Below are 72,089 nucleotides of genomic sequence, written 5' to 3' on the forward strand. Positions count from 1 at the left end.
ATTAAATTTAAGTTTTTAAAAAAACTTATTTATATAAAAAGGTATAGAAAAATATGTTAGGCATGATAGATCGACCTATTATTTATATAATATAATAAAAAATTAATATATTATTAAAAATATAAATAAATAAATTTATAAAAAAAATTCAATATTAAAAAAATTATACAATTATTTTTTATTATAGGTTTTTAAGCTTACAACCTGTGCATGAGTGTACACCAACATACATGGTTACACATGAATTGTTCCTTTAATAGAAAATGATTCAATTTTTCTCCTATATTTTTTTTAAATTAAATTTTTTAAAATATTGAACAAACTATATTTTAAAAAGAATTTTTTTTTATTTTAAAAATTAAGTTTATTGACCTAATTAATATTAATAATTTAAATATGTTTTAAAATTGGCTAATAAGCCAAGCTAGACTTTAAAAAGGTCAGGCCAAACCTATAAAAAAACCTATGATAAATAATATGTCAAGTTTAGACTTTAGTTTTGCAGAACAAGTCCAACCTATATATTCAAAACCTGACTTGACCTGTCCTATTCTTATCTCCATCTACAATATACATATTCCAAGATATTAAATAAGAGTTTTTTTACATTAAATTGTGCGCTTTGTTAATAATCATTGATTTTATTAACTTTGATTGTTGTTATGGTTAGTTGTTAATTGTTGTGAGATTCTAAAGATTAAAGAATTCTTATGAGCTTTAGTTGTTAGGAGTTGCTCTAAGTAGAGCTCAAATTGACTTGTTAAAGGGAAGGGTACATAAAGCTTTCTTTAATACTTGAGTTTCACAAGTTCATTTCTAAAGAAAACTTATAGAGAAGTTGGAGAAATGAGCTATAGAGCCCTAGAGTCATTGAGTAATAGAGTAGTGATTCAAAGCTGTTGGAGTTGAGAATCAAGTGGTGGCGATTCTGTTGGGATACAAACAAGTCCCACATCGATAAAATAACACAACAAATAACAACTTATATAATACAAACATACTTCAATGATTGAGAGGCCTTTTGGGTGATGACCAAAAAGCAAAATCGTGAGGGCTAAGGCCCAAAGCGGACAATATCTCATCATTGTGGAGTATGTTTGTGTAATAACCTTATAAAAATAACTCATAAAATATCCTCTCAGACAAATACCAAAATATAACCTATCAGTGGTATCAGAGCCGCAGGTTGGTGTGACACCCTCTACCCCAACGTTAATACACAATAAATGTAAACAATAATTTCTTTTTCTTTTTGAGTAAATAAAATCTTTCATAGTTTAATAACATTTTTCATGTATAGAACAACTGCTTCAAATCTTATAAGGTAGAAGATTCACATTCGTAACTCATCAATCATAAAAAAAAAGTCAAAGATAAGTATTAAGCTCAATAAATCATATAAAGGAGAATATATATTAATTCCAGTAAAGGTGGCAGTGCCTCCTAGTTAGGAATTAATATATCACTTTCAAATCATGTAATAAAATAGTATGACAAAGATATACATTTTGGTCTTTTCTCAAGAACGTTCAAAATTACAAAGGAAGAGAAAATTAAAACTTTTAAAATAATAACATAAAAAAAAAACAAGCCTAGCTATGCCCGATGTCACATCCTATCAGAGCACGCTCAACTGAAGCCTTAAGCCTCATTACCAACATTCTCATGATGCTGATTACCTGCAACATAATTTAAACATATACAAAAATAACAAGGGAGTGAGAAATATCTCACTCAGTTTCAGGTGCAGAAATAAAGGTTAGATAGCACCCACACACACACAACAAATATAAGTCACATATAAACAATACACATACATCATCAATATCACATATATACTCATTTATCATGCAATGATGTCATGGACTCGACTCATAAATGCATGCATGTGGCGCCATACGGAAGATTCACAATTCATCGTTGGTGACCCTAAGGTACACCTGGTTACATCACTGGTGACCCTAAGGTACACCTTGTTAGCATGTTACATCGTTGGTGACCCTAAGGTACACCTTGTTAGCATCTTACATCGTGGGTGACCATAAGGTACACCTTATTACATCGTGGGTGACCATACGGTACACCTTATTAGCATATTACATCGTGGGTGACCATACGGTACACCTTATTAGCATGTTACATCATGGGTATGCGGCCTCAGCGGCACACCTGGAGTAATATATGCATATGATGCATGTCATAAATTCATAATCTCATGGACTCAACATTTAACTCATTACAGAATTTTATTTAATACATCATGTCATTATTCTTCATATTCTCATAATCATAACTTGTCTCAATAGTTCATTCTTAGGTCTCATGTCTTTTGTCCATATTTCACAAGGTCATGTCATCAATACTCCTCATAAGGTCCGCACAGGTATTCACAGAGAGCATTCTTGTTAATATTAAAACTTATTTATTTATATCATTAACTTCATATTCATTTATTACTTTCCACAAAGAACAAAGTAGAATAAATAGAAAATCGGACAGAACAACGGCACCTTCAACAAAAATAAAGTAGAGTAAATAGAAAATCAAACATAACAACGGCACCTTCAACAAAGAACAAAATAGAGTAAATAGAAAATCAAACAGAATAACGGCACCTTCAACAAAGAACAAAGTAGAGTAAATAGAAAATCAAACAGAACAACGGCAAGGGATTGGGGGCCAATCCGACAAACAACTATCCAACAATTATCCCCACACCCCCGAGCGAGGTTCTCACTCCCCCCCTTACCTGGATAAGCAGGAGCTGGAACTTGGGCAGGGCCTCCTCCTCTGGATTCTCTCTTTTTTCCCTCTTTTTCTTTCTTTCTTTCTTTCTCTCTCTCTTTCTCTCTCTGTCTCTCTCTCTCCTCTTTCTCTCTTTAAGATTATCACTTCTTGCTCAATATAAAATTTTCACCCCCCCTAATCTGACGCACCCGGAACGGCCCGTACTGATTTCGGAACGGCCCGTTCCGGATCCTTCAAACATGGGCAAATTTGTGAACTGGAACGGCCTATTCCAAAATCGGAACGGCCTGTTCCCAAAAAGCAGAACGGCCCGTTCTGAAACCAGAACGGCTCGTTCTCAATCTCAGCAGAACGGCCCGTACTGCTTCCAAAACGGCCCGTTCTCCATACCAGAACGGCCCGTTCCAGGCCCGTTCTGGGTCTTTAAAAACAAGCATATTCCTTCTTTTGGAACGGCCCGTTCTGCATTTGGAACGGCCTGTTCCAACACCCAGAAATACCCTTATTCCTTTATTAAAATTACAAAGATGTCATCAATAATTACGAAAATGCCATTTTTTAAAAAAACTGGGTGTTACAGTTGGATTCGGTGACAACCAATAATCCCCTCATAACTCATAACATATAATGTGCCATATAAAGACAGATTCCGCTGCATGAAAGGTTAGGTCCCTTGTTTGAGAGGAGGATTGTTGGGACACAAACAAGTCCCACATCGATAAAATAACACAACAAATAACAACTTATATAATACAAACATACTTCAATGATTGAGAGGCCTTTTGGGTGATGACCAAAAGCAAAACCGTGAGGGCTAAGGCCCAAAGCGGACAATATCTCATCATTGTGGAGTATGTTTGTGTAATAACCTTATAAAAATAACTCATAAAATATCCTCTCAGACAAATACCATAAAATAACCCCATCATTGGTATCTAGAGCTAAGGTTCTTGGAGATGGAAGCAGAAACAAACTTTTCACAAATTTCCCCACCTATTTTTGATGGAGAAAGTTACGATCTTTGGGCGGTGAGAATGGAGGCATACCTAGAAGGTTTAGATCTCTGGGAAGCTGTAGAAGAAGATTATGATGTTTCCGCGTTGCCAGAAAATCCTACCGTAGCCCAAATGAAAATTCACAAGGAAAGGAAAATCAAGAGGGCAAAGGCAAAAAGTTGTCTCTTTGCCTGTGTTTCACAAAATGTTTTCACAAGGATCATGACTCTCAAATCGGCAAAAACAATTTGGGATTATCTAAAGGAAGAATATGCTGGAGATGAAAGGATTCGAAGCATGCAAATATTAAATTTAATGAGAGAATTTGAAATACAAAGAATGAAGGAGACAGAGACAATCAAACAATACTCTGACAAACTGCTTGGCATTGCTAATAAGGTACGATTACTAGGAACGCAATTTCTTGATTCTAGTATTGTTGAAATTTTTTTTAGTAACTATACCTGAAAGATATGAAGCTTCAATAGCGGCTTTGGAAAACACAAAGGATCTGAGTAAGATCACTTTGGCAGAAGTGTTACATGCATTGCAAGCATTAGAACAAAGGAGGCTTATGAGAGAAGAAGGATCCATGGAGGGTGTATATTTAGCCAAATGGAAGAACAAAAATAGTGGCAAAAACAAGAAGAAGGAATTGTTTCAAGAGAACAATCAACATAATAACACTCAAATTTTTTCTCCATGTCCTTATTGCAAAAAGACTAATCATCCACAACAAAGATGTTGGTGGAGACCTGATGTAAAATGTGACAATTGTGGAAAATTAGGACACCTAAAACATGTATGCAAATCTCATGAGCAACAAGAAGAAACCAACATTGTTGAAGATCAACAAGAAAAGGAAGAACAAGAACTACTTTCAATGTCATGCTTTATGACCAAAAAACCCTCAAAAGCTTGGATTATTGATAGTGGTTGTACAAATCATATGACCTATGATCGAGAACTCTTCAAAGAACTCAACAAAACTGATATCTCTAAAGTTCAAATGGGGAATGGAGCACACCTTGCAGTAAAAGGCAAATGAACACTTGCTATTAAGAGTCATTCAGGTTTTAAATTAATATCTGATGTTTTATATGTTCCTGATATTAACCAAAATTTGTTGAGTGTTTCTCAATTATTAAGAAAAGGCTATAAAGTGTTATTTGAAGATAAAAATTGTGTGATTAAAGATATATACAACAAAGAAGTATTCAATGTTCATATGAAAGGCAAAAGTTTTGCTTTAAATTTGGAGGAGGAGCCAATTATAAATGAAGATACAAGTGAAGAACACAAAGATGCATGTCTTCAAAAGAAAGTTGATGATCAAGAGGAGAATGAAGATGATGAAAAATCACCATCAAAAGAGAAGTTCGAGACAAATGTTAAAGTGGTCCCACTCAAGAAGAATTACAACAAAAATCACAAAAAGAAGAAACCAATCAAAAAGAGAAAAGGCAGATTTTGAAACTCAAATTAGGTGATAAAGATATTCAGTCAAGGAGGAGTGTTGGGAATATGCCTAAATATCTTTAGAAGATTAAGTTAGTTTTTTATAAGAATATTTTATTTATATTTCAAATATTTAGATTTAATATGTTCTGATTATTTTAAGATTTATTTCCTTATTTTAGAATAGGATAATATCAAATATATTTGATTTTGTATAACAAATTAACTTAATCTTCTAAAGATATTTAGGCATATTCCCAACACTCCTCCTTGACTGAATATCTTTATCGTAACTTTCTCCATCAAAAATAGGTGGGGAAATTTGTGAAAAGTTTGTTTCTGCTTCCATCTCCAAGATCGTAACCTTAGCTCTAGATACCAATGATGGGGTTATTTTATGGTATTTGTCTGAGAGGATATTTTATGAGTTATTTTTATAAGGTTATTACACAAACATACTCCACAATGATGAGATATTGTCCGCTTTGGGCCTTAGCCCTCACGGTTTTGCTTTTGGTCATCACCCAAAAGGCTTCTCAATCATTGAAGTACGTTTGTATTATATAAGTTGTTATTTGTTGTGTTATTTTATCGATGTGGGACTTGTTTGTATCCCAGCAATCCTCCTCTCAAACAAGGGACCTAACCTTTCATGCAGCGGAATCTGTCTTTATATGGCACATTATATGTTATGAGTTATGAGGGGGTTATTGGTTGTCACCGAATCCAACCTGCGGCTCTGATACCAATGATGGGGTTATTTTATGATATTTGTTTGAGAGGATATTTTATATATAAGACTTATTTTTTATCAGAGGAGCATGATATAATTTTATTCATGAGTCTCTATTTATAGAGAAAATTTGTTATACAAAATCAAATATATTTGATATTATCCTATTCTAAAATAAGGAAATAAATCTTAAAATAATCAGAACAGATTAAATCTAAATATTTGAAATATAAATAAAATATTCTTATAAAAAACTAACTTAATCTTCTAAAGATATTTAGGCATATTCCCAACAGATTCCATGTAGAGTTAGCTTTGAACAAACTTCTTTTTCCTTTTTTTTTTCTCTTTTAGTTGATCCGAAGGTAAGGGAAGCTATAATTTGAATTTTTTATGAATTATGGACTTATATGTTGCTTGATTTTCACTAAATTCATGGTTGCATTGATAATTGAGAGGAAATTTTTATGTTGTGAGTTTTGGTTTTCTTAAAGCATATTGAGGTAAATTTGATGATTCTAGTCAATTGTTGGTTGCATGTTGTGTTTTTGGTTGGAGTTAAATTGCTTATGATGAGTAGATGTAGTTTCTAACATTGCATGCTGGTATCTTTTGATTTTCAAGGGAAAAAATTCAAATTTGTGATTTTGCAAAGCGTAAAAATCACCATCATGTCAATCACATCTTCAAGGCGCTAGACGTGATGCAAGCTAAAGGCTTTTTACCTCATTCTTGCCAAACGTGAGTTAGAGGAAAACTTCCTGACTTATCACGTTGGATATGAGTTGAATGGGCGTGGGTACCCTTGGATCTCTATGACTTGGTGATGCTAAGCCCCAATGAGTGGCTCCAAGCATAATCAAGACAAAAGTTCTTTGGTTAGACAATGTCAGGCATTAGTGTTGTGATGTCAGACATGAGTTAGACAAAGACTTTATGCCTAAAATTAATAGGATTAGGTGTAGGTTTTGTTATGTTAAGTGTGATTGACATGTGAGCTCTCTGCCTCATTCACATCGGACGTGGGTAGTTGGGTGCTGGGCGTGGGCGAGCCAAAGACTCTTTGCCTCAATGACACCAGACATGAGAAGAATGGTGATGGACATTAGATACTAGATGAAAATGTGTTGTTTATTTTACTAACTATTGAATATTATGTGTATAAGTGGAAATGCTCACATGTTGTATGTTGTTGTATGACTTTAATTCCCTATACATTGATCTAAAATGATGTATATGGATATTTAAGTTGTTAAGAGTTGTCTGTTGAATGAAAGTTGAGTTATATGTTGTGTAGTGTTGAGATGGTTGTGTTGAGAATGTTTGAAGCATGTAGTTGAGTTGTGTTAGTTGATTTAGAACTAAAGGAGATGGATATTTTAAAAGTTGAATATCTCATTGTGAGGATGTGGTGTTGTGATACTCTATAAGCCAAGTTGTGAAAAAATCTTCTTAAAAAATTGACTCTTGAAGTGACGTATTAACTCTCCTGTAGGACCTTAGTTGATGTTGTATAGGGCTCAGGTCAAACCATACATGTGTAAAGTGACCAATATAAAATAGTATAGGGACTAGATCAAGCTATAATGATTATAAAGTGACCAACACAGATTTGTATGGGGACAAGGTCGAGCCGGACATATACAAAGTGACCAAATCGAGTAAAATGTAAGGTTAGGGGCCAAATCCCTCACCAAGTACTAGAAGGGAAGTAATATTTGTATAGTAGTCAATGGGTTAATCTCATATTAGGCTTAGTTATGCATGCTAAGGTTGTGGTAGATTCACACCCAGGTTGTCCTACCCTAATATGAGTTTAAGTGACAAAATTTGAGAAATCATGTTGTGTTGTGAATTTTTATCCAAATTTATAGTTGTTATAACAAGTTCAAAAAGATCGCATTGTTAAGTTAATTTGGTAGGGTCAAACCACTTAGATTGTTCACTTATGTTTTAAGATATCTCTTAGTTGAATGTATGATGACAAATATAGTTGTTGTGGTGTGCATATGATGTGTTGATATGTATTGTTGTTTATAGGTCATGTTGAGATGTTGATGAGTTGCATAGTTATTTTGTAACTTGAAAATGTTGTTAATTAAGTTGTAAAGTTGTGTTGATCTATGTTGTTAAGCTGTTATCTTAAATGGTTGTTGAATGTTGAGTTATTCATGAAGTTGTTGTATAGTTAGCTTAATACTTCTATGCCATGTTATTTTTTTTTAAATCCAAACTTATCCTTGCATGTTTTCTTATAATTTTAACTACGATGATCATACTTATGATAAGAGGAGGACAAACATTAGGGAAGAGGTGAGCCAATTTTGAGAGTCATGTTGGAGAATGATAATGTTGCTCAAGCTACCCTAGTGTAGCTATTCTTTTTGTAGTGTTACTTCACTAACGACTAAAACTATGTTTTAAATTGGATTATTGTAATGTGTGTGTGTGTGAATGTAGGATTTGTGGTATAGTCCATTTGGGAAATGTTTATGCTTTTCAGTATATACTTCTATACATATATATTATGTTGCATGTATATTTAGAAACTGTTTACATGGTAATCTTAGAGTTATTTTTTTATTGTTTTAGTTGTTGAGTTGTAAAGTGTAGACATCTAATAATCATTACACTTTAGATTTAACATACTAATATTAAATAAAACATGTGCAAAAACATTAAATATGTCTAAAGGAAGTATTAAATATAAATTTGATTAACTCTTATGATAAATTAACACGAGTTAAATTGAACTAATCTATTAATATCGTAATATATTAGTCTTAACATTGTCATTGTTAACTCATAAATTAAAATATTATAATTTTATAAAAATATGTTTAAAATTAAATAATATTAATATAAGTATACTATCATATTTTATATTTTTTTATATTAAAATAATACTATATTAGATATTGAACTAGATTAAAATAACCTAACTACATTAAATTTAAACTTATAAAAAATAATTCAAAGTTAACACTAATTAGAATTTGTTTAAGTAATTTTTAAAAAACATATCTTACATTTATTCATAAGTTAATGCATAAATTAATCCGTAAAAATTTTATTATTTTAATTCGCTCTAAAAATAATTAATTTACGAATAAATTGATTTGAATTTATAAAAAATAATTTGTTGCTCTCTTTTAAATTTTTTTTTTCAAGTGCTTTCGGCCAATGATTTAGTATATAACATGTGTAGCTTACACATACTCTTTGCAAGTTTCAATTAAATCCACTAATTGGCTAATTTGTAATGCATAATTAATACATGTGCGATAAAATAACTGCGGTGCGGTGGCATGTAGGCAGCAGAAAATTGCTTACAAATACGTCACACGTGTGATGTTTATCAAAAGTGAAAGGGATGTGCATTATAAAATTAGAGTAAATATGTTATTTTAAAATTAATATACATTTTTAACTATTTTTTTTTTTGTTAAAAGTGAAGTGACCATTTTAACCGTTACTCATAACTATTAATAATTATATTGGTGTGTAACATCTCTAAAATATTTCATAAATCTTTTAAATAAATATTTTTTATATACGTATAAATCATCATTAAAGACTAAAATTATTAATTTTAGGAAGAGAAAAATTAATGAAAAATATTTTTATAAAAACTAAAATCAAAATTTACTCATTTTATTAGGATAAAAATAATATTTATAAAATTTAAAATAAAAAATAAAAAATTATAAATATCAAAATCAAATTTTATTATTTTATATAAGCTAAAAATATATTTAACTTTTTATTCATCAAAATTATAAATCCTGGTGATCATACATAGATCAATTGAATAGTTTAAAGTTTATCTTTTAATTTAATAGCATTTAAAAAAACTTTGACTTGTTTCTTTAAAAAAAAATAAAAAAACAAAGTAAGCTAACGTAAATCTCGCGTGAGTTGTATAGCATTTATCTCGATATTTAATGGAGTTTTAATTATTTCTTTATTTTTATAATTTCATAAACTTCATTCTTTTAATTTTTAAAATTAGAGATAAAAATAGGTGAGATTACATTAGATTTTAAATATATAATTCATATCTATTATTTAAAATTAAAGTTTAAGTATGATTCATTATTCATCATAGATTTTTCTAAAATTCAATCTAACTTTTTTAAAAGTTTGGTCTAACTTATTAATTTATTTAAAAAAATTATTATATATTAAATTTAAATAGATCAATAAACTTAATTTTAAATAAGTCAATAAATTTATTATTAAAATTTAGAGTTAAAAAAAAATACTATAAGAGAAATAACTCATACATATCCATATACATTAACTACACTCACAATAGGCTTTAAAGAAAGAAGAGTTATATATATATAAAGTTTCTTAATATTCTCTATATTCCATTTTGAATAATCTAAATAACCAATTGTTAGATGAAAGAAGGATTTTGGATCTTTTAGGAATGAGTTTTAATGCTAACAAAGTTAATTGTTGATAAAGAATTTTGTTTAGATCATATAAGAAAGACGATCGATTATAATAGCATGTAATTTTCATATGTATTACTTTGTTTGTTTAAGATGAATGCTTTATAAATATATTATTTATGATGTTTGATAACCAAATCATCTATATTTATGTTATTCTTTAACAAATTAAAGAAAAAAAAAATTGTACTTTAACTTAAAAAATAATAGAGATTTGCTTATCATAAAAAAGAAAGGACAAACATGTATATCAAAATGTGCGAAGTCTCAAATAAAGTCATTGACACATACAACAATTTTTTTCATTTTGTACCTTAAAGGTGATAAGTAATCTTTTTGATCAAATAAGAAGTGACAATTTAGTGAAATGCATTTGATGCACCAACAAATATTTTATTATATACAAGCCTACAAGTGAAACTCAAAGATTTGTAAAGGTCATCTTCATCGTGCATTTATATAAAGCTCGAAGAGTCAGAATGAAGAGATAGAAATAGAAGAGAAAATTCATGGTAAAAGTTCATTAAGTGTACAAAGCTTTATACTTAATTATTATTGTATCACGTCTTGTGAGTAAAATCAAACAATTGTTATTACTCAACTTTAACTTTATGTTGTACCTTAAAGCAAACTTTAACTTTGTGTTATAACTTAAAGCTTAAAAATGCATTTTTTGTACATAATACTCGGTTATTGGAGCTTAGAGAGATTTTGTTATTCAAAGAATACGTTGGTAGTTGTTAAAAGAGGTAAATCAAAGAATATTTAAGTTTAGTCATAAATGATTTGTGAAATAATATTTGTATCTTTACAAAGATAGTAAAACTTGATCGGGTTGATCATGAACTAGACATAATCTCAATGGTTGAGATAAAATAGTATTAAAATACTATTTGTTCTTTGTTGTTATCTTTTCGTCTACACTTTTAATGTTTAGATACTAGTTCATTGTTTAAAAAAAAAATGTTGAGTTTTTTTTTATATTAACATTATTTAAATCATGAACATGAAGATGAAGGGAAATAGGCCGGCTTATCAGTGCTAATAAATTTTGTTATAAGTCTAAGTCAAACTTTTTAAATAAATAAGATTTTTTTAAAAGTCTTAACCTGACATTTTTATTAAATAGATCAAGTTAGAACAAATTTTAAACAGGTTAGGTCATAAGACCCTATTTAAGGTATGACATATTCTCATCTCTACTTATAGTTAATAATATTTGGTTATAGTTTTTATATATATCATTTTTGTTCCTTTCAAATTTTTGTTGTCTGTTTTAGATGAAATTTAAAAACAAAGTTTATGAAATTATAGAAATTAAAAGAAAAAATATCAAAAATGTATAGATACATATGAAATTTTTTATTTAAAAAAATAAAAGATAAAATTTATAAAATAAAAAAAAACAATTAAACCTTTATTGAACTTTAAAGTTACTTTAAGACTAAATTATAATTATTTTTTTAAAATTTATTTTAGTCATTTATTCTTTAAAATGTTTATTTTGTTCATTTATCTCATAAATTTAGGATAATTTAGTAATTTCAAATCATTTTTTGACTTTGTAACATTGTACATTTTTATTAATTAATGTTGATTTTGTAGAATTATTTGTTATTGTGATTTTGGGTTAGATGTTGAGAAACTATGAAATTAAGGAAATCTTTATGAGTTTTTAGTTGTTTATGAGGTTTCTGTGAATAGAGGTTTAGTTTAACCTTGAGTAAAATATATAAAGTTTCTGTTAAGGATATAATTAGTGTTGATACTGTTCATTCGACATATAAAACTAATGATGGATGCTTAAGAAAGGGTTTGTGATGGGAAAGGCCATGGGTGAAAATTTAGAATAAAACGGACCTCTGAATTATCTAGGTTTGCATGGAGATTGTTACACAAAAATTGTCTAACAAAGTCAATCTTAATTGAAGAGGTATTTTGTTAGTTGAGGAGATATTATGTGGATTGTAAAAGGGAGATGAGATCAACAAATCATTATTTCTCAAGTGCTCTTAGTTTTCAAAGGTATGACCTTTATGCCTGACATGAATAAGGTGTAGGAATGGTATGTTTAAATATAAGCAAGTAAATTTAGGGTTGTAGAAGGGAGATGAAATCAACAAATCATTATTTCTCTAATGCTCTTAGTTTTCAAAGGTACGACCTTTATGCCAAACGTGAATAAGGTGTAGGAATGGTATGTTATTTAAACAAGTAAACTTATAATTTTCTTTTAATATTGTAGATTCAATATGTTTGTTATTGGATCTCGAATTTGTTGGCTTGTTTGGGATGATAAATTAAATAGTTTTATTTAATGAGTAATTTTTGTCAAGAAATTTGATGAACTATTTTTAATAAATCGAATTTAGTATCACTCATATTAATAATTTATTAGTGTATTATTAATAATTTATTAGTGTATTTTATTGTGTATGTGAAGATGATTTAGTAGAAGTTTATTTTGCTCTTAACAAAAATTATAAGAAAAAATAACAAATTTTGCAAAATTTGGTCTTTGAAATCTTCCATTCAAAATTCGCCGCAAAGAAAGGTTTGATTGTGTTGATTTAGTCTTATCCGAATCTCAAGTTAATCGATTTGAGTTGATTCAGTCTCAAGAAATTTTGTACCAATTGCGAAAATCGTATCCATTGATGATTGGCCCTAGAAAATCGAAAAGTCGTATAAAACAAATTTAGAATGCTTGCGAAACTTTTTCAGCCATGTAGTTTGCTTTTTAGCAATTGATTTTTTTTATATAAATTATGTTAATATAGAGTCTTTAATAAATATTTTTTTGAAATAACATGTCATAAAAAAACAAGTATGTTGTAAGTAATTTGTAGCACATTTTGACATGTTACATTGAGTAAATAGTATTATGTAGCGGTGAGAAAGTAAGGTATCCATCCAATTTGGACAAATCCAGTAAGTTTAAGTCAATGCGTGAAATTGAGATGGGATAGTTTGACTAAAGTTTTATTAAGTTACATTTGTTGGTCCAAATTGATATATGTTAGATTGACCCTAATTAAAAACAAATTTAAGATAAAAATTAATTATATTTAATACATAAAATCTTAATATATATATATATATATAGTTTAAAAAATAAAAAAATATTTAAAAATTTTGGGTTAAACCAACTTAATCTTTATCGAACTTAAATTTTATAAACATAACCTGTCTACTAAGTGTCTAAATTTTAAGAGTTTAATCCAATCTTATTTATGTGTTATTAGGATTAGTTCATTGTACCTGATTCAATTTGTGATCTCTAATGTTATTGAAAGCATGACTAGATCCACAATAAAGAGTAAAGGTATTATGTTCATAAATTTGTGATCTCTAATGTTATTGAAAGCATGACTAGATCCACAATGAGTATAGGTATTATTTTCATAAAGTATTTTTTTAAAATGAACGTAAAAAATAATGGGAGATAAAAAATATTAATAAATTAGTATTAATTTTATACTTTTATCCTTCTAATTTTTAGCATCTCTTTAATATTAAACACGTTACATAAAATTATAAATATATAGCTTAATACAAATTTAAACATAGAGAGGAAAATGATAAATTGTCGCTTTATTCTTAAGATAATCATAATTTTTTTTAAAAAAATTATGTATTTTATATTTTTTTATCATAAAAATAAATATTTTAAAAAAAGTTTATTATAATTTTCATTTATGTAAATATTATTGACTATTTTCTTCTCCCGCCGAATAAATTTCCTCAATCCCTCGCTTATTGCATGTAACACTCAACATGATCTACAAATATTTTAATCACTAAATATGGGTTTGGACAATATTGCATTAAATTCTATAGAAAAAATTGCAAGTTTTATATGCTATATAAATTTTGAATTTAATGGCAATGCATCGTCATCGTTTTATCTTTATCTATCGATCACAATTTAATGTTTAAGTTATTTTTTAAAATAGTTATCGTAAAAGTCAAATAAACTTATTTTATATTATAATTTGTAATTTGATGACATTATAAAATTACTTAAAACTAATAATACATATCTTGTTTTTTCATAAATTTCATGACAAAATTATTTAATGTTCAACTTTTTTTTTTATTCATTGGAATTATATTAACAACATGATTCAAATTTAAGACTCTCTCTATATATATATATTATCACAACTTCTAACATTAGGTTTTTTTAATATTCAAATTTGAAAATTTTAATTAAATAATTAATATTCAAATGTGTATTTCTTGAATAAAAATTTAAAAATTATTTATTTTATTATACTATAATTTTCTGTATTAATTTGTTAACTTCAAAAATTAATTCCAACATGTTATTCAGGTATTTTTACTTGGAAGTTTTACAAAGAGTCTTAAATATTATTATTATATTTCATATTATATCATGATTAGTGTCAAATTCAGAATAATCTATATATTGAAGGAGTTTAATTTAGTTGATTGAATAGAGTATGTGAATATTATAACTCCTTAATATTAAGTCCAATTTTTATTGATAAAAAAATTATTTATAATATTTTTATATAATAATATAATAAGTTCTTACAGAATATATATTTCATGAAAAAAGTCTAAAATACTTAATTTTATATAAATTACAATTACATCATGAACACAGCAGTAAGTTCACTTTCCCCTTTCTCTGTTTGAGATTGTATTAAAATATGTATTTATTCGATAATATTGGGAGTATTTTTCCAATTTACCATTTCTATTTATAAAAAATGCTAAAAACTGAGGATAACAGAAATTTTATTTATTTAGTACTAATTTATTTAATTTTTATCTCCTATAAATTTCTACATTCATAAAAAATTTATTCTTTAAGACAATACCTATATTTTTGCAGGGACAATTATTTTTATTAAAAATGTTTTAAGTTTTTTTTTTCTGCATTAAAAATTTTAAGATAGCAAGAAAATTTTGTGGTGAAGCACCGGCACCCTTTAATGTGGATCCACCCCTGATAATAATTAAATTAATTTTTGCTCCTATGTTTAATTAATTTATTAATTTGTCATGATGCTTTTAGTTAACTTATTCAAAATCCAGAAAGAGTCTTCCCTACAAAAATGTGATCTAATTAAGTTTATTATGACTGAAATTAATTATTTTACTAATGATACTAATTTAATTATATAAAAATTACTATTTTTTTGGGTGAATATATCAAAATTACTATTTTACCTAGTTAACCAAAATTTCAAATTAAGTGCCAAAATTAATATAGATTTGCTTTTTTTAAACCGGATATTTTTTCTAAGGTTATTAACTCTTCATTAATGATTTTAAATAACTAAAATCAAGTCAAAACATTGTTTAGGTTCTATAAAATCCCTGCAAGCCATTGCTTTCTGAGTTTGTATTTTTCTCAAGTTCTTGCCAAATTTTGTCTAAACCATATTAAGTGTTGTCTTAGAGTTTTATGAACAACTTTATATATTATTTTATAGTTCGTATCTTTTGGTAGTATCGTGAAGTATCTCGATATTTTGGTCTTAGTCCAAGGTTTTTTATTTTTTATTTTTTATTTTATTTTTTATTTATTTTAAACTTATTAGAAAAGGTTAATATATTAGAGGTTTATATTTATATTAGTATTTTAATTTGTGTAATATAATTTAAATAGTTATTATATATAATTAAAATTTATAATAAATTATATATAAATTAATATTATATTTGAATATATAAATTATAGGATAAATTCCACTCTCATTTGTAAAGATATGAATATTACAATCTCCTTTTTTTTTTTTTACAAATTTAAATATGTAAAGTTTTATCTATTTTTAAACTTTTTCATTAACTTCTGTTTTAAAAAATTATTATCAAATTATTTTTTACACTAATATTCTCTTAAAGATGTAAATATTAAATCATTCTCCTTTCTAGTGACAAAACAAATATTTTTTCTCTTAACAAATATAAATATTACACTTTAACATTTTATCTATGATACAAATAAAATAATCTCCTTATTTACATATTTAATTATTATTTTATACATTATTATGATTTTGTTAAAGTTAATTATATATGTAAAATAAATATCGTAATTATTAAATTTTTTGAAAATTATAAAAAACAATAATACATATAAGCATAATAAAATTAAACACATGGATTAAAATAGTATTTAGTTAATGTGGTCAATGTAATATTTTTATAAATGTTTAAATAAAATAATATTTTTATTATATAATATTATTTATATATATGAAATTTGAAGTAATATATAAATTTTAAGATATTATTTAATTGATATTATTAATAAAATATTTTAGAAAAATATCTAAATAAACCGATGTCTTTTGATAAAATATTGTTTATCATTTTTAATAGATATAATGGTAAAATATCTATATTAAACATATTTATTTTCTTATAAATATAACATACAAATTTTAATGAATATCTTTATATTAAAATTCCATTATTAAATAAAATATAATTGTTACATAATTTAATACTTACACATATAAATAAAAGTGCACATATATTACTTATTTCATAAATTTTATTTCATTTTTGATTTTAATTCATTACTTTAACTTTAATCATATTTTTTTAATAATTTTTTTTATCAAATGAATAAATAATAATAATAAACTAAAAAATTCCTCTTATAAAAAAATATATAAAAACACTCTCACATAAGATAATTGTTTTTTTTTATATATATAGATTGTGATTATTAAATAACAACAAAATAATATATGCATCAAATGATATCATATGTAAACTCAATTTTTGTTTTAATTATTGTTTTTTCGTTCTATTTCTCACTTCTGTTATCTTTACATCGATATTGTATTTTTATTTTTCATTTCTTTTTCATACCTTCCGTCTGTATACCCAAAATTGTGCTGAACATATTTGATCCATTTGGTATGGTGAAGGAAAAGAAAAATTTTAAATTTTATTTTTTAAATTCAATTTTTATCTCATTTCTTCTTTCACGTTTCTTTAAGTGAACAAAAAATTAAAGAGAAATTATATGCTCCGTCATTATACGTCCTTTTTCACTCCTCTATTAGCTTTTTTTTGGTCAAGATCCATCCAAACATACTATTATTAACATTTTCTCATACCATTAACGTTATCAACATGATGTGATTAGTAATATTATTCATAATCTTTTAATTTTGTCCATAACATTATTTATCTCATTTTTATTTTATAATTATTACATGAATTTACTCATCAAAGTTATTATCGACGAATAACATTTTCTAATGTGACCAGCAGCATCATGCGCGGTCAGTAATCAACGGTCATGTGTTGTGATATTCTATTTTGTGGAAAATATATGGTCTATTCTACTCCATTATTTATATATATATATATATATATATATATATATATATACATGCTTTCCACGTTTTAAATGATCTAAAAATTAGATCGAACTCAACATCAGAAGCAATTGTTCTTAAAAGCTCAGTTTACTAATAATGGCGACTATGATATTTATTGTTTCATCTTTGATTTGTTGGTAGGTAGATGAAGACCATATGCTTAACTGTATCTGATGTTCCAAATGGAATAGTGCCAACATCTCTGTCACTTCAAACCAAACCGTCCCGGTGACCTTGACACATACCTTATCTTATGCATGTTTTGAGATATTATCATCAAAATTATTAAGTTTATTATATATATATAATTATATATATAACATAAAAGTTAATATTAAAATTTAATATTGTAAGTGTACTTGCACGAGAGTTGGCTGGTAAAGTTTCACCTTCCTGTACCTGGTCGATAAATATCCGATGGATGAACTCTTTGTAGGATAGAGTTCAAGTGAGATATCGACCAATAACAACAATATAAGGAACAATCTATGTAATAAATGTGGGGCTTGCTATGGTGAACAAATGAATAATAGTTATTTTTAATTTTTATTTAAATTATTTTAAATCATTAAATAATTTTTTTTTTATTTTTATAGTTTGATATTTTCTTTTACATTCGATCATGATCGCAAGGTTGTGCTCTAATTGTGGTGGTGTAAATTCGCACCAACTTTTGTTAACAATTACATGCGGTGTTCTCCAAGTCTGAGTCAATGACGAGGAGAAATGTCATATAGTATCACCATAAAGAAGTGTTAGGAGTTTTGGATTAAGGGTTCAAGATTTAGGATCCATTCTACTAAATAATCTAGTCAAAAAAATATTGTCTCTACACAATATTGCAACATAGTGAATTTGCCGTTATTATTTGTGTCCAATTATGTTAATATTTTCATGAAAGACATGATTTTTTCAAATTTTTTGATATATCTCCATCATTGTTATTATCAATTTAAATGGAAGAATAATATTGAATATTTTAGAATTTTTAAAACTTAAATTAAATTATTTAGAAATAATGAAACTAAATTAAATTTTAAAAATAAATAAAAAATACAATTAAGACGTAGAGATATTGGCCTCTACTACCATGTAAATATTAATAATCTTGTGTTTTCGAATTCGGAAGCCTATCCGGTGTAGGAAGTTTGTAAGCTTCTCCATATTCCATATTTTATATATATATATATATATATATATAAAGAGTAAACTTTTATATATTTATTTCATTCAATAATTTATATTTAATATTAAATTTTAATAATTTAATTATTAAATTAAAATTTACACAAATTAAAATTATAAATTTTAAAAAATTTGAAATCCTTTTAATATTTTATTTCAATAGTTTTAATTAATAAATAATTATATAAATATTTTATACGTTAATTTAAAAAAATAAATTATTAATATTTAATATAAACCATAAATCATTGAGAAGATGGAGGAAATCCCCCTAAATGGATCTGTCTATAATTATATAGATTAACCGGTACTAAAAGTGAATTAACATGGATATTTTTCCCTTTCCGGTCGCAAATGTGCGACAATAACAATTAAATGACGTAACTGATGACGAAGATACTTCCATGAACAGAGACAGTGTGATTGAGATACACGTGTAGTTTAGGTAACCCTCCATTAAGGACCAATAACCAATTAAAACAGATTTTTATACTCCGGTTGTCTAGTTAGAATGAAACACCAACTGGGCCTGTTTGAAAATTTTGATTCTCCTCTTACTTATTTCTTCCTTACTACTATTTGCTATATCAAAGAGTCGTGACACTTTTGATTTCCCATATGGAAGCAAATTAAATTACTAGTCAATGTTATGACCAGTTTTGGAGTACTATACTAGTATATAGTAAAAAAGTCAATACAACAGTGACATTTTCTTATAAAGTTTCATTTTTAAACTAATTTAATATATTTTCAAAACTAATTTCTGAAATTTATGGTATTCACATAATTATGTGTTGGATAAGGGCTGAGTAGCCAAAAAATATGTGTTGGCCAAAAAGTCTAATATTTTCTACTTAATATCTGTAAATTATCAAAACTGAGTCTCTGATTAAAAAACAAAGAATGCTAAAAAAAAATCCTATTATTTTATGTTTATTGCCCAGAGCATAAGCTTTTGAATCACGTATGTCTTGTAGATGATCTATGGTCAATTTAAAAATGGTTAGGTAATTATAAAAAAAATGGACTAGAAATATCAAACAATAACATTGTATGTTAAAAAATTGCTTGAAGTTATAAAGTCTGTAATTTGAAATTTCAAGAACACTTTAACCGATTAAAATAATATATTAATCTATTATTAAAATTACAAAATTTTGATAAATGAAGACCAGCAACAATAATCAATTATTATGATAGGCAAAAGCTCGACAATTATTATTATTATTATTATTATGAGGAGATAATCTGTTTATATCAATCAATTAATTTGTTATGGATTGAAACTCAGTTTCAAGATAATTAAAATAGTTGATTATGGTAAGTGAATTATCGATTATTCCAATTTTGTAACTACAAATAATAGATTCGGTGAAAAAACATATTATGACTCTTACTATCTTTACATACCAAATGTTCTAGAACTGTTTTACTAAGTCATAATTTGTAGTTTTGAGTTCGATTCATTACTCCCCAACAAGTTAACACAAACAATCATGGATCATTAAATCATTTATAGGAGCAAGAAGAGTCATCAGAAAGCTAATTGTTTTGTGTTTTTGATCGAGGGTTTATGAGTCACGTTTGAGGTGATATTGTTCATTTTTTAGTTTTGTTTTTTGCAAGGTGTTATCTAAAGGTTTTAAAAGTGGGTATTCTACCTGGTGGGTATAAAAAATTTGAGGGGTCAAGAGTCTTGGTTGAAATTTGGTTTGCAAGTGAAGTGTAGTGAACTAACGGTATAACGACTATTTATATTATTTAAATATAAATAAATTTTGTTTTATGAATATTTAGAAGAACAAACGACATATATTCCGTAAATTTTTACATTAAATCTATATAATAATATTAAACGTCATTTTTGATTGTGATAGTTTTTTCTCCTATTTTGTTTCCCCTTATGTATATTAGTGTTGTCTAGTCCATACCTTTTTCTTGTTCTTTGATTTCTTCGCGACCCAAATCAATTTTTTTTTTTCAGGTAGTTGGGCTTGACTTCATCGTTGGAGAGTTCATGATATATGCACCTCCTTTTTTCTATAAGTACACCTTCTTTAAAAAAAAATAATTAAATTCTTAAAATATTTTTAATTTTTTTTAAAATTTTTTAATTTTACATTCACAAAATTTAATGTAGTATTTTTTTTACATATTATTCATCTTTATTTTAATTTTTACATGCATCCTCTTTATCTTTCCTTCACCCCACCTATTTTGGTAGCATATGAAAATTAAAAGAAAAAAAAAGTATGTGAAAAAAAAGAAGAAAATAACAAATTAAAAGTTAGAGGTGTAAAATAAAAAAAATAAAAAAAAATAAAATTTTATAATTTTTTTTATAAAAATAAAAGAGATGTACTTATTAAAAAAAAGGATATATATCATGAGGCAAGAGGTCTTCATAGTTCATCTTTTGGGTCCAATAGTACAATTTAAGGAATTCTTAGCAAACATGAAAGGGAGACACTTTGTGTTTTATATCTTATATGAAGATTTATTAAAATATTATAACTTATATGATTTTGTTTTACATTAAATAAATAAACTAATGTTATCTTATATCAATTTATAAATAAGATTGAATAAATTTAGTTAAGAAATGTTATATGTATTGTTGAAAATATCATCAATAAAAAATTCAAATATCAAAAATTTAGTTTTCATATGAAAATAACATTAAATTGAATTTAAAAAGTTTTTCTTAATGTGTATAAATGTTTTCATTGTATACCTGTTTGTCTCAATATTGTTTTTGTTGCAACTATATGTATTGCATCATTGCTTTGTTTAGGAGGTACAACAATTCACAATAAATTTCAAGTATCATTATTTTGAAAATAACACTTGTTTAATTATTATTATTATTTTATTTATTTAGTTTAACGTTTTTTGAAAAAGTTAATTACCTTTTTCATATTTTAAAACAGTGACTGTTTTTAAAATTTCCTATTTTGTTTAATCTTTTTCTCATGAAAAGAATAACTTTTACTTTGAAGAAAATAGTTTTTATTTTTTTTAGTTTTTTCGTCTTAAAAAAGTACAATTTAAATAAAATAACATTTTTTATTATTTTGATAACTTTAAAGAATTATAATTACAACTACTTCTAAGATAAATAACTTTTAATAATTGTAATAAAATAAAAACACATTTTAATTCACACAAGACCATTAAAAAGCAAATCACATAAAATATTGAAAAAGGACATTTTTTTTATACTTTGTTAAAATCAATATCTACAAATAAAAATTTTAAATAATAAATTAATAAATTTTAACGCATTTTTATTTTCATATTTAGGTTATATTTTCCTATTTACAAAATTTCATAAATATCAAAATAGTTTCTAAAATTAGAAATTAAAATAACTTAGTCACTGTAGTTTCTCTTATTAATTCTATATATATATTTTTTAATGATAGTAACTTATAAAATTTAATAATTATAGTAATAATAAGTTTTATGAACAAAAATAATAATAACAAGATGTATCAATATCAATATTTGTATCATGGTTTAAAAAAAAAACTACAAACCAAAATAATACCGAATGAACCCGGTCCATACAACATTGGGTTAAAACGGGGTCGTTTTAGAAAGTTGTCTTTGTGAAGTATAAACCCATATTTTGACGCGACCAAAACCCTTGCGCCTTCGATTCGCATCTGAACTCTCTCACTCACTTCGCGAACCCTACTTTCTTCCGCGGTTAGTCTCTCTCTCATTTCTCTCTGTATTTTAGCCATTTTATGCATTTCGAGTATCGTTTTCTTCGTTCTCGAGCTTCCTTTTCATTGCGCATTGCATCAACTTCTCAACTTGTGCCAAACTTTTCAAATCGCGTTTTCTTCTTCCCTTTCTCGCCTTCGCATAAATCCTTGCTCGTTTCTGTTGTCCGAGTCAAACCCTAATTGTTTCTTTTTTTTTTGATAGGTTGGTTGAATTAATACTTAGACGTAGATTTTAACTAAGATTTAAGAATGCGTTAGTTGATAGAACTCAGTAGCATTTGCAGTGCATAATAACCTTGGACCAGCCACAACGGATTAAAGTTTTCTTCAGAAGTCTTTTAGCACAATTTTCCCCTCATACTTTTGATAGATTTGTAATGTTGTAGATTCGTGGTAGATTGTGATCTAGGAAAAATCACATTATAGTTTGTTTTTATGTGTAAACTGAGTGATGCATATTACGAGAAGAGTGGTTTATTGTGAAGGGTGAAAGGAAAAAAAAATGTAATATGCGTATAGGGGCAGTGTCTCCTCAGGGTTAGGGGGCCTTTGCCTCCAGTTTCTTTAATGTGATTTTGCTATTATTATTATTATTTTTGAATTGGCCTGGTCCATTTGGTATACGAGCTTAACACTACCCTACATTGTGTAGAATATATATAGTTTTTTTTTTTTTTTTTTCTGTGATTGGTTATGTAACAGATGTGTTTCTATATTCAGGTGACTGCATTTGAATTCCTTTAATGGCGGTAAGTTACTTGCTACTAATTTTGTTATTTTTTCTTTCCTTACACTTCTGTTTTCCTTTTATTTGAGGATTTATCGTGCGTTGAATGCTATAGATTGATAGAATTTTTAAAGATGAAGCCAGTGAAGAAAAAGGGGAGCGGGCTAGAATGGTGAGCTTGTTATGATTTTATGTTTTGTCTTGCCTTGTTAAGAATAATATACTTATTCTGATCATCAGCAAAGATTACCTTGCATTGTTTTTTTATTTTGGTGTCTGAGGGAAGTTGGTTAACTCTAACTACGTTTGTTGTATAATATGATCTTGTGCAGGCTTCTTTTGTTGGAGCCATGGCTATTGCTGACTTGGTGAAGACAACCTTAGGCCCAAAGGGAATGGTAAAATATCCTTTCTACTCATTATTACATGTTCTGATTAATGATTTTATTTTCTACTCCTAACTAATTCATATATCTTGGATTTGGTAACTGCAGGATAAAATTTTGCAGTCAACAGGTAGAGGACGTGAAGTTACTGTCACTAATGATGGTGCTACAATCCTGAAGTCCCTCCATATTGATAACCCGGCTGCTAAAGTCCTTGTGGGTATCCTTATCAATTTTTTTGTTTTGTTCTGGTGAAAGTAAGTGGCCTAGAAATTTTTGGATTGAGAGCTAATTTGAAATGCTTGTTCATGTTCTTAAGGGTTTGACAGTTACTGAAATCAATAATTTTTAACCTGGAAAACTTACTACACAGTGATTCCAAAGTGAGAAGTCTAGGTTTTGAATTTTCTAAAGCACATGACAAACTCGTTGTTCCATGGAAGGCCTTAAACAATGTTGAAACAAATTGATGTCTGTCTGGAGAAAAACCCAAAATATAGGTCAGGATTTTGGGTAACGTAAACTCCACCACTAACCCAAGGAACCTGCAGTTTAAAAAGACAGACTAAGATGCATTTACTTCCTTTCTGAATCTGTAGAAGAGATGCAAAAGTGCTATGTTGCACTTCATCACGGCATGGAACTGTTCATCAATGTGATGCAGCATATGTTGAGAAGAAAAGCATAAAATACTCCAAATTTCTAAAAATACCAACTCCAGAACTCTTTTTGCATGACAATCATATATAAGTAGATGGCCTTGTAACATCTTTAGGTATAATAAAGTAGGTTAAAAAATGCTTTGAATGTTCCTCCATCTTTGGGACTTAGATAATTAGAAGACAAATCTTGTGTTTAGCTATATCCAAGAGGACATTATCTTCAATATCATTTTAAGAAGAATTTGAATTCTGTTTACATTGTAGACACCCTGCCAACAGTCTACAATGAAAACACTAAGTTTAATAATCTAAAAATAGGCATTCACAGCTTTCCATTGACTAGTCTGGTTTTGTGCCTCTGCTTAAGCTGATCTTCAAAAGTAACATTTTAGTTTAATAGTTCGTGATTAATTTTGGTCTTCAAAAACTGTCCTTGCTCTGACTTCCTGAATCACGACTATAAATGAATACGCGATGAATTTGTGCTGTCATTAGTTAGGCTAAGGACTGTCTTCAAATTCTTCCGCATCTTTTGGAGAACAGCTAGATTATCATTAATCTTGGATTAGGTGGAAGGGTTTGGACATATTTATCTGAGGTGGCAAGCAATTTGTTACTTGCAAAATTCCCTTCTAGAAAAGGGTGAGTAATGGGACATTGGTATTGTTGCTGTCTTCTGACTTATGTAGTTCACAGGTTCAAATCATGGAGACAACCTCTACTTTTGGGTTTTGAGTTTATAGTTCACAGGTTCAAATCATGGAAAACAACCTCTCTACTTTTTGGGGATGTGGGTGCGGTCCATGGGGGTGAGGTTTTGTACATATCGGTCATGGATGAGCCCTGTGTACTTGGTTTTCCTTTATGTAACACCCATTCAGTTATTAGTGAGAGCATTGATGTGGATTTTACTTTTATGTTTAAATCATAAGATAATCATCCTTAATGTAAGATAGACATATCAAAAGTACAAGATGATGAAGTTGGGGATGGAACCACATCAGTTGTGGTATTGGCTGGTGAACTTTTAAGGGAGGCAGAAAAGCTGGTTGCAACAAAGATTCATCCAATGACCATAATATCAGGTTCATTTCTTTGCTTTATAAAAATGGTCCAACTGCCCTTATGCAAATTTTGTTCTGTTTCCACATCAATTAATTTTCTTCTGGCAAGTTTTGATTCACATTGCGAGAGTATGAGGCAATTTACTGGAATAAGAAATTATATTGGATAAGAAAGCAACATTTTCCTTATTGTGCATCATCCATCATTAATTTGTATTTTGTATAGCAGATCTTTCTTTGGTGTCTAACATCATTGAAGCTTAGTTTGAAGCTTGATATTAAGCAAGTGAATATAAAACCTACTGTGTTAATATTTTTTTTTGCTGGTTTTCTAAGTAAATTAAGGATCTTTTTGTTGATAGTTGTGACTAAGTGGTGGTAATAAAAGTAGTCAACATAAATTTTTCCATTCTGAGTCATTTATTTTCTTTCCAACTTCTGTTGCTGGCTTGCTGCCCGATCTATACTTATTTTTTCATTGTTTTTAGGTTTCCGAATGGCAGCAGAGTGTGCTCGTAATGCTTTGTCACAGAAGGTTGTGGATAACAAAACGGATGCTGGTATTGTTGTTTTCCCCCTTTTGGATAGGGATTTTTCAGGGTTTTATCATTGTCTTTAGCATTTTAATACATTGTTATTATTATCCCCATGTTAACAGAGCCAGGTATAGAAGCATTCTTGTGTCTTAATATCTAATAAATTAATTTACTGGAATGTGCAGAGAAATTCAGGTCAGATTTGATGAACATTGCAATGACTACTTTGAGCTCCAAGATTCTCTCACAGGACAAGGAACATTTTGCAAAATTAGCTGTGGATGCTGTAATGAGACTAAAGGTGAACTGTTCCTATCCTACTGAATACCAGTTTTCAATTTTAGCGAATTCAGCAAATAGTCTGTATTGTTTGTCAAGTTCTCTTCAGAAAATCATGGAACAGTGGAAGAACTTTAGTCTTGATACACGGGATTCAATTTTGATCTATATATTTTTCTGCATACTTGACTGGAGACATACTTAATAGTATATGCTATTTGGAAGTTCAATTACAAAATTTCTATATGAATATGATCCTACAGTTTCAATCATTTTTTACTCTAAGATGTGACTATTCCAATTTTTTCAAATCCCTGAATAACAGAATTTTAACTTTTTAATATGATTTCATAATAGTTTGAAATATTTTATAGACTCAGAAATAATTGGTTGAACTTGGTAGAGCTTAAGTAAATACACTTTAGCAAATACTCTAACAACTCCAGAATATACTTAAGTAATAGTCTTGCTAGAGCTTGGGCCAAAAAGACAAACAGCCCACTTAGGGAAATAATAACAGAAATACTAAAGGGAAAGTTTAACACTTAGACAAAGTCCTTCATCCAATATGGGCCCGATATCATTTGTTTGGGCCTATCGTTGAACTTGGTAGTTTTTGAAAATTTATAAATATCCACCCCATTTTGCAGGTGGAAAGATGAGAGATAGAAGAAATGTAGATAGAAAGTGATATGTGATGTGCGATATAATTAAAAAAAAAATGTAGAGTGATAGAAGAAAAATGGGGTGGAAGTGATTTCCAAGAGAGTGGATTGTGTGTTGATAAGTACTCTATTTTTTTGCCGGGTTATCTCAGTTTTTCATTTGGAGCAGTGATTATTCCCTTTTCTGGTCTAAAAGTAGGAAGTGTTCTTTAGTTGACTTTTTAATTTGTGATATAGTTATTCATTTTTTTTACTATGCAAATGGTGCAAACAGATGTGATTATGCCTAAAGGATTTTTTTTATTAGTGAGCTATAATGTGATAAGTTAACTGTCTTTTCATGTTTTCATTTTTTATATCTTGCTTTTGACTGATCTGTTTCAAATGCAGGGAAGCACTAATTTAGAATCTATCCAGATTATAAAGAAACCTGGTGGATCTTTGATGGATTCATTCTTAGATGAAGGGTAATATTGCTTAAAAGCTAGACTATTTTACACTTTGTGAATAGGAATGCTTCAACCTGTTATTGAATCCCTTGTATCTTTTGTATTGAGTTGCACATGAAGTCTTCAAGCAATTTATATAAAGTGAAATTTTTTAAAAAAGATTATTAAACTTTCCTGCCTAGTGAAGGATTTTGCTGCATTAGTAATTTTGTTATTTATTTTCCAAGCATTAGCATTATTTTGGATGGATTAAAATTAAGCTTTCTGTATTGCTTTCATATTTTTTCAGATTTATTCTTGACAAGAAAATTGGTATTGGACAACCCAAACGGATAGAGAATGCAAAGATACTGGTGGCAAACACTGCCATGGACACTGACAAGGTGAAGATATATGGTGCACGTGTTCGTGTTGATTCTATGGCTAGGGTTGCTCAGATTGAAACAGCTGAGAAAGAGAAAATGAGAGAAAAGGTGCAGAAGATAATAGGTCACGGTATCAACTGTTTTGTTAACAGACAGTTGATTTACAATTTTCCAGAGGAGCTCTTTGCTGATGCCGGAATATTGGCTATTGAGCATGCTGACTTTGATGGTATTGAGCGTCTGGCTTTGGTAACAGGTGGTGAAATTGCGTCAACCTTTGACAATCCTGAGTCTGTTAAGCTTGGGCATTGTGACCTTATTGAGGAGATTATGATCGGCGAGGATAAACTTATTCATTTCTCCGGTGTTGCTATGGGGCAGGCATGTACAATTGTTCTGAGAGGTGCTAGGTACTTTATATTCTTTTGTTATTAAAATCCCTTTCCAGTGTTCTTTTACATAGTCAGACATTTTAATTTTGACTGTTAAATATGATTTTAGTCCCTCAAATGAATTAAATTTGTTTTTGGTCTCAATTTTAAAATTGATTTTTTAATCCTTGTAATTTGAAAAAAACTTATTTTAGTCTCTTTGCTCAAATGTTGTTAGTGAATTTGTCAAACAAAGCCCACCTTTATTGAATCTGTCGCACATAATCCATCTGTTAGTATCCTTATTGGTGAAAATATCACATTAAACTCTATTGATGTTGTATAATTGACTCAATCTTTCATTTTTAGTGTTGCTATATGTGCTGCTCAGGGACTAATATAAGCCTTTTGAAATTACATGGACTAAAATGATAAATTTTAAATTTGAGAGACCAAAAATAAATTTACCATATTTAAGTGGATTAACATATTTAGGCCATTTTGATATCAGATTACATCAAATCTGTCAGCTGAAGATTTTATTTGTTGGCTGCAGTAAGATTTGTTTACAATGTTTTGTTCCTTTCAGCTATAATCACTATCTATTCAATTATATTACTTCCTTTACTGCTTTTTCTGTGCGGATTTATTGAAATTTTACATCAGAATTGAACATGCTTATTGAGCTCAATGATTTGACAACTGAGCTTTTTGAAGGCTACTTGCTTTTATGCATGTCTTCGTGACTTCACTTGAGCTCATAGCATCATGGCTGATTTAGTTTATGCTTTTATGTTGTCCTATCCAATTTCTTTTTCAGTTTCAATCAGTGCATTGTGAGCTGGACATGTTTAGGTGTTTTCTATGCACGAGGAGACATCTATTTATCAAGAATTGAATGTTTCGTTTTTACTTGTTCTTTAAGCCTGATGTATCTACTTTTGTGGCAGCCACCATGTTCTTGATGAGGCTGAGAGGTCATTGCATGATGCCTTGTGTGTGCTATCTCAGACTGTCAATGACAGCAGAGTGTTGCTTGGAGGTGGGTGGCCTGAGATGGTGATGGCAAAGGAAGTGGATGAGTTGGCCAAGAGAACTCCTGGAAAGAAGTCTCTTGCTATTGAAGCATTTTCCCGTGCACTCTTGGCTATCCCAACAATCATAGCTGATAATGCTGGTTTGGACAGTGCTGAGTTGGTTTCTCAGCTTCGCGCAGAGCATCAGAAGGAGGGTTGTACAGCAGGAATTGATGTTATTTCTGGTTCTGTAAGTATTGAAACTGAGAATTGGGTGAATTTATTTGCGTGAGCATCTTTTTTGAGTTGCTTCATCTTGTTTGATATTGCCATGTCTCTTGCGTTGGATGCTACAAGATGCGCTCTTACAGGAAAATGTTTGAAATTTTTAGATTTGATTAGTAAAGTTACTGTCTTTATAATTTTATATAGGTAGACAATCTATTTTACGTTTGCCCCATTCGCTGGTCAAAAATACTAATTTCTGTTATATAGCTTCAAGTGTCTCAATGAAATTTCCTATATCTCTCTTTTTTACATCTCTGGTGGATTTGTCAAATGTTCATCCCGTCAACATGTAGAACGCTGGATGAGTTAGGATGTATACCTTTTGAAGGAGGTTGATGTTACCATGGTTTATGTATCCCATTCACTGACCTTTGTTGTATTTCTGGAAGGTTGGAGACATGGCTGAACGGGGTATATGTGAAGCATTTAAAGTCAAGCAAGCTGTATTGCTATCTGCTACAGAAGCAGCTGAGATGATCCTTAGAGTTGATGAAATCATCACTTGTGCTCCAAGGAGGAGAGAAGACAGAATGTAAAATATGCCGAGGGTCCAAATTTAGATGCTTGGGGGTGCCTTTCGTTTTCTGGCATACTATTAACGAGTGCTGTGATATTTGATATGGTGGTTGTGATCGGAAGAACTGGTTGTAATGTTAAACATTTGTTAGGTAAAATTTTGATTTGTTTTGGAACCCGGTCGCATGCTGATGGATTGGGGTTGGGTGGTATTTATTCCTGCACTGCAATTAGAGTTAAATTATGTCTATTTGAATTTAAGGACATCATCTTTTACTGCATTCCTGAATGAAGATATCTGGAGATTTTTCGTCTAGCATGCATCTCAAGGATACATCCATTCTTAACAAGGAAATTACATTGTATTCATTCTGTTCTGTCCGTTAGGTTTATACAATTTAAAATTGAAACGTTCTTTAATGTATTTTAACGTAAATTGCGTAGAATTAGTGTTTAAAATTATTGCCCATCAAAATATAGGCTGAAGTAGGTTTTAAGTACGTTAACATCCTCGCTATGCGTAAGTTGTGTTTGTAATACCTATACAAGACTCCCTATTGTATATGGTTTATGTTATAATTACATTTAAGGTCTTTATTTCTAAATGTATAGAAAAGAATATTTATTTTTATTGTAGATTTTGACTGATGAATTGACTATTTTCTTTAAAGTTCAATATTTCTTTTTCATTTATATATTATATTTATACTTATATATACATTACAATTAAATATCTAAAAATAACGATTATCAAACTAACTCTTTAGAATTAATACTTGCATAAAAATAACATTGAAAATAGAGTTAGATAATAAAGATTATAAATAGGAAAATTATTCTTTACATGTATTATTCAAAACTATTGTATTAAAAAATATAAATAAATGATTATGAGAAATATTAACTGAATGGAAGTATATGTTTTGGGTGAATAAATTATTGGATGTATGAATTTATTTTCATTATTTAATCCTTAGAAAAAGGTTTTTAAGAATATAGTTATATTTCATCTTAATAATAGCTATATGATTAAAATTTTCTATTAGGCATCTAGTTACAATTTAAAAAAAAAACTATTTTATTCTGAATATGAAATGATTTTGATTTTCTTATTTACGCATTTATATTGCTCTTTTTTAATCCATATGAATCGAAATTAATATTAAGTTACCAGAAAACTTATATTGCTCCCTTAATATTCTTTCATGTAGTTTAAAATTACTCATTTAATGGTTAAGTGTTATTATTTAAAATAATCTTAAAATTATTGTCGTTTAAGAATTTAAGGATTAGGAATTTGATTGCAATGTATTTATAAAATAGAGAAAAAGTTGTGTAATATAATAAGGATATTTTGTTAATTTATATAAAAAACTTTAAATAATAAAACAAATATATAAATGAATTGTAAATAATCAAATTTCTCGACTTAGTGATTATAAGGTCTATTCTAAGATATGAGGTTGACGTAATGTTCTAAGTTCAATTCCTATTTGTCTTAAAGAATAAAGACTTAAGATGAATTAATTTTTGGCGGTCTCTTTATTTCTATTAATCCACAATTTTGATCATTTTATTTCAAAATAGTCATTTAATCCCTCTATTTTGAAAATATAAAATTTTGGTCTTTTTTTAAATTGATCTCTACCAATCATTAAGTTTTAATATTTATTTATTCTTAAAGATATGATATTTAATAATATGACATTTAAAAATAAAAAAATTAAAAAAACATTCAAATAATTTTTTATTAATAAAATAAATTCTAATCACTTATAAAAATTTTTGTATGTTATTTTTTAATTTTTATCCTTATATATTACATAACTATATATTGCATTACTTAATTAGGGACAACTCATTGGATAATATCAAAATTTAATGATAAACAAACATTAAATTGATGTTATAATCAAAATTTTGTATTTTAAAAAATAAAAGAACTAAATATCACTAATTTAAAAGGGAAGGATCATAGGAAGAACAAAATTGTAATTTAATCTTATTTTTTGTTTTTGTTTATGTGGCGTTCAATGAAGTGTTAACATATCGGAAGTGCATCTAAAATAATTCAACATGCTCATTCCTTCAATGTGCGTGGACCATTTCCTTCTTGAATCCAAAATTTGATTTTGGAGACCATTTCTTTTTAAAGGTTTTTTCCCCCCTAATATTTCTCCTAAATAAACTTCAGTGTTGCGACTTGTGACTCCTCTATTTTTTAAAATGTCTTTTGTAGTCCTATGGTAATCCTGTTGCAACACATTGAGTTTAAGAAAAACTAATTTTGCACATGTATGTATAATGTTTTGACAACACATTTTTATTGTCGTCAAACGTAATTGTATAATGTTTGAGTTGCTTCTTATTATTCAATACCTCTTGTAGTCCTATCGTGAAATCAGAAACACTAATAACCATGAAAATGAAAATGTTAGGTATATACTCTCAACACTTATTTTGGATACACTCTTTTTATTGATCGATATTTATTTAAAAATATAAAATTTAGTGAGTTCTACACCTTATTTAATGACTTTCCATTCTAATTTTATAATTTTCAATAAATTGTAACTAATTAATAAGGAATATGATACTAACACTCCAAGGAAAAAAGTAAGAGAGATCTTGATAAATTATGTAAAGATTTGAGTCTCATAAAAACTAAAAGCAACTGCTATATATAAATATATTAATTAACTTAAATTCAATAATTAGTAACACACCAATCTATAATCTCCCTAGCATATCAAGTTTCGAAATATAAAAGCTAAAATTACAAATTCAAATTTCAGAGTACATATCACTTGAAGCAATACTTAACGAGGCCAGGAATATGGGTATTCATGAAGTAGTCCTCCCAATCAATAATTTTGGGGTCAAAGTAAAACAAGCATTCCCTCTCTACCTCACCTTCTCTTGCCGCTATTTGTAATATTTCTGTGTTCGTGCTGTCAAATCTGTGTAAAACAAGCTTGTATTAATTAGTAAGTTAATTAGTACACAAATCTTGCTTTTGTTGCAAATGCTAATTAATTAACTTACACGCCATTGAAGAACACGTAGGGTCTGTAAAGGTCAATCAACCGCATCGCTATATGGATTTTCCTTCTCATGTCAAGATATGTCCCCTCAAAATATTGGCCAAAGGCTGCATTCGCTATCTCTAGTCCCTGTAAAATAAGCTATCTAAGTTAGTATTTTCTCCATATTAAAAATTGAAGAATATGTTTAGATAAATCTCATTGTAAACACTTAAAGAAGAAAAATTATTGAAAGAATAAATGAAACAAAACTTTTTCAACAAATTAATTTACTCAACACTTATATATTATTTGTTGGTCTTATCTTTAGTTAATCTGAGACTTAAATTAAATTTAATATCTAAATAAATGGTGAATAACCATTTCTTAGAATGTAAGTTTAAATTTAATTCAACCTTAAAAAATTGATTTATAAAGTGAGAGTTATTTCCTTACTTATGTAGTCTTCGTTAACTTTATCTTTAATTAATGTGAAATTTGAATTTTTTTTTCTTTCAATATTTGTAGAGGTTCTTTAACATTAACTTCTTTAATTAAAACTTATTTTTAGCTTTATCATAAACTAATTTAAACTTAAAAAAATTTATTTATTTTGCTTTTTTTTTTCTTTTCTTTTTTTCTTTTAGGAGTGTTCATAGAAAAGTAAGTTAAGTGTGTATACTATATTGCATGAATAGAGGGATTTGAAGCAGAAATTGAGGATTAAATATAAAGAACCTTTAATGGAAGCAAGTAACGAATGAACATGTATCTCTGGAAGCTAGTTATGTTGTCCAGTACTGTAACTTTGCCAACCTTGACAGGCATTCCTTCCTTGTTTACCCATGGTTTTGCGGTGAAGTATCTAAGGCCATAGTCTTTGAGATTGTGGTATCTAACTGGATTTGCAACAGAAGAACCCACATGATATATGATATTATCACAAGGATGATTTGCATGAGCCACCATGGACGTTATTATTGCATTCACCACCATGTCTGCTGGTATCTGCTCCAAACTCAGCTTATATTAGTATATCCATTTTGATGAGTCAATAATGTTGTAGTGGAGTGTGTACTTTATAAACAAAAATTCAGGGTTAGAAAATAAGCAAGTTAATGACTTATAGCATATATATTGTTCTTCATTTAATGACTTACCACATCAAAGATTGCCTTTATGTCTGCAACGAAGCATGTTAATTTTCCTTTGCCATAAGCAACAATTATACTATCTATGGTTCTGCAAAAGTCCCAAGCCAAGATAAGAAAAATATGAGTGATGTGTGTTTAATTAATAAAGGGACATAAAATAACTGATAAATAAAAGTGTCTGCTTAAGTAGCTAGTATATATAACTAAAGGTTTGTAAAAATAAGAAAAAATTTAAAATAAATTTTTCTATAAATTTAAACTAACTTATACATAAGTTAAAAATAAGATTTTAAAAAATGATAAGATATGACTTATACAAAATAGCTTAAGTATATAAACTATTTAAGTATATGCGAAATTTTATTTTATTTTTCTTTTTTATTTCACTCACCTAATTAAAACAAGTTAAGTCAAACAAATAATAGAATTGCAATGCATGCACACGAACAATGTGAATGATGTATATAGTGAGTGATTTACCTGACTCCTTCGACCCACCCAGGAAATGGTTCTCTGTAAGTACTGGTAATCATTGTAGGACGTACGATAACAACAGACATGTTTCCCTTTAGAGTGTCTACAACCATTTCTCCCATTGCCTTTGTAAACACATATGTGTTTGGCCATCCATATGCATTTGCTCTAAATTTACCAAGATACAACCAAACACAATTAGTTTTGGTGTTCGTTAATTAGTATACAATCCAAATGCTAAACCTAAAAAAGAGATTAACAAATTAAAACTAAATAGTTTTAAAATGGTGAAATTGTATACTTAAAAGAAGTGACATCAAATTGGAAGCACCTGTCAGAATAAACTTGTCTAAAACTAGTTTCAAGAGAAAATAATAAAAAGAAATATAAATGAACTTTTGAAGTTTAACATTAAATAAAATTTGAGATTTCTTTTGTGTTTTTGAATACATTTCAATCAATTAAAAAAAAATCCCATCATATTTTTAACGTAAATATGAATTAATTTATAAAAGATCTCTCATATTAGTTTATCATATATATATATAAATTTATCTCTAAGTTAGTCTTAACTAATTGAAAAATTTATTGTATAAAAAAAATTATCCAAAGAATAATAAATGGTATAACCTTTTGATACCCAATTCCTTCATGGCGATTTTAATATCTTCCTCTGTGGCTCCCTCTTGTCGAAGTTGGTACAATTTGTTCTCCACCATTTTCTTTTCCATATCAATGTCTAGTCCTGGTACTCCATTTAGTGACACACCCATTTGGTATGGATCCTCTAATATAACTCCTCCCTTCTCGCCACATACATACGCTGAAACCATACATGTTCATACTGTATTCATTATTTAATCTTAGGCAAGCTTTGGAAAAGTCTAATCAAGATATATTGAATTGATTGCATGGACATATTTAGCACCCACTAAATCTGTGGACATTAAATGTTATGTCCTCCCTATGTATAGACAATTGTAAAATTCTTTATAGTAGTAGAGTCTGATTTATAAGTAAATTTTGATTACACTAAACGGAAGAGGGATTGAAGCGCTACAACAAATTTTGTTATTAATAATAATTATTTAATGGTAATAATTTAATTACTGCCATATATAAAAATATTAATAGTTAATATATAATAATCACTAAAAATGTATTTATATTACACTAAAACTTATTATTAGCGACAATTATTTATTAGAAAAAACTTAAGTTTCACATCGATTAGAGATAAGATAATTAAATAGTATATAAGTGAATAATAACTATCATCTTACATGTTCATTTTATAGGGTTGACTCCTAATTCACTATTCTAAATTGGTATCAAATCACCCATTATTGCCAAATTTAATAGTGTTATAAAATAATTAGAGAACAACTTTCACTTTATAAATATCACATTTCTTAAGAGACAAGACAATTAAAAAAATAAATTAAAAAATATATAAATAAAAGACAATCCTCATCTTACAAATTCCACATCGAGTAGAGATAAAAAAAAGTATATAAGTTATGAATTTAGAAAAAGAAATTATAGGAAAGTAAAGGAGACAATTAAAAAAAATAAATTTTAATAGCCTTTAAAATGACTACTAGAATTGTCACTAAAAGAAATAAGTTTTTCCAACAATTTAGTAGATCTTTACCAGCATTTTATATAAATGTCAGTAATAGTATTAGTGATACTGGATACACTAGCTTTTATTTAAATGCCGGTAAAAAAAATAATGGCCATTTATATAGCCACTAAATAATAAATTAATTATCACAAAAAATTAATTTTGGTGTAGTGAAGCGATATCTTTCTTGAATTAATTTTTTCCAATCGAGTTACAATACTAGGACATTAGACTTCCAAATTGACATTTGCAGATGGTTAAGCTCAATTATTAATTAATTTTATGCAAACAATTACTATGAGTTGGATTATTGTCGTTTAGATTCGTTGCAAACGGTGGTCAAATTTTGTGGGACTATATTTATACCTAGTGCAGGAGTTCTCTCATGATTGGGTTGACAACCCCTTGAATCTGACATCGTTATTAATTCATTTTGGTTGGGAATACTACTATCAAATGATTCAATAATTTCTCTAATGCAATATCCTTGGTTTTGTTATTCAGTATTCACGTACATTTATTGCTCTGAGAGGTTAAAGCAGTCAATATTTAAATATATATTTAATTCTTGAAATATAATACCTTTTTATTTAGTTTTATATGAATATTGTTAGTTTTTAGTTATAATATTTAATAAAATGATATAATTTTAAGAATTTGAGAGTAATTTTTTTTTGTTATTTTTACATTTTAGAAACTAAAATAAAAAACATTATAAAAACTAAATGTAAAAAAAGTCGTATTTTACTTTTTTAATTAAGACCAAAATATGTTTTAAAAAAAAAAAAGTCTAACAACTCCTTTGACATTTCTTTGTATTATATATATATATATATATTATTTATTTATTTATTTATTTATTTTAAAGAAAAAACTCTTATATATAAAATATGAATATTTAGAGATTTTTTTTTCGATTTAGAGTTTTTTTATTTATTTATAAATTTTATATCAAATTCAATTTTAATTTATATAAATATTTATAAATAAAATTATAATATTTTTAAATTAAATCATCAATAAATAAAAATAATCTATTGTAACAATATAAATTATTTTATAATAAATATGAAATATAATTTATATATTTAAAATATCTATTTATTCAATATTTTAATATAATTTATATATTTAAATATAACATTTATTTACATACATAATATTTATTTTTAAATTTTAGAAGTAATTAAAACCGAGAGATATGAGTTGATTAGTATGTGGTCTTGATTTTTTCCAAAAGTTTAAAAAATTTAAGTTGCAATTCTTTTCGGATAAATTAGTGTAAAATCTTTTAGATTGTAGAGAGAGCATTGCTATAAGGCTCATCGTTAAGAAATCCCTTATACTTCTATTCATTGATATTTTATTCATAAAAAAGATGTGGTCATATTTAAGTTATTACAATAACTTAATTAAGGAATAAATATATACCTAAACTCCCAAATTAATATTGATATATATGTTTGATGACTTTTGATGAGAGAATACACGTGGAATAATAATAGTACTTGAGAGGTCAATTAATTTTAATACCAACCTGTTGATACGTGAACAAGCACCTTTAGCTTAATACAACTTTTGGCGAAGTTCAAAACGTGCTTAACTCCTAATGTATTTATACCCAATGCAACATCGTATCTGCATTTAAAAATGATAAAATTAGCTGGAAAATATACAATAAAAAATTTCCATGTGTGTGTGTATAGGTTTTATATGATTGGAAACATATACGTAACTTTCATCAAATCTTGTAAAAGGGTTTTTGGTACCCCTTGTACCATTATTATATATATATATATATATATATATATATATATATATATATATATATATAATTTTTTTTTGCTTAAAAAAAAAAAAAAGACAAAAACGTACCTTTCATCAAAGTCAGTTGTGGCAGCTAAATTGACAATACAATGAATTTGATCACAAATTTGTTGGTGAAGAATGGGGTCTTTCAAATTCAAGTCCTCTTGAGAAATGTCACCAGGCACAACAGTCAACTTTTCTGAAACAAAGCTATTGAACTTTGCTCCAAGATTTTCCTCCAACAATCTAAACAAATCCTTTTGTATGATCTGCATATTCATGTATATATGTAGCATGTATCAGCCACGAACTGATTTAATGTATCTTTTGATTCAAACTTTATTATATATATCGGAAAGCAAACAAGGCTAAGAACCATGATTAAGCAGTCCCTCCAAAACAGCTGAATGGACACAGTAACATTTTAAATTTAATTTTGGGTGATATTGTAAGATTAAGAACCTATTTAAATACAAATTAAAAATGTTTTCTGCTGAAAATAAAAAAAATGCTCTAAAACGTTAATCATATATGATATTTATATTCACCTCATGCTGCAATCGTTGAGTGGCAGATTTGGTATCTGTAGCTCTTAAAAGAAGATAAAGTTTCTTGACATTTGGTTGCACTCTCAGTACCTTCTCCACAAAAACTGCAATATATACCACACAAAGTAAACAAACATCATAGCTAATTAATACATGCATGCATATAAAAGCATGGTTTCAAGAAAGAGAGAAATTTTTACTTTTTGCAAGGAAGCCAGCGGCACCAATGACCAAAATATTCTTGTCTTCAAGAAAGTGGGTTATGCTTCCTAATTCCATAGGAGAAAAATTGAAGCTATAGCTAGACAACAATTTGATACCAAAGAGTGGATATCTTCAAATGAAACAAAAATTGGTGGAGAGTTATGTCTCAAATGGCGTTATGGCAATGCTATATATAGAAAGAAATGAATCCATCAATATAATCTAATAATTAAATTAAATAAGGCCCTTATGTTGTACATGTGCATGATAGAATAAGACACTTTCATCATGTGCGTGGTCCCAATTTTTTGATTGTGAAACATATTAATGTGGCAACTACCTTCTGCTTACCGTCTGCCACATGCCACTCCCTTGTTGAGGTCACTGGTCTAAAATCGGTGAATGTATACTGTATAGTGTAAACACCACAGTATATATATATATATATATTCAACGAACGTGTCTCAACAGTGTGTGTTGACCCAATTGCAAGTGCTACATCCATCCCTCTGCATGAAAATATTTATGTTAATTATGACACCATGTTTGTGCAACACTATTCACCATCCTCATAAAAGTGTTTGGAGAAGGATATAACAAAAGGAAACAAGGATGATAGGAGATTCCAATAGGTTAGGTTGGCCGTTCGTGGCATTTAGCAACTACAGGCTTTTCCTGTGTTTCTATAATTTGCAAATTTTTTTATAGACCTATCTGTCATCCATATATGGAAACTAATCAAGCTCAAACATTTCTGTCTTCTTTCAATGATAAATTTTTATTTTTTCTGATTAAGATGAATTAATTTTGATGATGTATTTTGCAACTTTACATGACAATTTATTAATGAATAATATTATTCTCTTTATTTTTTGTTATAAGTAACAAAAAAAATTGTATTTTTTTAAATTTAAATAAATTTAAATTATTTTTTAGATGTCATAAATAAAATATTTATTGTGATAAAAATATTATCACTAGTACTCGTACCTAATAGTTAAATCAACACTGATTAATAATTACATGAATTAGTTGAATGAGAAAGTGAGTTATCTATGTAATATGGAACAAGTGGATAGTATGTGATATGAATATCAATACTTGATGTGTAGAATATGAGAAGCGATTATGTGATAAGTCTAAGTATAACTTAGCAAGGATGTGACTTGTGAAATATGAAATAATGTGAATGTGAAGTTGTGACATGTGCATGAGAATTGTATGTCATTCATCATTTGCATAAAAATGTCTTTTTGTGATGGGTATGATGTGAAATATGTTGTCAAGGAAGGTCTCTCTTGTGTAAAAACTTGAGATTCCATGACTTTGGGGATAACTAGGTTTGAGAGCCCGCTCTAGTCTCGTCACTTTATGTGCATATGGTGAAACTTACATAGCTATCTTGACACGTCACTGGTGTATTTTCTCTTAGTTTAGAGTGTTGTGATGACTTGATCTGACATGAACTCTTAGGCTACTTAGCCTCTAGGCAAGCATCAATGTGTTTTACTGCGCCACATATAATGTAGTTAGGAGAGTCTTGTCCTTACATAAGCATAACATATCCTTGTATATTGAACTACGTTATTAATATATGATGACATGGGCTGTGATAGAGTGTGAATGAATATTTATCGTTTTACTATTGCATTATTATGGACATATATTATTGCTTTTGATTATGCATATGATGATGCCATGTATTTTGTATGTGAGTGGCTACCCAACAATTTCTTACACTGATAGCTAAAGTGAGATATGTTCTCACTTCCATTTTTTCTTTGTGTCTTGTTTTTAATTTTTTTATGCAAGTAACTTTAATTTTGGAGGAATATTTAAATTGTTGATGAGATTGCTTTGATAGGATGTGACATCGAGACTTTAGTTAGATATAATTTTTCTATTATCTTGCATTAGCGATTTTAGTTTCTTTTCTTAGAAAATGTTTCCCTAATATTTGATATGCCTTGTATTGTCTTAGTCTTGTTATGTTTGGAGTTGTTAATGTGATACCTTTTATCCTTGATTTTCAATCAATGAAGTATTTTCTAGACCCATTATTTTATATTATTGGATGTATGAATGGGGGTAGAAGGTGCACACCTGTATAATTTAATGCTAACAACTAATTGAAGTATTTAAATATGCTAATGACATGATTGTGAACCATATATGAGTTGAATGATGTTGTACAATTTGGTATCTCAATGTGTACGAATCCTATGAAGGTCATATAATGAGGAATCAGTCATGATGTGACATGAGATGATAAGAATGGATGTACAATTGTGAATATGTATTGTAATAACATGATAACGCATTGAGTCATGTGTGACATGCATCATATGCATACCTGTTTTTGAATGAGTACGATATAAAATTCGTTGCTAGGGAAGACTCTCTTGTGTAAAAGCTTAGGGATTCATGTACTTAAGGACTATTGAGTTTGGAAAGTCCTAATCTTGCTTGCTTGTGTGCATAAGGTGAAACTTGATTGACATAGCTGACCTGACAAGACTTTAGTGTATCTCCTCCTAATTAATGTAGAGTGTGATGAGGGTGTGACACGTCATGATCCCCTAGGCTACTCTATGTGTTCTAATATGATAATGCACCACTGTGTGATTTCACCAACACCACACACATGTGCAGTTTGTAGTCTATATCCATTACATTATGCATGTGAAGTGAACTTAAGTATTGAATCATTGTTACTTCTATGCAGGAACATGTAATATTATTACCTGCATTATACCTTATTATTTTGATAAATTGTTAATACTATACCTAGTTATTATTGCATTGTCTTATTGTTTTTATTGTATGTTTGACTATTCCACGATATTTTACACCATAAATCAAAGTGAGATATTTCTTACTCTTTTTTTCTTGTGTTTGTTTTATGTGGACGTTAATGTAAGTGAGACTCAACATGATGTTAATGATGTGAAAACAAGACTTAGAACATATCTTAAGTTTATGCTCGATATATCAAAGCTTGATTAGAATTTGATTTTTGTTTTGTTTATGTTTATTAGGACAGTTGCTGGTTGCATTGTTCAATTTATGTGACATTCTCTTGTTGGATTTACATTATTTTTATAATTACGGATTCCTTTTTCATTTAGTTTATATATTGTAATTATTATACTTAATTAGAGAATGTTACATTTTGCTATAATATGACAATGAATCTACAATTGTTATCTCTAATATGAAAACCAAAATTCATTTCCATCTTGATGAAAATCAATCCCAAAGTAGATTATTTATTAAAAAAAGGGCTCAATTCCGACTTTGCTTTCTTTTCTACTAAAAGGCCACTTTGTCCACGATAATGTCGTGCACCTCCTAATTCCCTTATATAAGGAGGAGATTCCAAGCCTATAAACACAAAAAAAAAATTCTCATTAATTGGATATTTAATTAAAAGTTAGCATCAGTTAAAATATTAGACCCATAGTAAGTTTTTTACTGACCAAATGAAAAATATTAAGCCTAGATTTTTTTTTTTTTTATTTTCTTTGAGGTTTCCATTGGAGAAATATGGGTTGCCATGTAGATGAAGGTGATCCTCAAGAAAAGCAAATGAGATGACATAACAAATTGTAGTCTTGAGGTTAATTTATTTTATAAATATATTATAATTTTTTTAGAAATATTTTATTAAATATTGTAAAATTTATTTTTTTCTTGTAAATTTATAACAATGTCATTTATATTAATTAAATAAATGAATTTATCAACATGAAAAAGGGAGATAAATAGATGTGATATCTTTTAACATTCCAAAATTTTAAAAATACAATTTGTGATAGTTTGATAAACTCAACTTTCTCTTTTGATTAATTTTTATAATTCGTCTATAATAATTAATATTAAAATATTTTAATGAATTGATTTTGATATCATTTTGTCAATTTTATTATATTTTAGGATGTATGAGTTATGACAGTTTAGAAATCTCAAATCAAATTTAATAAAAGTAAAATTAACTAAAAATTTCATCACAAAATATTTTCTACCAAACAATTATGACTTAGATTCTCTATTGCATGAAGATGCGTAGGAGTAGGACACCATTGAGTAAAACAATAATAATAATAGTATTATCTATTTTTTCATAACAATATATAATAATAATAAATAATTATAATATTTATTAAAATAAAATATATGCACTTGTCAAATAAAATATATTTGATTGTTAGTTAATTTTATTAATTTAAGATGTGATAAATATTTTAAAGGTTATAAATGATTTGTTTAATTAATTAAAGATAATTATTTTACGACAAGTATAAAATGTTAATACACTTAACTAACTTCCTAACTTAAAATTTGTTTTCATAAACTATTTTTTTATTTTATGATTTTTTCAATGTTTTTCCTTAATAAGGTGTAAATGTAGCAATAATTAATATTTAATTACATTGAAAAATGTTAAATACATAATTAATAATTTTTAAATAATTAGTAAATTAATATTATTAATAATTATTAATGAAACATAAACATAATATTGATTAGTAATTAGTTGTATTAAAAATATTAAATACATATTTTTTTTTGAATGAAAGTTAATGAATTACAAATGTAACCGTTAAATTAAAATTTTTTTGATACATAAATTAAAATTTTGAAAATTTTAAAATATTTTAAAATCTATTTAATACTTTATTTTATTAATTCAAATTGATAAATATTATAAAAAGTATTTTATACGTTAATTTGAATTTATATATTAAAATATTATATAATTTTTATTTTTTTTTTCAAATTTATAACCTTGATTTATATACTAAAAATTTTAAATCTATAGAAATTTGATGTGGGATATAAGTTTTTAAGTGAAATAATTCTACAAAAACTTATTTTTGGAATAAGTGAATTCTTTTTCATGTTGTTGATTCTATCTAAATATATAAAATAAAATTTAATTTAGCTTAAAATTTAATTAATATAATATTTTAAATTATTTAATTTAATCTTATATTAATAAAAATTTATTTTATTATTTTTATTATTTCATTGACTCTGTCTAAATATATAAAAAGCGTTTATTTTAGTAGCTATTAATAAAGAATCATTGAAACGAATATGTTTTTGACATAACATAATTATTTTGAAGGAAAAATAATTAGTCAATAGTAAATGGAAATATGATTTAATTTAATGGTTAATAATAAAAAATATTGTTTTAAAATTATTTAATTCAATTTTATATTAATCAAAAATAAAATATTTTTTATGTCTTAATATAGAAAAAAAACGTTTATTTTCGTAGTCTATTAATTGAGATTCGTTGAAATACTTTTTGATTCTTATAATTTTGTTGATTCTATCTCTCTATATATAAAATTAATTTAGCCTAAATCAAATAAATGCAATTTTTTTTTAAAAAATAATAATTTAATTTTATATTAATAAAAGCAAAGATTAAAATATTTTTGAATCCTTATTATTTTGTTACTCATTCACTCTTATAAAATATTATTTTGTTCTAAATATATTAGTTTTTCAATAGTTAATTAATGAAAATACAATTTAATTAATATAATTCTTTTTGGGAATTAGTTAAGTTTTTGGAACGAAGAAATCATCCAATTAATGATCCAACTTGCATTCCGTACCCATTACATGCTGGGTTTAAGCAGATGCAGCTTATGCATGGCCATGAGACCCCACAGAAGCTGTTCAAGTTTGGTGCATCATTCATTCATACCATGAAACTTGTAATATTCTCAATTAACAATACTGTATTGTAGCATTTGAAGAATTAATTTTCACCAACCAAAACCAGCAATTGCAACACCAAACAAGTGTTGGATGCAAATGCAGTTTTCCATTTCTTTTCCTTGTTCTAGCTAGTGCATCTGTATCACAATTATGAGATCACAACTATATTATATTCAGTTATAATTATTTGATTTATGGCGTACAACAACGTTATTCATGTAACATTTATTTTCTATACTATTATTAAAAAAAATTATTCTATTTCACACACTTTTTTTCTAAGGACTTTCTTGCTATACCTAATTCTCAAACTACTTTTTTCTCTTCTCACTGCTTTTCCAACACTACCTCTACATGTACAACTATTAAATATTGACTTTTTTATTTAAAAAAAAACACACTAAAATTGAATTTAAGACACGAGTATCAATAAAAAGTAAAAATATATGTAAGATTTAATATATATATAAAACAATGTCAATAATAAATAATAACATAACAATAAATTAATAAATTTTTTTGCCTAATTTAATTTAATATACGATTTATGTTCTGAAATACCCTTATATATTAATTATTATTTTTCTCCAAGCTAATACGGGAAAATATTGGACAATAATAATATTGGTGGGCGTTAGTATGAAAATGTGTCGGCGGTGTAAACAAAGTTATAAGGACAGCACCGCATTAAATAAGGGAAGGTCCATCCAAAATTAATTAATAGTACCTAAAATTTATCTAACTCTTGGCAACACATTGAAAAAGGTAGGAAGAATAAGAAACAGATATATTTGTTACCTTATTGACACTGTCGCAAATATATTATACCTAACTTGTCTCCTTTCCTTTTTATTCACGTTGCTTTCAATATTTATTTTCCAAAGATGATTATAGCAAAAGAAAATAAAATTAAGATGTGAAAGTAAATAATTATATTTGATTTTGTTTTCACAGAAGGAATGGTTTTAAAAATTATAAGTGTGAAGTATTATTTTATAGTAAGAATAAAAAAGAAGGTATTAAAACATATTCTTTTTATAATATATTAGAAAAAATATATTTTATGATGAATATTGACTTATTAAACAAAAAATATTTTTTTATTAAGTGAGTCAATGTTTATCATAAAAAAATTGAGAGTCAAATATAAAGTTGATAGTCTCTGATATATTTTGTAATGAATGTTAATTTCTTTAAAATAGAATTTTTTATATATAAAATTTAATTTAATAAAAAAATTTCTCCTATTTAAAAAAAAATTAATAATCCAAATTTTATAATATATTCCTAATATATAAAATCAAAAATTTATTCATTTTGTTCATTATAATAGTTAAATTTAATTTAAAACATTAACTTCAACAATAAAAAATACAAATATTATAATGATATTTTGAAAGTAATGCGTGTGTTTTAAAAATATATTATTTTTTATATATAATTAATGGCCTTGCGGTTGCCACGGCGTTAATTGTCCCAATTTATCTACATGACTTTTACGGCGCAACCTCAACTATTGGCTCCAACTTTTACCATCTTCTTCCAATTTCAAACATCATTTAAATTTTTTAAGGAATTTGAGGGATGGGTCCAAAGTGGATCCGGTGGAGATGATATGTTGAGCTTAGAAAAGCTCCAAAGAATGAACGATAAAATGACTTGAGGATCTTATAGTTAAAATCAAAAGAAAAAAAATAAATGGCCTAAAGATTTTTGTAAGATGATTTTAAAATGTTATTGTAATTATTTATTAACATTAGTTTTATTTTTAATTTTCTAAAATACTAGATGATAACATATGTACTTTGTAAGATTGTCATTTATTAAGTTTGTTATTTAATGTAAAATTTTCATTTAGAAGTTAAAAATGAATAAAACTCGATCATCAATCTGATTCACATGGATTTGGGTGGGGCTAAGTTTGAAATTTTTTTTTAATCAATTTTGGTTAAATTTCAATCAGCCTTACTTAATCTATAAGTCAAACAGGTTTGAATCTGAGTGAGTTAAGTTAATCCATTTAATCAACTACAATTAAAAAATAAAAAAATATGTTTATGTTTTATGTTTTTATTTATTTATATATTTACATTTGAATTAATGATAGACTCGATTTTTTGATATAAAAAATTATCTCTTTATTTTATCTATTTAAAAATAGGAATATGTAATTAACTTTTTTGTTTTTTTAATTTTTAAAAAATTTGATGAGCCAACTCATCTAATCCACAACCTGTGTTGGGTTAAGTTGAGTTGAAATTTTTGTGACTCACCAAAAAAATAAATTAAATTGAATTCATCTATTTAAAGTACTAATCCGTGATTAATCAACTTGTATATATAAGTTAAATTAACTCATATTGACATCTTTATTTACATTGAATTATGTATAATAAACAATATGATTAATTTATAATTTTTTTTAGCTCTTTAATAGTAAGAATAATGATGGAATAGTATTTTCCGTTCTATTGGAATTATCGAGAAATAAAAAAGACTCACAAGTCATAACACTAGATAAAACACAAAACTAAGAAACAAAACAATAATAAAATGAAGCTGGCATGACTTGTGAGCGAGTGATGACAGGAGTGAAAATGGCCTAGGATGAAGAATGATGAGAGAGGGTGAGGCTAGGGTTAGGGTGACTTCTTAAGTGTGATTATTGAGGGGAGTGAGGTTTATGATAGAAAGGGTCCCTATGGCTATGAGCAAATGAGAGTGAGATTTATTATTATTTTTTTGTATTGAGGGTATTTTAGAGAAAAATGTGATGATATGAAGTTGGTTATTGTTTGTAGGGGTGTTTGTGGGACGGGTTGAGATAAATTTACTTGTATCTCAATTTGATTCGAAATTTTGATAGAATTAATCAATTTTTGTGAATTTAAATTTGATCTAATAATTTTTCAAATGGATTGAGACAACCAAACTTACCGAAAATCTATTAATGTTTATATTATACTTTTAGAGGGAAAGATATACATTTTTTTCTTGCCTCTATATTTATTAAAAATAAAAATAAGAAATATTTTTAAAGAAGACGAGAAAAAAAAAGTATCTAAACATGGTTTAGGAGGGATGGTGAATAAAAAGTTTGTATGAATTGATGGTAAAAATGTATAAGAATAAAATGAATATCTAAGAAAAATCATGATAATACGTATAACCTAAATTAATATAGTTAAATTGTAGAATTAAAAATAAATACGCCAACAATTAAAATATATTTTATAGTATATATTTTAAGATAAATGATACTAATATTAATATTATAATATCTTAGTCAAAACATATTTATTAAGTTAATAAATTTTATATTATTAATACATAATTGTTTTTCTATTTTCTTTTAAAAAATAAACATTAAATTAGATGGGAATGACTCAAAGTATAACTTAAATCCATCATTAAAAATATACTAATTAAGTCTCATTTCTTAAATACGAGCCCATAAAAAGTCCTTTCGGATTGGACTAAGTTGGTGGGGGTAGAACGGATATGAACACCCCTAATTATGTGTGACATGAAAGAGTTTGTTAGTGACATGTAACTTGTTTTGTAAGATGCGACTAGTGGTGAGAGAGAAAATTTGTGAGTATGTTTGTTATGGACTGTATGTCTCTTAGTTTAAGTGTGAGAGGTGCATAGATACAATGTAAGTGTTCTTTTTTGAGTATAGATATGCAACAAATGTTATGGATAATCTTTCTAATACTTTCTTGCTAATTGTCTTGTAGAGTGTGTTAGCAGGCCAAATAAAGTTGTTAGAAAACCACAGTACTATTCTTGCATAATTTGATCTGACATAAAGAAAATTCAGAGAGAACTTGATAGATATTATAATTAATTTGAGTTCCATAAAAACTTAAATTTGCTTGTAATATGTATAAAATAGATCAATAAGTTCAATAATCAGTAACACCTATCTCACTAGCATAATTTTGGAGATTCAAGTTTTGAAATTAACAAAAAAGCTAAAATGACAAATTTAGATTTAAGGGTACACATATGATATATATCACTTGAGGACATACTTGACAACACCAGGAATATGAACATTCATAAAGTAGTCCTCCCATTCAATCATTTTTGGGTCAAAGTAAAACAAATCCATCTCTACCCCACCTTGTTTTGCTGCCATTTGTAACTTCTCTGTGTTCATATTATCAAATCTGCGCGTGTAAAACAAGCTCGACTTAGTAAATTAATTAATATTCAAATCTTAATATTAGTGATGCAAATTAATTGACTTACACGCCATTGAAGAACAAGTAGGGTTTGTAGAGGTCAACCAACCGCATCATTGCATGGACCTTCCTTTTAATGTCAAGATATGTCTCCTGAAAGTATTGGAAAAAGACTGCATTGACTAGCTCTAATCCCTTTTAAAATGCAAAAACAAGTTAGAACTTTCTGCATGTAACTGTTAAGAATAAGTTGACAATGGATAACATATTATTGCATAAATTAAGGAAAATCTGAAGGAGAAATTGAGCATATAACACATATACAACCTTAAATGGAAGCAAGTAACGAACGAACATGTATCTCCGAAAACTAGTTATGTTGTCGAATACTGTAATTTCGCCAACCTTGATGGGATTTCCTTTCTTGTTTACCCATGGTTTTGCCATGAAATATCTAACACCATAGTCTTTGAGATTCTGGTATCGAATTGGATTTGCAACAGAGGAACCCACATGATATATGATATTATCACAAGGATGATTTGCATGAGCCACCAAAGCCATGATTATTGCATTCATCACCATGTCTGCTGGTATCTGCTTCAAACTCGGTTTAATTAAATTGGTATATCCATTTTGTAAAACGAAATTTGGGTTAGAAAATGGTATATATTGCGCCATTTCTTCGCGAATTTAAAAGATCTCAGGTACTATGTTTAATAACTAACCACGTCAAAAATTGCCTTGATATCCCCAGGAAAGCATTTTAATTTTCCTTTGCAATAAGCAGCAATGAAACTGTCTATAGTCCTGCAAAATGTCTCAAGATAAGAAGAATATTGGTTATGTTCTTATACTCTTATTTTTTTTGGAAAGAAGATTAATTAAAATGACATAAAATAACAAATCAATATAAATGGATGCTTAATAACTAGCATTTGTAACATAAGTACACAACGCAATGCATGCACATGAACAAAGTGGATGACATAAAATTTGGTGATTTACTTTACTCCTTCAACCCACCCAGGGAAAGGTTCTCTGTAAGTGCTGCTAACTATTGTAGGACGTACAATAACAACAGACATGTTTTCCTTTAGAGTTTCTACAAACATTTCACCCAGTGCCTTTGTAAAGACATACGTGTTTGGCCATCCATACTTAGTTGCTCTGAATTTATTAACATACAACCCAACACAATTTTGGTGTGTTAGTATACAATCTACTTTCAAAATTTAAAAAAGCTTCAGAAAGTAATTCTGAATGGTCATATTGCATGTGGAATAGTGGAACTGAACTCAATGATATTGTAAATGAAAATGACCTGAAATTAAAATGGTAACAACCTTTGGATACCCAAGTCCTTCATGGCCATTTTAACATCATTCTCTGTGGCTCCCTCTTGTCGAAGTTGGTACAATTTGTTCTCCACCATTTTCTTTTCTAAGTCAATGTCTAATCCTGACACTCCATTTAGTGACACACCCATCTGGCATGGATCCTCTAATATTTGTCCTCCCTTCTCTCCACATACATATGCTGAAACCATATATCTTCATATTCATTATTTAATCTTAGGCAAGCTTTGAATACTGACAAGTTAATAAATAAATATAATACATGAAAATACACGTGGAATAATATTAGTACTTTTGAGGTCAACTTTAATACTAACCTGTTGACACGTGGACAAGCACCTTTAGTTTAATACAACTTTTGGCGAAGTTCAAAACATGCTTAACTCCAAATGTATTTATACCCAATGCAACATCGTATCTGCATATATAATGTACACATATTTTTTAATTAAGTAAAATTTAGAAAATTTATAATTATAATAAAGATGATCAACCTTTTTTTTGTGTATATATTTCTTGAATTTTTTTACCTTTTTATAACCACTTCTAATTTATCTGCATAGATTATATATTTCAAACTTTTTTCATATCATAAGTAACCACCTACTTCACAATTAATGTTTGTATTTTTAATAACTATCCACTAATCTATTATTTTTAAAAATAATTCATGAAAGTAAGAAACACTTTTTGTATGTTAGTATAAATAAAAAAACATTTGGTATGGTAAACATGTATATAAGTGGTGTAAATATAGAAATAGAGTAACATTCTAAAATTTTAACAATACAACCATTAAATTAAATTTTTTTAATTCATATATCAAGTCAATAATTTTTTTAAAAAATTTAAAAATTATTTGATACTTTATTATAAATTTAAAGCATTTTATATGTTGATTTGAATTTATACAGTTAAGTATCAAATAATTTTTAATTTTTAAAAAATTTATAAACTTGATTTACGATTTTCAACAGTTTGATTGTTGAAGTTCGACGTAAAACATGAATTATTGAGTGAAATAAATATAGAGATTTACTCCATTAAATAATTCATATTTTACATCAATTTTTAACGATTTAATCGTTTAATTAAAATTTCTAAATATATATATCAAGTTTGTAAATTTTTTAAAAACTTAAAAACTTAATTTATATATTAAGAATTTTTAATTTAACACGGTTGAATTATTAAAATTTTATGTAGAACATAATTTATTAAGTAGAAAAGATTTGTTTATTCTAAGAATAAATTTATTCTAAGAATAAATTTATTCTACTCAATAATTTTGAATTAATAAAAAGAAAATATAAAAGTTATATATATAAGTTTATATTGAATGTATGAAATTTAATATAAATTATGAATTATTTATATGAAATAAAAAGTAAATCTATCATTAATTATTGCGGGAGTAAGTCATCAAAAGTTTCTTGAAGTAAGGGAATTCATTACTTCTCTCTGTATAAAAAGTTTTATATTCTTCCAAATATATCTACCTTTCCTCAAAGTTGGTTGTGGCAGCAAAATTGATTATACAATGAGTTTGTCTGCAAAGTTCTTCCCGTAGAATGGGGTCTTTCAAATTCAAGTCATCTTGAGAAATGTCACCAGGCACAACAGTCAACTTTTCTGAAACAAAGCTATTGAACTTTGCTCCAAGATTTTCCTCCAACAATCTAAACAAATCCTTTTGTATGATCTGCATATTCATGTATATATGTAGCATGTATCAGCCACGAACTGATTTAATGTATCTTTTGATTCAAACTTTATTATATATATCGGAAAGCAAACAAGGCTAAGAACCATGATTAAGCAGTCCCTCCAAAACAGCTGAATGGACACAGTAACATTTTAAATTTAATTTTGGGTGATATTGTAAGATTAAGAACCTATTTAAATACAAATTAAAAATGTTTTCTGCTGAAAATAAAAAAAATGCTCTAAAACGTTAATTATATATGATATTTATATTCACCTCATGCTGCAATCGTTGAGTGGCAGATTTGGTATCTGTAGCTCTTAAAAGAAGATAAAGTTTCTTGACATTTGGTTGCACTCTCAGTACCTTCTCCACAAAAACTGCAATATATTATATATACACAACACAAGTAAGCACACATCTAATTCAAATATTTTTAATTTTTATACTTATTTTTTCAATACTTTTAGGTTCTATAATAAATCAATTTAGTTTTTATATTTGTAATATTTTAATCATTTTAATTTTTGTTAATTTTTTTAATATTATTTCTTTTATGTTGGCATAATAGAAGCATTAATTTAATTTTGTATATTTAAGATGTCAAATTTATTTTTATTAAAATTACTTTAAATAAAATTATTTGACATTTCGTAACTCTTTTTTATTCTCACTTACAATACTTATTATTAAGACACTTTTCTTTTACCGAATATCTCAATCACATCAACATTAAAGAGATAATGTTGAAAAAAGCAATTCAAAAAATAAGAGTTGAGACCGAAATGATATATATATATATATATTAAACTAATAAAATTTAAAAAATTAATAAATATAAATATAAAAATTTAAAAAATTTATTTGAACTATAAAGTGAATGAAAATGGAACTTAAAAAGGTATTTTGATCTCATATTAAGCAAGGTTTGAAGAAAGAGAGAATTTCTCACTTTTTGCAAGGAAGCCAGCGGCACCAATGACCAAAATATTCTTGTCCTCGAGGAAGGGTATTATGTTTCCCAATTCCATTGGAGAAATACTATAAAATGTGAAAATACTAGTATATAAAGAAGATGGATAAAGGTGTGGGTGACCAATAATGCATCAAATGGCATTATATATATAGAGAGGAATCTACCTACGACATATATATATATATAAAGAAAGAGAGGGATCCGTTTCATTAATTTAAATTAATATATAAAATAATTTTATAATTATTTATTAATTTAAATTAATGAAATAAAATATTAAATAATTTTTAAATTTTTTAAAAATTTAAAAATTTAATTTATATATTTAAAATTTTAAATTTAACTATTAGATCGTTGAAATATGATATATAAATGAGTTATTGAATGTAAACACATCTTATATATATATATATATATATTTATTTATTTATGTTTGCGGACGTAATTAATTTTTCGGTATGAAATATAAATGTCAGAGCTCTCCGCCTTCCATCTACTTATTACTGTTATAACGGATTATCTAATATTATATTTGTCATATAATAAAAAAATTATACATGGATCGTTATATTTATTTTTTCCCTAAATTCTACTGGTTTTTTATATAAAAATTAATATTTTAATACTACATTTTAGAGACTCAATATTTATTATATATAACTAAAAGTTAAAATAAATTAAATATTCAAATAAATATTATATTTAATATATAAATTATATTTAAAATTATATAAATATATATTTTAAATAAATAAATTATATTTTTGAATTTAATATAAATAATTTATATTATGATATAAAATTATTTTAAAAATATTAAAATTTAATTTATAAATAAATATGATAAATAAAAATTAAACACAAAGGAAGCCACGTATGAAATGGACCTAACTTTTCGACGTACGTGAAATATAAATGTAAGAGCTACCCTCTGCTAACCACCTACTCAACACTGTTATAATCAATTATCTATTATCTATCTATATATATTTATAAAAGAAAGATTTATACGTGGCTATCACTATATTTTTTTACCTAAAGTTTATCGATTTTTAATTATAAAAATATATTATTATATTTATTAAAGTACAGTAACAAAGATGATTACAACAAATATATATACATATATATTAAATTAATTAAATCATTGAATTGATTTTATAGTTATAGTATTTTAATTTTCACAATTTTATAATAATTAATTTATCTTAATATTATCATTACAAGTAAATATCAATATTAGCATTGATGACGTCTTCATATAATTCAATAACAATAAATATTGCGATTTTTTTTATATGTTTTCACACCAATAATAATTTCCACTTTTAGTATATTATGTTGCTGTCAACATTAAATAAGGTTAACGATACAAGTTATCGTCATAAATAAGGCAGCTACCTTGAGGAAGTGTTACAAATGGTTTACTATCGAAAAATATTAATATTTAATATTTTTAATAAAGGAATATAAAAAAGTAATTTTTTATTTAAAAATTCTGAGATGACATTTAAATGTTTTTAATATCTCAGACAACTTTTTATATTTTATTTTTATTGTGGATATATTTTCATAAATTAAACTCACTTTCGATAATAACTCAAAGCCAACTCAGGAAACCCAAACTCACATGTTAATAACACCATCTACACCTCAACATGTATAAGATACGATTTTTAAAACAAGAAAAGCTCAAATACGCCTTGAACTACCCAAATCCAATACAATGAATAAAACGGGTCAGACATAACTTTTATTTTAAATGCAGATGGTGTTTTGCTTCACTGCACTGGAACATGTTGGGTGGCCTTCGGGAAGGTAAGGACAACAAACACCAACTTCCAGTCTTGATATTTTGGGGGAGAAAATAGACAATTCTCAAATGTAAAAAATATATATATTATAAAACTTCACTTTTTCAACCAAAATCTAAAGAGTTAATCATTTATATAAATTTATTTACACCGATAATCAATTATATCTTTTAATTATGTCATATCACTATAAACATATTTATTTTTAATGGAGATATGATATAATTACAAGATATAATTGATTGTTAATGTAATTTTTTTTTATAATAATAATGTATAAATAATTAATTCAAATCTAAATGCACATTCATTATTTAATAAATATATCTAATGGTGGAGTTCATCTCTTAAAATATTTATTTATGTGATTGACCCATCAACCATTTATTTGAAATGTACCGTAAACTTTGCTCATAAATAATGTTTCAATTAGAAAATTTTTGTGATAGCACTTTTTTTTCTCAACAATCATGTTGTAGTTAGAGTTGTAAAGAAAAGAAAAAATCTGCGTCGGCAAATATCCGCAGATTTTTTTTTTCCTTACAACTTTAAATGTTGTGAAGATTTTTTTATTATTATAATTGATTAATATAAATTTTTTTATAATAATAATATATAAATAATTAACTCAAATTTAAATGCATCATTCATTATTTAATAAATATATATATTGGTGGATCTCTTAAAATATTTATTTATGTGGTTGACCCATCAACCATTTATTTGAAATGTACTGTAAACTTTGCTCATAAATAATGTTTCAATTAAAAAAATTTTGTGATAGCACTTTTTTTTTCAACAATCATGTTGTAGTTAAAGTTGTAAAGAAAAGAAAAAATCTGCGTCGGCAAATATCCGCAGATAATATTCATTACAAGTAAAAGATGAATGTTGTTCATATATATATATATATATATTTACAAATAATGGGTATGAATATTTTTTATATTTATATGTTAATATGATGAGACCAGACAGTATAGTACCTATAACAATAGATATGTATGAATATTAAATTAATTAATTTATATAATTTTTATTTTTATTTTAATTTTATATCAGTGTTTTAAGATTTGACTTTAAATTAATCTAATTCAATCGAAAGATACACTACTAAAAAATACAATTTAATATCTTTATATTTACATCGATTCCAATAGAAACGATATAAACAAGAAAAGCAGTGAAAATTTTGTAAATAAATAGATGTAAGTATATTTACATCCATTGTATTATTGATCGATGTGAAATAACAAAATTATTCTACATCGGTTTACACTTGACCGATGTAGAAATGAAGGCAAATTTGCACGGCACTCACAAAAACCCTAATTGTTAGTGTTCCAAATCCACAAACAGTCTCGGAGGGGCTCTCCAAAATGTGGCGGTGCTCTAACGCCATCCCTTGCCCTACTTCATCTCTTCCAGAAATCAACGCCATCCCTTACCCCTACTTCATGCTCATCGTCGTCGAGGCCGGCAACCTCCTCTGCTGCCTCCTCTTCCTCCTCTTCCTCCTCTTCGTTCCCTTTATCATTGTCGCCTACTTCTTCGTCTCCGAAGCCCAACGCTTTGGTGCGGCGGCGCATGGCGGGCGAGTTGGGTCTGGTCCCTTGTTCCGTGGGCGGCACCGCCATAAGAGAATGGGCGCGTGGGGAGAAGCTGTACGAGAACATGGTGAAGAGGGTGAAGGAAAGCTTGAAGCTTGACGACAATTGTGAAATGAAAGCGTTCCTCAAAGTGTCCGATGCAATGCTCGCCCAAACCCTAAGGGGATGTTGGCGCGTGCTGTGTTCCAACGTTCAGGTCATGATCCTGTCCCTACTGAGCCTGCACCTGATAGGCCCGCGCAACTTCACCAACGCGGTGGCGGCGCTAGCCATGGCGACCTTAGTGTCCGTGGTTGTGCTCCTAAAGTAGAGCCACTTGGTGATTGAGCAGCTTGCGTTTGGACAGTTGGTGAATGTGTTCGTTAGCACCGTCATGGATGGTAGAGAAATAGGCATGGTCATGCACGCGATTCACGTGGTGTGCTCCACCGCCTTTGGAGCTCTCGCTTCTCTTGTCGCCATGCTCTTTCCCTGTCCTCGACTTGCGTAACTATGTTCCATTTGAATACAATTTTTTTTTATTTTTTTTAAATGGAATCTACATCGATTTTCATAGGAAACGATGTAGAAGTTTATACATTTTTTAAGTCGCTTTATTCTACATCAATTTTAGAACCGATGTAGATGACATCACAGAATCAATGTAAAATATGCATCCTATCGTAGTGAAATAAAGTTCAATCAAAGATTGTTTTTCTAAAAAATTGAACTCAAACATTATCTAAATGATTTAACCTTAGGTTTTTAGCACATTAACCAATGTACGATGTAACATCCTAAAATTTATACAATATTTTATATTTATGAAAATTATTTTTCTATAGTTATTAATTAAAAGGGTTCTTTTTATATAGAATATTTTAGAGATTTTAATAAATGATTATTATGTATTTTAAATATTTATGGGATTATTAAAGGGATTTTATAAATAAAAATGATAAAATAAAATTTTGGACTCAGAACGGCCGTTCCCAAAAGTGGAACGGGCCGTTCCAAATTTTAAAAGAGGCTTGTGTTTGTTGGCCCAGAACGGGCCGTTTCAAAAGTGGAACGGGCCGTTCAAATTTAGTAAAAAGGCTCATTTGGGTTATCCCGGAACGGGCCGTTCCCAAAGTGAAATGGGGCGTTCCAAAGTTCTAAAAATGCCTAAAAATTCAAGTTAGAAACGGCCGTTCCAATAATGGTTAACCTGTGTAAAAATGAACTCCAGAACAGGCCGTTCTAATTTTAGAACGGGCCGTTCTGCTTTTTGAAAACGGGCCGTTCTGATTTTAGAACGGGCCGTTCCAGTTGAAATTTTTACATATATTCGAAGGATCCAGAACGGGTCGTTCCGGATTCAGAATGGGCCGTTCCGGGTACGCCAGGATGCCTATAAATAGGAGGCAAGGGGTGAAAAAAATTATAACTTAGTGAGAAGGTAAAAATCTTAGAGAGAGAAAGAGAGAGAAAGAGAAAGAGAAAGAGAGAGAAAGAAAGAGAGGGAAAGAAAGAGGGAATCCAGAGGGGGAAGTTCTGCTCAAGTTTTAGTTCCAGCTTATCCAGGTAAGGGGGAGGAGAACCTTATCTCTTTAAAATTTTATATACTACTATGTTTATATATTTATGTTATTTCTTATGTGTATTTATTCAGTGGGGTGTCCCTAACCTCATTTATTTGCTTAACCTATGATTATTTTTATCCATAATAATTGTTAAGGAATTCATATTTCACTACAAGAAAATGACGATTTTGCGACGGTTATATGGCCTACATTGCGACGGTTAGAGCTGCCGCAAAGACAACATTGCGACGGTTTGGGAACCGTCGCAGAATCGTCCGTCACCAGGCAATTTTGCGACGGTTATCAGAACCGTTGCACAAACCGTCGCAAAATTGGAATTGCGACCGTTTCATCAACTGTCGCACCAAATGCCTCTATATTAACATTGCGACCCTTTCATCAACTGTCGCACCAACTGCCTCTAAACTAATATTACAACCCTTTTTTTACCCGTCGAAAATTATATATATTTTTTATTTTAATAAATTTATTAATGTAACAATCCTCATATTTGGCCTTTCAAGGATTTTATTTCACGATATTTCACTGTTTAGCATGTTTTATCCTTACTTGTGCAATTTCTGGAAAACTTTCCAGAAGGTCACCCATCTCTGTACTACTCCAGGTCAAGCACGCTTAACTGTGAAATTCTGATGAGTAAGCTACCGAAATGTATATGTATGTTGTCAGTATAACTTGTACAAATTAATTCATTTAAGTCATCCTCAAATATACAATCTCATATTTGTACTATAATAATAATATATAATAATTTTATATTACAAATAATAATAATAATAATAATAATAATAATAATATATTTAGTTATTCTTTATTTATATGTACTTACTTTTATAATTAACATCTACTTATTTCGATTTAAAATTATAATTTAAATTTTTAAAATTTTTTAATTTATAATGACAATATAATTTATAAAATTATAAATATTTATTTATTACATACTTATAAATTAAATTTTAATATTTTAAATAAGTTATTAATTAATTTAATATATTTATTTACCTTAAATCAAACATATAAAATTAAAAAAAAAAGTATTTATCCTTGTTTTATTTTCTAATTATCAACTATTAATAAAATACTAACTTAAAATCTTATCTAATTATATATAATATTCTCATATCAAATTTAAAACCAGATATTAGTTATACAAAATTATTAAGATCATATAGTAAATTGTCAATAAGATTTTAGTTAAATAATTTAAAATAATTAATGTTTCAATTATATTGTTAATTAGAAAATAATTTATTCCAAAACTAATTAATTTTTTTATATTAATTATTAGTAAAATTTAATAATTTTTAAATTAACAATTAATTGGATTGATGAAATTCAACACACATGATGAGTTATTGAGCGGAATAACTTTATCAAGAGTTATTTTGTAAGTTATCTTAAATCAAACATATAAAATTCAAAAAATGTATTTATCCTTGTTTTATTTTTTAATTATCAACCATTAATAAAATACTAACTTAAAATCTTATCTAATTATATCATAATATTTTCATATCAAATTTAAAACCAGTTCTTACATTTTCGACAAATATAAATTTTTCTGAAATATTCCATCAATAATATAGCTTTTCCTACAAAAATTTTCTCATCGAAAATATACATTTTCCGACAGATTTAATTTTGTTTTTATAAGAAATCATCTTCGATTAATATAACATTTTGTATATATGATATAATAGCAAAAGATTTTCAATTTAACGGTTAAATTTACAAAATTCACATTTAATATAAAGTTATTGAGTGGTGTAACACTTAGTAAAATTTACACTGATGTAATTATAAACCCCCTCATATATATATATATATATATATATATATATATATATATTAAATGTGACTTTTACTAAGTATTACACAGCTCAATAACTTTATATTAAATGTGAATTTGGTAAATCCAACTGTTAGATTGAAAGTTCATATCTCTCATAGATTATATATACAAAACTTTATATTAACCCAAGATGATTTGATACTTCATTTTTATTAAACAAAATTGATGTAATATATTCATTTCAAAATACACTAAAATATAAACAATTTGATTACCTTTCAGTTGTTGTTCAATTTTAACAAAATTTGATATACACTTATAAAGTGATATGAACTTTCAATTTAACGGTTGGATTTACAAAATACACATTTAATATAAAGTTATTGAGCAGCATAATACTTAATAAAAGTTACATTGGTATAATTATAACCCCCTATATTATATATATATATATATATATATATATATATATATATATATATATATATATATATATATATATATAGGGACGGATGTACGTTTGGAATAGTGGGCACTTGTCCCACTACTATTTGACATATACATAATTTTTTATCTAAAAAAATAATATATTTTAAAAAATAAAAATTATATTCTAATAAAATAAAAATATAGATTCAGAAAAAATGTTTATTTATTTTATATCTGTCAAATTTTTGAAAGAAATTAATTCTCATGTAATAAATTTTTTTTTAATAATGAATTAATTTTTTAAAAAAGTTTAATTATAATATATATATATGTATATATATATATATGTCTTAATATTCACATATATAATGTAATATATTAAAATAAAAAGTTTTTTGATAAAATAAAATTTTTACCATGCATGTTTATCTTTTGTGTTTTTTATTTATTGTATACGTTGATTGGAAAAATCAAAATAGTAAAATTGTATATATTGATTTAAAAAATCAAAATAAGAAAAATCAGAAAATTTATGTTTCATTTAGAATTGTTATTATAAGATATATTTTAAAATAAATTATCATCTAAAAATATATATTAGATATTAAAAACATATTTATATCATAAATAAATTAAACTGGATTTTTATAAAATTTAACATATTTATTTTTGTATTTTTAATAGTGTTAAAAAGATGGACATTTAAAATAAAATTTATAAAATTTAACATTGTAAATTATTCAATAATATGTGATGTGATAACTCAAAAATTAAGTTATAAAATGATAATTATACTTATTTATATACTCTAACACATCTTACATACAAGATAAATTCATAAGTTTGTTGAATGATAAATTTATATTCTAGTCACGATTTTGAAATTATATAAAGAAAAAAAAATTGTGTACCTCATGTTAAAGAAAGTATATATAAAATTGTTAATAAAATATAAGTTCATTAAGATAATATACATAATACTTCAAAAAAAAAACTTTTCAATTCTAATAAAAAAAATGCTGAAAATTTTGCGACGGTTTATGACTAACTGTCGCAATGTTAAATTTGCGACGGTTTATGATTAACTGTCGCAATGTTAAACTTGCGACGGTTTATCATAAACCGTCGCAATGTTAAACAAATTTTGCGACAATTTATGATAAACCGTCGCAATGTTAAACAAATTTTGCGACGGTTTACGATAAACCGTCGCAATGTTGAACAATTTTGCGACAGTTTTGAAAAACTGTCGTATGAAGGGTCGCAATATCAAAGCGACGACGGTTTCTAGATAACCGTCGCAATTTGTCTGTCGCAATTTATCATTTTTCTTGTAGTATTTTATATTGTTCAATTATTTTATAATGATTGTCATATTTATTTATATTATTGGTACTCTTAATATATTCTTTTTACGTAAATATATTTATGGTAAATATATTTATAATCAACTATGATATAGTTGTGATATTTTGGACTCGTCTTGTTGTTATTTCTTCACGTATTTATGAAGATAAATATTGTTCTATGGCCATAGAAGATAAAGTTTGAATTATTTGTAGCTGGAGGTTTGACCTTGGAGATTTAAATGAGTAAGGAATGAATGTGAAATATCCTATTGTTGGTTAAGGTGAAATATTCTTTTGTTGGTTGGTGTTATGATGATGTTCATTTATCCTGACTAGTCACTACAAGTATAATTCAAATTTTATTGTATCATGAAAATCTAATATATGATTTGTATATATAATTATATATATATATGTTTAATATTCATTATAAATAATTCTATGTATTCTTTTGAATTATTGTATTTATTGGATATTGTTCTTACTCCTCTCTTTTCTTTGTTTTTAAAATTAAATATATTACAAAATAGATGAATCTACTTGAGATTCCAGATCATTTTGCAGTTGTTGTTACTGCTGTCCTACTTGGAAGAAATTGGAATATGGAGGCTATTTGATGGATCTGTTATAATTTTATTTGCCAACCATATTATTTCAATTGTAATTTTCTTTTCACTATCAATGTAAATATTATAATAAAAGTGGAAGAAATAGATAATGTGTAAAATAGTACATTATTATAAATATTTTAGAACGATATGTCATGTAATAAACTCACAAAATATTCTTTTTCTTTATCTTTATCTTAAATATATATATATATATATATATATATATATATATATATATATATATATATATATATCGTTAATGATTTAATTGTAAGATGAAAATATTATATAAGAAAATATATAATTATTATTACATAAATCGGGCATTACATACGGTTTTTATTTAGACTATATGTGGGTGTTAAGAAGTTTTATCTAGTTTATTTTATGCAAAATTATTATTATTATTATTATTTATGCAGGCTTTTTATATAAATTTTATTTATGTAAATATTATTTTATTCATATTTTTATACATTTTATTTTATGCAGATCTTTTATCCAATTTTTTATGCAATTTTTCTATTTATGCAGATTTTATTTTATATAGTTTTTATACTGATTTGTATACTATTTTTTTTTAATAAATAATTGTAGGTATTCATAAGTATTTGCATCTATTAACAAAAAATTGGGACTATCTACTTAATAAATATCTACAAGAATATAGAGATAAGTACCTATTCCATTCACATCTCTAATTACAACTATTTTATTATTTTTCTCAATAGCAAAAGTCATGAACACAAATTGTTATTTTTATTTTGAATTGCTATATAGGGGTAATAACAAGATAGATATAGTTTTCCCCAATTTAATTCGAACATTACAAAATATTTTACAAAATTTTATTTTATTTTTATTAAAAACTTTTTAATGTTAAACTAATATTAATTACAATACCAAAAAAATAATTTTAATTACACACGTTTACATTTAATTATGTTAAATTAAATTAAAAGATAAATCACTTTTTACAAAATCAATCATGATTAAATATAATGATCGATAATCTGAAAATTTTCAACAAAAAATAAGTACAATTTACCCAATATTAACTTAAATAAATATCATGAGTAATTATTTACATGAAAAGATAACGATATAATGTTAATTCTATAGTCAAAATTGGCAAAAAATATATGCAATAATATCACTTGTTAACCTGAAAAATTAAAATCTTATTATACAATGTTGTTAATGTTCAAAATTATTCGCTCAAAGTGTAACATCCTAAAATTTAAATATAATATTTTTATTATTCTTAAAATAGTAATTAATTTTTTTTTTATTTTAACAAATAGAAAACAAGTTTGATATTTTATACATTAAAATTTTATTGTCAAAATTTTCAGAAATTAAAATGGAAATAAACAATATTTAATTATATTCAACAAATTCTGTTATTTTAGAATAATACTCTAATTATAAATTATATATATATATATATATATATATTTAATTTTAAAATAAACATTTGGATTATTATATATAAATACATAAATTCATAAGCATATTACAAATTTTTTTTCATTTCCTGGAATTTCTAATGATTTCCAAAAAAAAAAAAAAAAAAACTGGTGCAATAAATGCACGGATAAGCAAATGCAGGGATAAGCCACGCAGGGATAAGCAACGCAGCTCAGAAGCTTATCCCGTGAAATTAAATCAATTCCAATATTATCTCTAAGCAACTAAAGGTACAAATGGGGTGTAATCGAACGAATTTTACCATTACATTGTAAATATGTAATCATGACTTTGGATGCTATAAATAGGCCTTCACCGAGTAAATTTTAGGAGACACAAGAGTCGAGTGAAGAAAACAGAGAAGGAAGAAAAAAGAGAAGGAAGAAAAAAGAGAAGAAAGAAAGAGAGACAGAGAGGGAAGTAAGAAAATTCCTTTTATTCAACTACTTCTTGATAAGTCTACATTTCAAGGTAAGGAGGAGGAGAACCTTATTTCTTTAAAATTTTATATACTATTATGTATATTTATTTATGTTATTTTTTATGTATATTTATTTAGTGAGGTGTCCCTAACCTCATTTATTTGCTTAAACTATGATTATTTTTATCCATAACAATTATTAAGATGTTCATATTTTATATTGTTTAATTATTTTATAATGATTGTCATATTTATTTATATCATTGGTATTCTTAATATATTCTTTTTACGTAAATATATTTATTGTAAATATATTTATAATCAACTATGATATAGTTTTGTTAAAGTCTCTTTGACTCATATTGTTATTATTTCTTCACGTATTTATGAAGATAAATATTATTCTATGGCCATAGAAGATAAAGTTTGAATTATTTATAGCTGGAGGTTTGACCTTGGAGATTTAAATGAGTAAGCATTCATGGTAAAATATTCTGTTGATATTTGGTTGATACTACAATAATGCTCATTTATCCTGACTAGTCACTATTAAAATAATTCAAATTTTATTATTTAATTTTTATGTTACTATATATAATCTTGTTCTTTATTTAATTAATTATATTTATTTAATAAGTGTTCTCACTCCTTATTTCTTTTTGTGAAAAATTTAATATATAATAAAATAGATGGATCTACCGGCCATTCCAGGTCCTTTTACAGTAGTCATCACGACCGTTTTTCCCGGGGGTAGTTGGAGTGTTGACGTTATCTCCAACTCAGTCACGTTCCAAGGCATAGGGCTGTCTTCGTTCGTTTTCTTTCCCGATTAAGAAAATCCCACTAATATAGATGGATCAATTATAGTGACTTTCTTTTTACCACCAGCAAATCATGCAAATCCTATTGTAAACTTATTTCCACCACCAGTGTAAATACTATCGTAGTAGTAGTAGAAAAAAAAAATAGTATGTAAGACATGTACTCTAAATAATAGTAAAATAATATGTAATGTAAATGTTAGAAATAATAATGTAAGATATGAGTAGTTTATAATTACGTATATTATTGCAAATATTTTAAGGTTATTATAAGTTAATTATGTGTATGTAAGTTTGAAAATTTTCTCTTATTACTCATTTGTGTTCTCAATCTAAAAATATATATAAATTATCTGCAAATATATAAACGTATAAAATTGGGGTTATCATCTAGGTAATGGAAAATTCATGAGAGAAATTACCTTACTCATGACCTTGAATTAGAGGTTGTAATAGTTACGCTTGAGATTTTGGAGACATTACTGGTATAATTTTAAGCTTGAGATATTTAGTGATTATAAGGATCTTAAATATCTGTTTGATCCGAAGGAGTTGAATATGAGACAGAAGAGGTAGTTGGAAATTGTAAGGATTAGGATTTTAATCTTAGTTGTTATCTGGGTAAATCTAAAGTAGTGGTCGATGCTTTGAGTAGAAAACATCTATATTTATCTTTCTTTATGATTAAAGATGTATCTTTTGGCTCAAATTAGGAATTTAAGTTTGACTTGTGAAATTACTCCTAGTAGTGGGAAACTAGGTATGACTCGAGTAAACGAGTAGATTGTTGAAAGGTATTGGATAAACATAATTAGTTGATTCATTTTGATGGCAAGGCATGAGGCTATAGGACAAGATAGTGAATAAGAGTTTGCCCGGGGTATAAATGAAGTGGTAAGACTTGAAGACCGAATATGGGTATATAGTGAACTTACACTTAGGCGTCTAATGTAACGACCCACCCTAGGCCGTCACATCTAGAACCAACCAAAGATAAATAATATATACAAAAGAAAATAGAATAAGAGCCAGCTACGCTAGAGTGTAAATATACAATAACATATAAAATTGTTTCTAAAATATATAACATAATTTTATAGTAGAGTCATCCTCAGTAAGGTTATACAGTAATCCAAAAAGGTAATATAATTACAACGTCATGAAGACATCAAAACAAGACACCCTAGGTGCTGGTCAAGCTCTAAACCTAGCCACTTCTCAAAGAAGCTATCCAAAAGACTCCTTGTTATCCCAAAGCCTCATACCTGATCTGCTCCCCCACATAGTGAGATCATCACAGTCCATCATGGAAATATAAGGGTTAGCACATATAAAACCAATCATAGTACATCATAATAAAATATCATTAAACAGATATTTATCCACAGTATTTATCCAGACCAACAAGTCATTTCCAAGCTAAATATAGACCAATCCAAAATATAATATATACACATCCATGCCAATGCATACATATTTTATGATAATAAAGAATCCATAACCAATGTATACAATCCATACCATATGTATACATATTCCACATCCAATACAAAGTCACACCACTGTATAATCCATGATGTAACCAACACATCCAAACCAAATGTTGGCCTCAACACCATCCAAACCAAGTGTTGATACGGTGAAACATGTCAGCAACCCATGTCTCACGCCTAACCTCTCATGGAAAATATACAGTTAGATTACGTCGTCACGTAACCCTGGTGGGGCCACCTCATCCATCGGTATGACTCGGCCTAGACCCATACCGGTAGCAAATAGAATACTTAGAGGAGTACTTCAGAATCCACCTAACATCTGAAGTGGTTTATTATATAATCTTTGGAAAAGTTCCATATTGGAATCCTCACCATGGGATTCCCAAATTCCATATTTTTCCAAAGATTATATCCTGATCTCACCAAGAGATCTAATCCATACCATAACCTTACTCCTCTAAGTCCTATTTACTTTTCCAAACCACATACACATAGCATATTCCATAATTACATACCAAAAATTTCCATAACCAAGCCAAAATATTCAATATAATAACATAAATAATTAAATATCCAAAACAACCATCAATTGATCCAAATTATACTATGTGAAATAAAAATCTCCACATAAAATAGCATATTAAAAATTATACTACCCTTATCATGCTCATACATACTAGATTAAGTCTTATAAGTACTACCCTTACTTGGATAAACCTGAACCAAAACTCTGGCAGAACCTCCTCCTCTTCCTTAAACAAGAACCGAAACTCGGGCAGAATCTCCTCCTCTCCCTCCTCTTTTCTCTCCCCTGGCAGAACCTCCTCTACTGGATTCCTCTTCCTTTCTTTCCTCTTTTCTTTCCCCTCCTCTCCCTTTTTCTCTTTCTCTCTCCTCTTTCTCTCTCTAGGACCCTCTCTCTCAATCCTGCTTTTCCAACACCCCAACCCCCTATTTATAGAGTTCTGCCTGCCTAACCCGGAATGTCCCGTTCCAAAAGCGGAACGCCCGTTCTGGGCCTGAAAAATCCACGTAAAATTTTGAACTGGAACGACCTATTCCGAAACCAGAACGGCCCGTTCCGAGACTCATCCAGAACGGCTCGTTCTCCTTCCGGAACGGCCCGTGCTCCTTCCAGAACGGCCCGTTCCAAAATTAGAACGACCCGTTCTCCTTGTTGGAACGACCCGTTCTGGACCCGTTCCCAACTTAAAATTTAGTGTCTTTTTATTGCTTGGAACGGCCCGTTCCAATTTTGGAACAGCCCGTTCCAAGTTACCCATTTACCCCTCTAACTTTAATAAAATTGCGAAAATGCCATTAATAAAAATTACAAAAATACCCATTTTAAAAAAATGAATATTACATCTAATCCTTGGAGAGGGTTATAAAAGTAAAACTAATATAGTGACAAATGCCCTGAGTAGGATGAGCATTCATCTATCATTTTTGATGATATAAGGGTTGTATTTGATTGAGGAGATTAGAAACTTAAGCGTAATATGTAAGTTCACCCTTAGGAATATTGAATTGAAAGGCCTAATAGATTAATGGATGAGATTAGATGACTCAGGAGTTAGATCCTTTCTTAGTGACCCAAGTGAAAAAAAGATTGGTAGGGATATAAATAGCCTTTTACGAGTGGAAGTTGATGGTGTTTTGGGTTTCAAGGATTAAATCTATGTGCTTAGTAAACCCAAATTAAGGAAGATGATCTTAGAGAAAGGACATAAAGAGTACTCTTAGCATTTATTTAAGAGTTACTAAAATGTATCAGAGTGGCACAGCGGAAACTTGATGGTCTAAGGTGAAAAGAGAAGTAGAGGAGATGTTTAGAGTTTCTTAAAGATTATGACTTCCAATTGAATTATCACTCCGGTAAAGCATATGTTGTAGCTGACACTTTAAGAAGAAAATCTTTGAGGGTGTTTCTTTGATGATTAGGGAATTGCATATGATTGAGGAGTCTAGGGATATGAGCTTAGGGTGTGAGTTGACTTCTAAGAGTATTAAGTTGGGAGCTTTGAGAATGACTAATAGCTTGTTAGATGAGATTAGAGAAGGTCAGAAGATAGATATTTTCTTATTGAGTCAAATAGAGAAGTTGAATTCAAGGTAAGAAGGAGTGAGTTTAAATTTGGAGTGGATGGAGTTTTGAGATTTAAGGATAGGTTGTGCATTCCTAGTGTGCCAGAGTTTAAGAGAGCAATTCTAGAAGAAGGTCATAAGAGTATCCTTAGTATCCATCCAGGAGCCACTAAGATGTACCAAGATCTTAAAAAGATGTTTTGGTGGCCTAAGATGAAGAGAGAAGTGGAGGAATTTGTGTATGCTTGCTTAATATGTCAGAAAGCTAAGGTAGAACACCAAAAACCTTCATGTCTGATGCAATCTTTAGACGTCATAATTTGGAAATAAGATTCTGTATCTATGGACTTAGTTGTAGTTATGTATGATATTTTTAAGAAGTTTGATCTTATGGATATGCTTACCAAGTTTGCTCACTTTGTACTTATTAACATTAGACATTTTTTGGAGAGATTGATAGAGTTGTACATCAATAAGGTAGTGAGTGCTACATGGGAATTAGAAAGAAAGATGCGAGAAACTTATCTATTTCTGTTTTTAGGTAAATTTCGGGGACGAAATTTCTAAAAGGAGGGGAGAATTGTAACACCTCGGAATTTCTAATATTGCAATATCAATTATTATCTATTTTTATATATTTATGAAGATTATTTTGTATAGTTATTTTAGTTAATTAAAAGGGTTTTTATAAAATATTGTAAAGGTTTTTAATAATTTAAATTATTTATGAAATTCTTTTATAAAATTCTGTTTCTTTAGGTTGGAACGGCATGTTCCAAAAGTGGAACGGGCCGTTCCAAACAATGAAAATATACTGATTTTGAAGTGGCAGAACGGGCCGTTCTAAAAGTGGAACGGGTCGTTCCAATGTAGTAAAAAGACTCATTTTGATTTCTCCAGAACGGGCCGTTCCCAAAGGAAAACGGGCCGTTCCGGAATTCTAAAAATGTCTAAAAAGGTTAGTTAGAAAAGGGGCGTTCCAGTAAAGGTCAATGTGTGTAAAATGAACTTCAGAACGGGCCGTTCTACTTTTTGAAATGGGTTGTTCTGCTTTTTGAAACGGGCCGTTCTGCTTGTTGAAACGGGCCGTTCCAGTTGAGAATTTTCCATATGTTTGAAGGATCCGGAATGGGCCCTTCCGAAATCATTACGGGCCGTTCCGGGTACGCCAGAATGCCTATAAATAGGAGGCAGGGGGTGAAAAAAATTATAACTTAGTGAGAAGTGAAAATCTTAGAGAGAGAGAGAGAGGGGGAAAGAAAGAGGGAATTCAGATGAGGAGGTCCTGTCCAAGTTTTAGCTCCTACTTATCCAGGTAAGGGGAAGAAAGAAATAATGTGTAAAACAGTACGTTATTGTAAATATTTTAGAACGATATGTCATGTATTAAATTCATAAAATATTCTTTTTCTTTATCTTTACCTTCAAAAAAGCAAAAAAAATATTGTTAATGATATAATTGCGAAAATATTATATAAGAAAATATGTAATTATTATTATATAAATCGGGCGTTACACAAAGGGAACAATTTAGTTATTTTACATTAACTTAAAATAAGAGTAATTAATTATTTTACTTAAAGATATTAAAAAAGTTAAGTTAAAATATGTTTTTACTTTTTCAAATTTAGATTAAATTTGTTTTTAGTCTTTCAAATTTAAAATTGTTGCTTTAGTTGTTGTAATTTGACAAAAACTTGTTTTACTCCCTATATTCAAATTTTATTAAATAATTTATCAAATATTATTACATAAAATCTATTTACTGATTTCTCTATTAATAAAAATATTTCATTAAACCCGGTTGATTTATATTGCACAATCATCTCACTTTGTCACTTTTAGTATGTTATTGGTGATTTGAAGGACTAAAATACGAGTTTTGAAAATTATAAGGTCTAAAAATAATAATTTTAAATTTAAGAAAAAAAAATTAAATTTACCCTAAATTTAAAAGACTTAAAAATGTTTTAAGCCAAAATCTTATTATATAAAGTTGTTAATATTGAAATAAGTTTTCTCCTATTACTGTTCATCCAATAATTTGAAAATTTAGTCATTTTATGTTATATCAAAATAAGGGTAATTAATTACTTTATTTAGTGGGACACCATGTCCCATATACTATTATAGTATACATTTAAATAATTCATAAAAGGGACTGTTCAAATTATTTAACTAAATAAAAATTAAACTACTTGAGTAGAGGTATCACATCACAAATCAAAATTCATCAACAAGTAAAACTAAGTGTGGAAGCAATTATAAGGAAATAAGAGTTTGATACTAAATCAAATTCAACTAACAACAAAGAGAGGGGAGTGAAAAACATTTCACTCTAAATATTGGTGCAAGTTATGGTCGGATATCCTCACACAAATAAACAACAAATACACGTCTATAATCATCATTAAGATACATGAGTAACTGTATCATACCTCTCAATATTTATCACATTCATAGTTCATAGTCAATCAAGATACAATGGTTATGATATGATAATGCAATGGACAAGACTCTCCTAAACTATAAGCATGTGATGCTATAGTAAAATATTTTAACATTGTTTGAAGGCTCACTGCCCAAAGGCCACTACTTGAAGGCTTATTGCTCGAAGGTCATCGCTCGAAGGCTCACCATCTGAAGGCTCACCATCTGAAGGCTCACCATCTGAAGGCTCACCATCTGAAGGCTCATTGCTCGAAGGCAAAATCTCGTGTACGGTTGTAAAACATTTTGTACACATGATGCATGCCTCACATACAAGAATTTATGCACAATTCTTATCATATCATCATCACCAGTATACATCATGTAACATCCCAAATTTTATACAATATTTTATATTTATGAAAATTATTTTTCTATAGTTAGTAATTAATAAAAAGGGTTTTTTTTAGAATATTTTAGAGATTTTTAATAAATGATTATTATGTATTTTAAATATTTATGGGATTATTAAAGGGATTTTATAATTAAAAATAATAAAATAATATTCTGGGCTCAGAACGGCCGTTCCCAAAAGTGGAACGGGTCGTTCAAAATTTGTAAAAAGGCCAATTTAGGTTTTACCAGAACGGGCCGTTCCCAAAAGGAAACGGGCCGTTCCGAGATTTTAAAAATGCCTAAAAAGTTTTTTTGGGAACAGACCGTTTCAATGAGGTTCAATGTGTGTAAAAATGGATCCCAGAACGGGCCGTTCTAAAATTAGAACGGGCCGTTCTGCTTTTTGGAAACGGGTCGTTCTGGTTTTAGAACGGGCCGTTCCAGTTTAAAATTTTGTGTATATTCAAAGGCTCCGGAATGGGTCGTTCCGGATTCAGTACAGGCTGTTTCGGGTACGCCAGGATGCCTATAAATAGGAGGCAGGGGTGTGAAAAATTTATAAATGAGTGAGAAGGTGAAAATCTTAGAGAGAGAGAGAGAGAGAGAGAGAGAGATCATAAAGAGAAAGAAAGAAAGAAAGATGGAAAGAAAGAGGGAATCTAGAGGAGGAGGTTCTACTCAAGTTTTAGCTCCTGCTTATCCAGGTAAGGGGGAAGAGAACCTTATCTCTTTAAAATTTTATATACTATTATATATATTTATTTATGTTATTTTTTATGTATATTTATTTAGTGGGGTGTCCCTAACCTCATTTATTTGTTTAATCTATGATTATTTTTATCCATATTAATTATTAAGGTGTTCATATTTTATATTGTTTAATTATTTTATAATGATTGTCATTTTTATTTATATCATTGGTATTATTAATATATTCGTTTTACGTAAATATATTTATAATCAACGATGATATA

The 72,089-nt window shown here is 27.6% G+C and overlaps 4 protein-coding genes across 5 annotated transcripts; 2 read left to right on the forward strand and 2 right to left on the reverse strand.

Annotated features, from left to right (window-relative positions):
- The first annotated feature begins 3,704 nt into the window (after window positions 1–3,704).
- Window positions 3,705–4,791, forward strand: LOC145950231 (uncharacterized). Its single transcript, XM_083061288.1, has 2 exons — window positions 3,705–4,038; window positions 4,199–4,791. The coding sequence occupies exons 1-2, from the start codon at window positions 3,705–3,707 to the stop codon at window positions 4,789–4,791; spliced, it is 927 nt and encodes a 308-aa protein (XP_082917414.1).
- Window positions 4,792–22,543: 17,752 nt separating this feature from the next.
- On the forward strand, window positions 22,544–30,329 carry LOC109798480 (TCP-1/cpn60 chaperonin family protein). The gene is made up of 12 exons (XM_083061944.1): window positions 22,544–22,666; window positions 23,410–23,438; window positions 23,532–23,588; window positions 23,749–23,814; window positions 23,911–24,022; window positions 25,421–25,549; window positions 26,017–26,088; window positions 26,250–26,365; window positions 27,399–27,475; window positions 27,747–28,232; window positions 29,144–29,459; window positions 29,887–30,329. Exons 2-12 carry the CDS (start codon window positions 23,433–23,435, stop codon window positions 30,031–30,033), a joined length of 1,584 nt encoding a protein of 527 aa, XP_082918070.1. The 5' UTR covers window positions 22,544–22,666; window positions 23,410–23,432; the 3' UTR covers window positions 30,034–30,329.
- A 2,293-nt stretch (window positions 30,330–32,622) lies between these two features.
- On the reverse strand, window positions 32,623–39,025 carry LOC109799299 (fatty acyl-CoA reductase 3). The gene is made up of 10 exons (XM_083062570.1): window positions 38,849–39,025; window positions 38,649–38,752; window positions 38,167–38,369; window positions 37,829–37,929; window positions 35,295–35,487; window positions 34,671–34,832; window positions 34,197–34,278; window positions 33,775–34,044; window positions 33,059–33,186; window positions 32,623–32,973 (listed from the first exon to the last, which is right to left on the reverse strand). Exons 1-10 carry the CDS (start codon window positions 38,925–38,927, stop codon window positions 32,817–32,819), a joined length of 1,479 nt encoding a protein of 492 aa, XP_082918696.1. The 5' UTR covers window positions 38,928–39,025; the 3' UTR covers window positions 32,623–32,816.
- Window positions 39,026–48,431: 9,406 nt separating this feature from the next.
- LOC145949166 (alcohol-forming fatty acyl-CoA reductase) lies at window positions 48,432–52,956 on the reverse strand. Of its 2 annotated transcripts, XM_029271363.2 has the most exons (10): window positions 52,797–52,956; window positions 52,121–52,224; window positions 51,639–51,841; window positions 50,457–50,557; window positions 50,128–50,320; window positions 49,790–49,951; window positions 49,510–49,591; window positions 49,109–49,378; window positions 48,849–48,976; window positions 48,432–48,766 (listed from the first exon to the last, which is right to left on the reverse strand). In XM_029271363.2, the coding sequence occupies exons 1-10, from the start codon at window positions 52,873–52,875 to the stop codon at window positions 48,613–48,615; spliced, it is 1,476 nt and encodes a 491-aa protein (XP_029127196.2). In that variant the 5' UTR covers window positions 52,876–52,956; the 3' UTR covers window positions 48,432–48,612. The 2 variants fall into 2 exon arrangements, with proteins under 2 accessions (XP_029127196.2, XP_082918653.1); XM_083062527.1 differs by lacking the exon at window positions 49,790–49,951.
- Between the last annotated feature and the right edge of the window lie 19,133 nt (window positions 52,957–72,089).

Source organism: Cajanus cajan, chromosome 8, assembly GCF_000230855.2.
Source record: "Cajanus cajan strain Asha chromosome 8, NIPB_CcT2T_4, whole genome shotgun sequence".
Classification (NCBI taxonomy): Eukaryota; Viridiplantae; Streptophyta; class Magnoliopsida; order Fabales; family Fabaceae; genus Cajanus; species Cajanus cajan.

Coding starts and splice junctions, on each gene's coding strand:
- LOC145949166 (XM_029271363.2), bottom strand. CDS start 52,875: ATGGAATTGGGAAACATAATACCCTTCCTCGAGGACAAGAATATTTTG. Junction 52,225..52,796: donor CGCTGGCTTCCTTGCAAAAA/GTGAGAAATTCT, acceptor AATATATTGCAG/TTTTTGTGGAGAAGGTACTG. Junction 48,767..48,848: donor TACTTGTTCTTCAATGGCGT/GTAAGTCAATTA, acceptor TTACACGCGCAG/ATTTGATAATATGAACACAG.
- LOC109798480 (XM_083061944.1), top strand. Junction 24,023..25,420: donor GGCTGCTAAAGTCCTTGTGG/GTATCCTTATCA, acceptor AATGTAAGATAG/ACATATCAAAAGTACAAGAT. Junction 28,233..29,143: donor ATTGTTCTGAGAGGTGCTAG/GTACTTTATATT, acceptor CTTTTGTGGCAG/CCACCATGTTCTTGATGAGG.
- LOC109799299 (XM_083062570.1), bottom strand. CDS start 38,927: ATGGAATTAGGAAGCATAACCCACTTTCTTGAAGACAAGAATATTTTG. Junction 35,488..37,828: donor GCTTGTTCACGTATCAACAG/GTTGGTATTAAA, acceptor GTATGGTTTCAG/CGTATGTATGTGGCGAGAAG. Junction 34,833..35,294: donor AAGGAATTGGGTATCAAAAG/GTTATACCATTT, acceptor TGGTAAATTTAG/AGCAAATGCATATGGATGGC.
- LOC145950231 (XM_083061288.1), top strand. CDS start 3,705: ATGGAAGCAGAAACAAACTTTTCACAAATTTCCCCACCTATTTTTGAT. Junction 4,039..4,198: donor TGGAGATGAAAGGATTCGAA/GCATGCAAATAT, acceptor AATTTTTTTTAG/TAACTATACCTGAAAGATAT.